This window comes from Panulirus ornatus, chromosome 42 (genome assembly GCF_036320965.1).
Source record: "Panulirus ornatus isolate Po-2019 chromosome 42, ASM3632096v1, whole genome shotgun sequence".
Taxonomy (NCBI): domain Eukaryota; kingdom Metazoa; phylum Arthropoda; class Malacostraca; order Decapoda; family Palinuridae; genus Panulirus; species Panulirus ornatus.
In genome coordinates this window covers 22,017,459-22,085,632 of record NC_092265.1, presented here as the reverse complement: position 1 = coordinate 22,085,632, position 68,174 = coordinate 22,017,459, and the positions used below count along the sequence as shown (strand labels likewise).

The following is a 68,174-nucleotide window of genomic DNA, read 5'->3' as shown; positions in this document are numbered from 1 at the left end:
AATGCCGGGTAGATCTTTAACTCCTATTAAACCGACAAAGTGGACAAAAAAGAAAGAAAAAACTTTACAGCGAGAGAATTGTAAACTCACAAGTCGTAAATGTGGCTAATGTAAGAGAATTTAGTTTCATAATAGGAAGGGCCTTCAAAGACAAGCCCTCACAGTTACAAAAATTCTCTCCCTGTTATGCATATTTAGGTCGGCAGACCCGTAGATATGCAGACAGACAGGTGACAGTCATAGCAGAAGACTGTGACATTGGTGGGAGGCAAGAAATTCGCTAATGACTAGCGAGTTCAAGATAGGCTACGCGTTAATCGCGTCACCATTGTCTTGATATTGTGTTGATCGTACATTTAGCGGTTCAGAGCTCCCCCGGCCATTAGAGTTCACTTTTATCAGGGAAATGGAGCGTTCATGGTGTTGGCCGAGTCGTAAACCTGAGTTTATAGTATTGCGGAGGAAGACATCTTAATAGGAGGCTGTTGCTCCCTCGGAGGGAGTCTCCCACTTTTGTGGCAACGCTTGAGGTAAATATGCAGTGGAGCACAGCGTTTCAGAATTGGAGGGAATGATATATGTTCTTTTAATGACGTCTATCTTACGGATTTTAGCTGACATACATTTGATTCTTCGTAGTCATTAAAATCGACATGCGCCCGATATTTGTGGGTAACTATATCAGACGTGGAGATGGTGCATGTAACAAAATGTTAAATAGGATCCTATATCACCCATGAGTGTCTTGCGCATTTCGTTCGTTCGTAAGTCCTTCCTTCGAAGTGGTGACAGTCTTATGTCGACCTGAGGCCATCCAGGGAGATGGGTTGGAATCGATAATGAAATATGATAGGCAGGGGCTGCCTAGGATCAATCTCTCATAGGTTCGAATCCTAGTCGAAGCAGCTGGTCCCACAGTCCATCTAGCTGTTCATCTTCCCCTAGGAAGTTGGTCGATAATTGAATAGGTACCTGGCATAAACTGGTACCACATGATACACAAATACAAGGTTAGGAAAGACGGGACCACACCAGTGTAAAACTCTCACATAAAGCACAAATAGCAGTCAAAAGCTAATCTGTATAAAACTATTAATATTTATCTTTGAGGTGCACGGCTCGTGTGTTGCCATCGTACTCTAACCCAGATTTAGTGGAAATAACTCATTGATCATGAAATTATTTAATCCTTGCACCACTATCGATGAAAGAAGGATCAACAATAAAAATGCCAGTGTTGTCAGTTTTGCCCGAGTTTGAATACCAGTTGCGTTTGACATTTTGCCACTTCCGCATCCTGTTAAAGTCTTAAGGCTCAGAGATTCATCTATTTTGGCGTTTCCTCTCGAACCTCAGAGAACGATGTTGCTCTCTGTCGTCATAATGGGTCATCAGGCATTGATCATGTTAGTATGGTAGTGACCTGATGTAGGCATTTATCATCAAATATACGAAACTCAAGTTTATCAGTCCGAAGTAGTTCTGTTCTCACGACATACTACGAAATTCCTCGTTGTTATTTCTCACTGATCCAGTACAATGAAGTTTAGTTAAGGCACAAAAACTAAGTTATCAACCAAGTTGATGCACCATGCTGATATTTACGTACATAACATTGATGTACATGATGTACACTCATGTACTGAGTGGTTGATGCATGTACTGTACTGATGTAGGTGTTACACTATGATGATACACTGACCGAGTTAATGTACTGTCCAAGTTACTTCCCTAACCTAGTTGATGCACTGACCACTTTCATGTAGTAAGTTCTTTGCTAGCCTTGTTAATGTGTTGACCTAATTGATTCTTAGATCCTAAAAGACATAGTCACAACGTCATTGCCTTAACTCAGTTACTGTGGTAGTGTAGTTGATACACTTAACCGTGCCTACTTCAGTAACCAAGGAATGCACAGACCTACTTACTGAATAACCAAATTAGCACACCAACGTAATGATGCTTGTCCTGTGTGATGCAGTAACTGCTTAGTTAATGCAGTACGCTAACTGATCCATTGACGAAGCTGATGTATCAACCAGCTGTCATACGTGGTTAGCAATCCTCAACTTTGCGCAAGGTACCTTTTTACCTATGTACTCTGTCATTTGCAGTGATAAACATTACACACTGATGCTATTTGACGATGGCGATAACTATCAAGTGGGGCTACCGTAATTCTTAGAAAAAGTTAATTTCGATTCATCGAACGTATCCGGGAAGATATCTTTTTGCTTCTTTGTATTGATGTATAGCTAAATTCCTCACGGGTTCTTACACATTGATGTTAAGAATGCAAAGTCTGTCACATTGTAGGAAGAACTAAGGTTAGTATCTTTTTATTTTTGTCATTATCTCGTCAGTATTGCAGGAAATATAAAGCTAATGCTACTGGCACAATAGCTACGCTTTAGAGTCTAGACATCTGCTGAGGGCCAGAGACGCTGTTTAGTTCGTAGTGACAATGTTATCTTAATGGCCACCAGAGTAAAGTGAGTTGTATAGAGTAAATGTTTACTAGAATAAACCATGATTACTGTCGACTGGTTACAAACGAAATGTTACGTAGTTGTGATATTGTGCACAACACTTTCAGTAAGCTATGAATCCATTCTACAACTTCAAAAGTTCAGGAGCAAGTTGAAATATAGTGGTTTAACCACATAAAGCCTAACTTATACTAACAGCCCACTTAACGAACTTAACGAGAACATTACGAAAAGTTTTTACATCAATTTTCCTTGACGTAAACGCATCTATGGTCCATTGTGTTGTTGCCTATGTATGACTATGTTGTATTGTGAACCTTATCCATGACAAGATGCTGAACTCTCGCCTCAATTCATTATATATTCATGAACTAGGCTCATTCCTGGCGTCATGCACATCAGCTGCATCCTAGGCTCATTAATGCCGTCATGCACATTAGCTGCATCCTAGGCTCATTAATGCCGTCATGCGTATCAGCTGCATCCTAGGCTCATTAATGCCGTCATGCACATCGGCTGCACCCGTGAAGTCTTCCCACAGACATTCTCATAATGCAGCAGCCGATCACCTCCACGCTGCTGGTTCAATGCCTCATGATCACATTTAGCTTCCGTACCACCTGCATGACAACAAAGAGTCATGATGAGCAGCAAAGCTAAGCTTGACTGGTTGTCGGAAGCTTTCAAACTCTCGGGACTTGTCTGCCATTGACGTTCGGGTCTTATAGGGTCTTCTGTCCCTTATAAACTACTAATTTTATATAAGTGTGAGCCGTATGCATGTATAGTGGTCACTTAAACAAGCTGTACTTATAAACTACCGATCATAATGAACGACTCGGTATACCCAGTATAGTAGCATCTATGTCTGAAACTGGGTTTTCAGTAGGCTGTGCGCTACGCTGTGGCACCTTTCAGTCTCGCGCTCGCTCTAAGTCTCTTAAATAAGATTAGGGATCAGTTTGCATTCGACATCATCAAACTATACATGACAGCTTCTCTGGCTTTGACAAAATCACGATTTCTCAGCCTTCGAGCGTGGAAAAGCAGTGCTGGATGGTCCATCCATTGTAAATGAATGAAACAAGTCAATGGGAATTTTTCATTCTTTTTTTTTTTTGACAATTTGTACTGGCCATTTCGTTCATTCATGTAATGTCAATATCTCAAAAAAATGGGATATTTTGTGCTGTACCAGTGGCTCCTTCGTAGGAATTCACGTTTCCTGTATGCAAAAGCAACGGAACTATATATATATATATATATATATATATATATATATATATATATATATATATATATATATTTATATATATTCCAGCTTGGCAACTCCCCCAGCAAGGACATCTGGCAATACACATTCCAACACGATGTATTAACAGCTTACGTTTAAAAATGCAGTATTCGCACTGCAGTATTCAGATTCACAAAACCAGCGTAATATATATACATTTTTTTCCCCAAAAACCATAGAAAACGGCATCAAAATGAGTGCGGACAGGAGTTCGCTTGGAGAGTAATTTGATTCTCGCTAGGTTGAAGAGCGTCGCTAAAGGCAGGTTTTCAGCGTGGGATTGCCCGACACTCTACACACAAGTGCCTGGTGTTTGTATCCCTGTCGTCTGGGGCTGGTTGTGGTCATGGGACGTCCACTACGGACGGACTCGCCCTCCCTCTACCGCTGCTGAATGGAAAATGTGGCGTTCATGTCCCGCGGGGATAATTGCTGGACTGTCGCCTACACGCGTCTGAAAGGCAACGCAAGAATCCTCCTCAAGATGCCTTTATATATATATATATATATATATATATATATATATATATATATATATATATATATATATATGTGTGTGTGTGTGTGTGTGTGTGATTATCACACGAAAGTACACTTGGGAACTTATCGTGTTTCATTTCCCCTTGGACTCATAGTGATATATATATATATATATATATATATATATATATATATATATATATATATATATATATATATATATATATATATATATATATATATATATATTACCGAAGGTAATCTTTGGTGAGATGAAAAGAAAAATAGATGAACTTGGAACCTCATCAGCGGTTTTACTTGAACGCAATGGAAGACGGCGAGACCAGATGATGACACCACTGTGGCGTCGCGCAACCCGCATTGTCTTCGCAGATGAGGATGCACGTCCTCTTTGCATAATACAACCATTGTTGCATGAAAATAGGGATGTATAGGAATCCATTACGTATTCAGTAGCGAATACATCACGTCGTCTGAGAACTCTTATGTTACCGTCATGCACTATGCATGAACCACGGACGCGTACTTTGTTTCATGCGCTACGGACGCGTACGTACGTACAGACATAAGTTGACCCGGGGGGGGGGGGTTTCTTGGCATCGGTCCCACCACAAGGGGGGGGTGAGTCGGTCGTTAGCGTCGACCCCACGCTGATTGGCGTGCTGGTCATTAGTAACGACCTCTCTCTCTCTCTCTCTCTCTCTCTCTCTCTCTCTCTCTCTCTCTCTCTCGCGCGCGCGCGCGCGCGCGCCCTATGATTGCCAGCGGGTCGTTGGCGACGGCCCAATTATACTGCTATCTTGCTCGTGGTGGTGAGGTCTCGTGGGAGAGGGGGCGAAGCCAGACTTTGGGGTCATTACTTCCGCCTCTGTGCTGCTCTGATTACTTCCTCCACTCTCTCTCTCTCTCTCTCTCTCTCTCTCTCTCTCTCTCTCTCTCTCTCTCTGTCTCTCTCTCTCTCTGTCTCTCTCTCTCTCTCAGCCTAACACTACAGAGATCCTCGCTTTGTCATGTATCCATATAATGTTATTTTTCCATATAATTTTATTTTCAGGGTTTCGTCTAGTGAATAATAATACTTTTATTTTCACACGTATGCCACAGCTGTATAGGGTCGTTAGTAATATTAATAATTATAAAAGTACTGATAATAATCATATACTGATGATGATATTCATATAATGGTTATAGTAGTATGTGGTAGCTATAAGGCTACTAGTAATAATGGTAGCAGTTTTAATGATAATGATTTCATTGAAATGATTCTAGATCATAAGCTGTATCTAGGCTTCCAAGGTAATGTTCAAGGATGTAGATATATATTTACATTCAGTGCAGAACATATGAGACAGTGCATCTGTCGGGGTATAAACATTTAGGTGCTACTTTACCATCTATTTTTCCCGAGTTTTCAGTATGTTGTGAAAAACATAGCCAAAAAAAAAAAAATATAAAATAAAAATTATGTTGTTTGTGACTGTAGCCTAAACATTTGATTGTTGTTTACATACGGGGTCAGAAATGTACTAAGTGTAGGATGACTTAGCAAGGTGTCTGGTATGTGTTTATTTCTGTTGCAACTTCACAAAACTTATTGCTAAACATTTTTACTGTTATCTTTACTGATGTTCCTTATCAAGAGTGATATCAGGTCTCACTGATATCAAAAGTATTTCGTCTTACTAATCCAGAAAACTCCCAGGGTATTATCTTTGCCATGACTGCTTCTCTTAGTGATAAACTTTCACTAAACTACACCTTTGGCAGTCTTCCCACTCTCCTCCTCCTCCTCCTCCTCACTGTCATTAGCCGGCACTCTCCACCCCCCCCCCCACCCTCACGAGACTGTGTTGTGAACATTCAAAGTTTGTTAATGCACTTTCGCGGTTTGCTTGCACGCGCCAGAATTTAGCCAAACTTTTCACCGCTGTGATTTCCCGTGTAACGAAGGTGTGTGTGTGTGTGTGTGTGTGTGTGTGTGTGTGTTTTACTATGCCAAGCCTGACTGTGTGTCCTTCCTGCAGGGTTCGTCATTGTGGCCGCCTGTGTGATGACCTTTGAGGCCCGGGACAGCGCCGCCAAGATCGTCCCAGCCCGGTTCCGCAAGACGTTTCCAGAGCGGAAGAGCCGCGAGGAGGACACCGGCATGAGGAACTCCTCCTGCCAGACGAAATGGGAGACCCTGGGGCTGTACGGGTCGGAGCTGCTGCGGTACCAGAGCGGCCGCGAGCTCTCCCGCCGAGCCATGACCTTCGCCTTCATCCAGTTCTCCAAGAACCTGCAGACCAGCATGGACTCCGCCGCAGAGTACTACGACTCCCGCGGCTCGCGACCGCAATTGGTCAAGTGTCCGTCAGCGCCATCCCTCGTCCGGCCCTTCCACCAGGGGGAGCGACGGATCAACGAGCCTCCTAGGGTGCTCAGGGTGACGGCAAGGCCTTCCCACCCTCCGAGCAGTCCTCGGGGGCGTCTCACTCCGAACAGCCTCCCCCGACAGGCCATGTCCGTCGACAACCCCGCCGTGCGAGAGGTGTATAATGCTGCCTACCCGGCCTTCATCGGCGAGCGTGGTGACGAAGACTTAGAGTTGGGCGCCTCAGCCACTGGTGTGCATCATGCAGGGAGCGAGGCGTCCCTTGCCATGGACCTCCACCTGCCACAGTGTTCCGTAACTTTGGCCGTCAGGGACCAGAGCCGCTCTCCCAGCAACACCCGCACGGATGTGGACGAACCATCGGTTTCAAGCCCTCTCCTGGACCCCGACCTCGAGGCTGCTGGGCCCTCGGGTGTGTCGTGCATCAAGGTGGACAAACAGACCTCCACATCTGACCACTTGACGCTCAGTCTCCTAGGAATATCCCGGGAGACGTGGGGATCACGGGACGTCACTGGGGCGTCCAGTCGCGCTACCAGTGGCGGCGGATCCTTCCGCGAAACGCGACGCCCCAGACCCTCGCGACGCGTCCGTCGCAGCGAAACGATTGACACTGCCACCGCTGCCTACCGACGCACACATCAACGCAACCCCTCAGGGTCCGCCAGGCACGGCTCCGTGCGCAGTGGGTCCAGCCGGAGCGCAGTGGATGCGCGAAGGCTCCAAGTGTCTTCGCGTAGCGAGACTGCCCGAAGACACCAGTTCCTCCGTCAGCAGAAGGTAGAAAACACAGAGTCTCATGAAGACATCGCCAGCCGAGGGCACTTCGAAGTGTAGCCCAGAGTACTGTCGGATGAAGGTGAGGACACCGCATAACCTGGAGACATGAAACGTTTTGTATATAAACGGTATGGGGGAAGGATGACACAGATGGCGTTCCCTTCACCCTACACCCCGCCATACCCATGGGGTCCGACAGCGGGACTCTCAATCGCGTTTGCTCGTAATGATTTTCAGCAACGTTTCCACACATCAGGAACCACGTCGAACATTTCCCCAATACACCGTGAAGCCTCCTCCACCGCTGCACCGTCGGTCATATTGCCAGTCGGGCGAGCCAGCATCTGTCGGCAGTCGTGTACGCGAAATCCGTGCCAACATTCTCCAGGTGTTTCTATTCTCTTGCACTACCACAATTAAGCCTCGGGTCTGGAGTCCCTCCAGCTCGGCAGCTGGAGACGCGAAGCACCGAACTGATCTCATGATTACTGGACGCCAAGCCCTTGTGGTTCTACACAGATGGGGCATATCTATGGCCAGTCTTCCCTCCTGCTGGCTACCATCGTAACCTTGAACACACATATAACAAACCTCATCTCCATCACTGAACCATTGGGTCAAACGGTGTGTAAAAATTGAAAAAGAAAATGCTCTGGTGGATTGTGTCAGACTTCAACATCAAATTGCAGCTCATGTAATTACGTACCAAATTCAACATGATTAATGGTTTTCGAAAGCACTAATTCCATGTTTTTACTAATAGACGAAATTTTCCGAATTAAGGTAGCATGAAACAGAAAATAGTTTTAAAAAAAGTTTTAGTCTTTTTAAAAAAAAGAATTTCAATTACTCTTTTTTGAAAAAAAAAAAAACGTAATCTTTGGAACATGTTGCCAACGAAGACACAAAATGCAGTCCACCATCAAAAGGAAAATTAGATCCCGCTCATTATGCTTTGACTCCAAGACTTTCTATAGAAACCTGCAATATTCATTTAGAAATCTTCCTGCCGAAGATCTCTGCTCCACTGGGGTTTCGATCAGAGGTATGGGGGCATCTGAGAGAATATTCAGCAAATGAAAAAAAAAAAAAATGAACGAAGAGGTGAAGACCTGTTGTGGTTAGTCTGCTTCCATGAACATTAAAGTCGTTATATTTATAAACTGTGTAAGACCGAGAGTTCTGTTTTCGGTCGGGGCTCATGAAGGTAATTTTGAGCCAAGGGGTAAAGAGTTACTGGAATATTTTGGCCCCCGTTACCTCTCCCAGCTCTGGCCACCCTAAGAGGCTTATGGTAATAATATTCTTTTTCCCATTATCATTTTTCCGTTCCTCTTTGATTTGCCGAGGTAATACACCTCGCTGGCTCGCGAAGGAGAAATGTTTACATACACATACACAAACACACCCACACATAACTGAAATTTGGTACTGAATTTATATTATATTTTACGAAGAAATGTATATAATGATGAGTGTTGCCCTGCGTGCAGAACAAACACACCTTTGAGACGCAATCAGCCAAACCGACAACTGGGACCAACGTCAAATTAGCCCTCGCGGCGTTTTCTTTTCAATGTAATTTAGCGCCAAATTTGCCCTCGCGGCGTTTTCTTTCAGCGTAACTTAGCGCAAGGAATTACTGTGATATGATTCATGTTTTGGGATGGGTTATCCACGTGAAGTGTGCCCGAATTGCCTCCTGCGACCCATGGGGCAATTTAGTGAGATGCGCGCGCACCCCACCCCACCGATGTGCGCACCCCACCCCACCGTCAGGAGTACGTCATACACCGCTGCATCCGGGTAGCCGTGACGTCATGGCTACGTCAGAGGTGCTCCTCTGTGTTTTGTGTGTTGGTGGTGACCCAACTCTCTCTGTCTTGCCCTCAGGGAGTTCATGGGATGGACAGACGGACAGAAGACCCGATGGTCACTCCAAAGCACACACGTCTCTCCCCATCTACCACTACTCTCTCCGTACCATATCAATCGCCAGGAAAATAGCTATGGAAGAAAACGACACACAGAGAGTATACCGACATGGAAATTCTATTGGGGAAAAAAAAAGGTGAATAGAAGACGTCATGATGCAATTACAGACTCCAGACACGGTAGAAAGGATTATAGCTGTTCCACTGTAATAGAAAACGTGCATATTGGACAAACTTGAGCAAGGCTGATGTTTTGCCCTTAAAGTATTCGTCTAGATGTTCGATTTTAGATAAGCTTGTCCCTAAAACGTGGTCTTATGATGGAGCTTTATGCTTTAGCTGCTATCATACGTGATGACTGATTGCTGCCGAAGGAGGAAACTAGTATTTGTCGCCCCTTTGGGTCATCATAAGGTTTTACAGCATCGTTCCAGGTGAATTCCAGTGATGCTGGTATAAACCATGATGGATGTGGTGTGCTTAATTATAAGAAAAACACAGAGGCTTCAAACGACCATTAGAGGGAAATTGTGGACGAGCTACTGGTGTGTCTCAGACAATCATAAGTTTATTTTTTCACTGTGTCAATGAAGTGAAATAAATATTTTGGGGTAGAATTCACTGCAGCGACATGGCTGCTCCAGAGCAGGACAAAGCACGTATGGCGAGAAAGCTTTTTATAATAGAAATAAGATAATGACAGGAGAGAACTCATCAACATATTATCATGCGATCTACCGTTCAGAAGTATGAAATGGGCGTCGTAAAATGTTATCTACTTCGATTTTACAAGTTATAGACGATTATCGAGAACATATCTTTGTTCCCCTGCGCGTTCTCCGACTGAAAGAAAAAAAAAACCCACAGGTTATCTAAAAAATTATAGTGTCAATGGTCCTATACGCCTTTGTTTAACTCCACAAACGTTCATATCACATATCACTGGTGGTCACATAGCCATGAGTACGGAGTGTACATTTGGCTATGTGTATATTACCAGTTCATGACATAACAATTCGAGCACTACGATCTAAAAGGTGAATGATCAATGCGGCCTTTGTGTTCGGTCTTTACAGGCACAGCGAAGACTTTCCATAGCGATCGTTGTTAATGGCGCTGTACGTCGATCACCAGAGCCACAGCGTTCGCGGCTTATTTTAGGAAAGGTTCTTTTGGTTGACCTGGGAAGGTGGGGGAAAGGTTGGAGGTCATGCTGCTTCTGGGAGCACTGGCCGCTAATCGGGTCAACGGCTTAAACTAGTATTGGTCGGCCAGTAACCTGTTGCTGCAGCCCTAGTGGTCCAGCTGTTGTGGCAGTAGTATTGTCATTACCACCTGTTGCTGGAGCCCTAGTGGTCCAGCTGTTGTGGCAGTAGTATTGAGGTCACTACCACCTGTTGCTGGAGCCCTAGTGGTCCAGCTGTTGTGGCAGTAGTATTGTCATTACCACCTGTTGCTGGAGCCCTAGTGGTCCAGCTGTTGTAGCAGTAGTATTAAGGTCACTACCACCTGTTGCTGGAGCCCTAGTGGTCCAGCTGTTGTGGCAGTAGTATTGAGGTCACTACCACCTGTTGCTGGAGCCCTGGTGGTCCAGCTTGTATGGTCCCTCCGTCACCACCTGTTGCTGTGTGGCCAAGGCAGTCCAACTGTGGCTACAGTATCTTCCCATCTGTTGCTGGAGCACGGTTTATCACACCACCTGTTGCTGGGTACGGTAAGAACAGGCAAATTGATTCCACACGTCGACACAAGCCAGCATTCCATCAGTCAAACAGTCTTCGGAACCCGAAATAATCGGACGAAGTAATCCCCACAAAGCACTCGTATCCCTTATCCCTCCGCTTGCTACTACCTCACTCACTGGTTCGTCATCGCGAAATTCTCCTCTTCAAAACCCCCTTTCGTCACCTCGTCCGATGGCTGATGACCTTTGCGTGCGTCGGGTCCCGTGACTGGGGTTGTGGTAATAATAATGATGGTGCGAGGCCTGAGTGAGGTCGGGGGGTGGCGTTGGTGGAGTATAAAGTTCAAGGGTCGTTCGTCTCTTCAAAGGCCTTTAAAAAGACCCCTGGCGCCAGTTGCCGACAGTGACTCCCCGTGGTAGGTGGCGAAGGTCTAAATTAAGAGCCACATTATTGGGGATCTCAGTTGAAGTAATGAACGCGTGGTTTCCACCTTGTGAAACTGATGGGTAGCTTGATAATTATGCTGGAAATGAAACCTTCGGCAAAAGAACAACAAGGGGAAGATCATTCTAAAGATGTATTCATGTTCAAATGTCGAGCAAAATGCTTACATTTTAAAACTATAGTGATTGGGAATATGCATAAGTATTTGCTACTCATCATTTAACTTTTTTAGTTTAGTATCAGTAAGTTCTGAAAGACGAAAATGAATGCTTGCTTCCACAGAAACGCCGTTGCACAATCTAAAGAGAAAAGATTTTCTGGGGTTAAAAACGCGACATTTCGAGTAACGAAAATAGATAAACAAATATATATATATATATATATATATATATATATATATATATATATATATATATATATATATATAAATCATTTCCAGGGGAAAACCAAAATTTAAGCCATTCCCACATCCACACCTGCCCTTCCTTCGGTACGGGCTTTGGCTGAGGGAGTAAACATCTTTGTACTAAACGATTGACATAAGGTTGTATGAGGCGTAATTAACGTGTGGTTATGAAATGACATATTTGGACGTTATCATATGAAAATGAAGGGTTGTAAGAGAGAGAAACTTATGGGTCGGCTAAATGATACCCTTCTTAACAGTCCATAATCAATAAAGATATATATAGCTTAAAATCATACCGAACCCTTGCTATCCTCGTATATATATATGCATTACAACTGTAGAAAAGAAACTCACATTAGTAACGGGTGTAGAAGGACGATCATCATTTTATACAAAAGTGGGACATGTTCGCGTCTGAAGTTCCTGGAGGACAACAGTACATATAAAACCCTAATCTAAATTCTGAAATTATCGGTAACTTTATGATTTGAATATCTTGAACACAATCTCTCCCGTGCGACCGTTAAACAACGAAGTACAACTGGAAGCCAAGGTGGAGGAGCGTCCCCGTGATGTGTGGTGGGCACGCTGGCTAGGCTAATGGTCGAAGTTGTGTGTGTGTGTTGGTATAAGACGGGGCGTCAAGGGAGGGAGGGAGGGATGTGGATGCTCGGCCCGGACCTTATCATTTATGGTCCATTACCTCTACCATGGTTACGTCTCTCTCTCTCTCTCTCTCTCTCTCTCTCTCTCTCTCTCTCTCTCTCTCTCTCTCTCTCAACGTGGTGTTTGTGCGTAACTCCTTAGCAGGCCACAAGGATGGTCTGTAATCTTAGTAGCGTTCGTTATTGCGTAACCACAAAATGGCTACAGTGTCCCGTACGAGGCCCGACGAGAACCCGCGCACCTCTTGGTGTAAACTAGCGATAGATAAAAAGAATTAAGGTAAGGGCGTCTCCATAGGACGGTTAGGCACAGGGGAAGTGCTGCGTGGCCCCCCCCTCGGGCATGGGTTAGGTCCGTTCCTGTGGCCCAGTGCTCCTTGGAGGAGGAGGAGGAGGAACTTGTTGCACTGCCCCTCTGACGCTGTTTCTCGTGCTGGTCTTCGTGAATGCTGCATGTTTCGTCACACGAACGTCACACGCTACACACGAAATGTTTCATCATCTGGATGATAATTTGCCTCTTTTTATCCGTCATTCTACCCCATGGGGTGTGTATGGTAATGAGATGATGCTAAATTTAGCTACCGTCCCTCCCTCCCCTCCCTTGCCGCGCGCCAGTCGGAAGTTGAGGCGAGCAATCTGCCACCTGGCAACTCTGCTCCCGGTCAATACAACGAGGACCCACCGCTACCTGATTGTGACTCACCTGTGTGCTCTCTCTCTCTCTCTCTCTCTCTCTCTCTCTCTCTCTCTCTCTCTCTCTCTCTCTCTCTCTCTCTCTCTCTCTCTCTCATATGAGTCTTGAAGTGAGGACAATTTCGCCCCGCCCCCCCCTATGCCATAAGTTTTCGTTTGTACCTCACCTCGTCATAATCACGTCTCGAGGATCCTCCCTCCCCTTCGTCAGATGAAGAAATGTGGTCTTCGCGAAGTACTTTGCCAAGTGGCGAACAGGAAATATGATCGTTCCAGTCTGTGAAGAACAAATAGAATATTGATCCCCAGATCTTAACGTGAATCAGTATATATTCCCCCTGGTCATCCTGAAATTTTTTGAAGAAGTTAGTTGAATACATCTTCATAAAACATTACATAAGTTAAGAATATCTTTATTTATCTGAACTAAACAGGAGAATATCAGGTTTTATTTCGGTGACACCATGAGACAAAAATAAGAAGCTAAACTTTGAAGTCTATGGAAGGTGCTCAAAAGCGGTTATATTTCTTTACTCAAATTTCCCCAAGGTTCCCAACTGTGACAAAATATCTTTATCCCTATGTGATATATTTATTTCAGCATCCTGAATCATTCAAATGATTCATTTTAGATAGAACTCTTCAAACGATTCATTTTTAGATAGAACTCTTCAAACGATTCATTTTAGATAGATAGAACTCTTATGCAGTGGGAACACTTCCGCTGAGAGATAAATAAAAGCTATAGAACAGCTTTTCTTTTTTCTTTTTTTTAACGCAGCAGAAATGTTTCAGCCTCGTGAATGAAGCATTTTGAAAGGAAAATAATTCATTGTTCGTGTTACTAACTCAACGTAACACAGTTGTTCATATTGAACATAGAGATGCCATTCATGCGTGTCAGTATCCTCTCTCTCTCTCTCTCTCTCTCTCTCTCTCTCTCTCTCTCTCTCTCTCTCTCTCTCTCTCTCTCTCTCTCTATGTATATGATAGTATTGAAGCCGACTCATAGTTTGTAATGTCACTGATAGGCGAGACGACATCTACCTGTCGAAAATTAATTTCTATTCGCGTAAGCGAAGTTTGATGATAATGTATGCCTGCTACAGGCATGTGTGCGACTTTCCATTTAACAAATGAAAGTGGAAAAATACAGAGAAAATAACCACGATGCCTGTATCTTTTGCCTCAACAGAATAGTAAATCAGTGTAATGACTTTCGTTTTAGTGTGTGGTTTCCGGAGTGAACAAGTGATTTAGCAACAACCTAGGCTGTCAATAATTTCTCTAAAGATCGTACAAAACGACAAATAAAATTTGTTGTGAAGATTTATTTACTTAGCTGATCTGATCCAAATTCTGCAACCGTCAAAAGTAAGTTAAATTCTTTCAGTGGACCACATTGATGCTTCACTGACGAGATCAAAAGGTAACATAAGCTTTTGCCATTTTGATGTAAAGCCCCACTGAGAAAAACTACATTCTGATGAAGAGAAAAATGTTAACCATTGAGCTACATTCTGATGAAGACAAACGTAAACCAGTGATTACGTAGGCAAAGTTTGATGTCTTTTTCCGTACGACGCTAGGAAGAATTGGAATTGCTAATGATGCATAGAACCCCCCACTGGTTTCCGTCAGGGAGAGAAAGACAGAGTCTGTATCCTAGCCCAACATCAACCCCGAGGCCATTTTATACGTCTTGAAGTAGGGTAAATGGACGCTTTTGTCCAATCAGCCCCACTTATACGAAGCTGGTAGAAGCTGTTAGCATTTGAATCGACTTGGTCTGCCATTCGTCAGTTTGTATAAGCTACATAAGCCAGTCGACGCCTCAAACTGGCATATGGTCCTTTATCAAGAAAGTTGTTGCGTCTTAACGCCGTAGGCTACGTGTCGAAAGTAACAAATTGTTGCCAAACAGTACCAGAGGCCTCAAGAGTTCATGTAGCCAGCCAATGGACCGTGTTATTGGCGCAACTGTAATTGGAGAAAGGGTGCTTAATTCCAACTGTAACAGCGTGTCACGCAGCAATAAAAGTCCGAAGTTCACATACCGGAGAGAAGAGTGGCGCTTTGGAATCCCCCACCAAAAAAATGATTAAATGGTACAAAAAAGCGATACAGACACACACACACGCTCTGAACATTCTCCTACTTATGTTGCCAGGAATAGAAGATTGAGTGTCAGCTGCCGAGTGACGAGGCCAGTAAAGTGTTGAGTTAATGGAGTAGGAGTGCTGTTGAGCACTGAAGTGTTGAGTGTCAGCAGGGATGCGTTGTTACCTCTCAAACTATGACCAACAGTGGTCTGTCGACTTGTTGATTCGCCAATGTGGCGACCAACAAAGGTCTAGTGACAGTTAAGTTGTGTGGTGAATTGCATCGATTCATTTTGACCAACGACGGTCAATCGACTGTTAACAAGTTGGGCTTGTAACCAGCAGTAGTCCTTAGACCATCAACAAACTGATGAAGCAATCAACAACGGTCTATATATGGACTTTAGTTGTGTTCAGAAACATCTACAAAGAAATGGAAGATGAACTACTGATTGCATCATGAAATATTAATGTTGTAATATATATAGTGCTTCCGTCAGCTTGAGTTTAATGGACGCGGAATCACCTTTCTAAAGTAAGGTTCCTAACAAGCTTGACATAGGTAAGGTTAATTTAACGGTAGAACATTAAACCCCCCCTCACTGTAAATACTGTATAGATAGTTTATATTGGTGTTAACAGTAATTACCACGGTTAAGCATGTCGTCAAAGAGGCAGAAAAGTGACCTGAGATGCGTCAATCTATCGTATCACTGCCAAGCCACAAAGGTGTCACTGCTAACCTCATATATATGGTAACTGAAAAGTCAGCCCAATCGAGCCCCCCCGTGTTTAGGGAGGGTTCATACGGACCCCCCTAAAGACACGGGTCTTTTATCAGTCTTAGCTCGCAAGAACAATCTTCTGGTCTTTGAAATCTTCCAGTAATGATTATGACCTCGTTCTCTTGATATGTGTTAGGAGATAAGATCTGACCTAGTATTCGTTGTCGCAGCAGAATACTTATATATAAGTGAAATTATGCAAACCTATTTGGGAAAACTTATTCGAATCGTTTTTTTCGAAACACACGAATGGGACGAAAAATTGTACTGGAGGAAAACACCATTTATCTCACCCAAGACCAATACTTGTATTGATTAATGCTCCTCATCTAGTCTTAGAAGATTCCTACGCTCAAAGATTTGTACATAGGCAGCTTATCTAAGATATTCTATACTCTCTCTGTATATAACTGAAAATATAAACTATATTTTTTACTGTACTGTACTATCTGACGGTGCCAAAGATATTCATCAAGCTCTTTTGATTTATTTACGTTCACATTACTTCAATGTTTGTTGGTAGTTGACGCTTTTATAACGATGTGTGGAAGATTTTATCTTTAGATATAAGATGTCAAAGGTTATTCTGAGTGATGTCCTGTAAGTTTGGCTAGGATAGTTTAAGAGCCATAGGTAGATGGCTAGTGTAGTTTGGTGGATAGGAATGACACATTTGTTGGTCTTTGTGAATAATTCTAAACTGAACAAAAAAGTCTTACTATCATAGACGATTAAAGATGTAAGAGTTACATATATATATCTATGAAAGCCAAAATTTCATAGCTGATGTCCCACTGTCCTATTTTAATGGGGTATGCCAGGAGAAACATGTAGTGTGAAGTCAAATGTCATCCACTCCTTAGCAAATCAACCTTTTGGGCGAATTTCTACATGTGTGTGATCGGTCACAGTGGCTGCTTCCTCTTAATTTCTTTATATATATATATATATATATATATATATATATATATATATATATATATATATATATATATATATATATATATATATATACTACCTTCCTGCGAAATGCGAGTCCAATTCATGTAGAACTAGAACGTTAGAAATTTCATGCCTCCTTTCTGGTCTTTTTGTTACCAAATACAACGTTTGATAACCAAGTTAGACGAAGTAGAGTTAGAATAAACCCATATATATATATATATATATATATATATATATATATATATATATATATATATATATATATATATATATGTTACAAAACTTTGACAATCGTTCGTCCCTGTAGTTAGCAAATCGTAGCTATCCTGTATTCCTAGACTGTTGTACTCCCTTGATGATAATCAAAAGAAATTAAGAAAAAAATATCAAACATTTTCAGCTTAAACGTGTATAACCAACACTACAGAATTCTTAACATGACACAAAAGGTTATTTCTATTTTTTCCTTTCTAAGTTCAAGTACGAAGACATGAAATGACTTCATGTTTTTATGGAATATTCTCCGAAAGAAATACAAAATTATGATAAAAAAAACATGATTGGGAAGTCTGGGTGTAGTCTGGGAGGTTATCATGAATTATTATAGGATATACTGTAGGATATTTTGATACTTGTGATCAAATTTTACAAAAAATGAAGTTAATGTGCTAGCTAGTCTGAATGATTATGTCGAACTAAATGTATAAGGATAAGGCATGATATTATTTTCAAGTACAAGTTCAGTATAAGTTCTCTACAGCCACTGTGAATAAAAGAAAAAAAGAATAGCTTTCAAAATCGTATAAACATGCAAAACTTATGCATACCATACACCTCGAGAGCTGATTATGCTTGCACGCAAACCTGAAAGACGTTTTGACAAGCACTCCCAAGCAAAGGCTCTAAATCCGGTATACCCCTTATCTATTTCTTTTACAGTCTATCGATACTGTTGAAGGTTTACATATATGTTATGACGTCCCGTGTACAATACTGAATTGATGTTAATGATAAGGAAAAAGAGGTGAACTCACCAACATGGATGAATCTAAAGGTAGATTGTTCTTTCAGTATTTGATTTGAATGTCGCCCTAGTCCTGAGAGGTTCGCTTGATAGGGTCGACCAGAGCAGTGTAGGGGCTGGTTGCTTGTAACCATTAGTGACTGTCTCCTGATCAATTTGACTAGAACTTTAAATCTTATAGCCAGGCACCATCGTAATATGGGTCATGTTAGTGGCATGGTTTTGCTACTGGTCGTGGGTACGTACTGATCCGGGCCCTGAGCTGATTGGATAAATCCTTAGCCTCGTCGGGTTTTATACCATCCGCAGATGTTAGGCCTGCAAAGGTCGTTAGGGTTGTACCATCACCCTAATTTAACCTTACGGACCGCTGTAATCTCTACAGCTCCTTGAAGGCCAAGGCAATATCTACGTCTTGTCAACCTCATGCGATTGGTCGTGGCATGAACGGTTCTACTGATATGATATCAAAGAAAATCAATCAATATTCTCCCAATCGTGTGAAATGGGAGTTAATTTCAACATGCGACTCAAGTCATAACGCGTTGCTCAAAATCGCGTTCCTTCTCTTCTATTGAGACTTGCAATGACGGACATGACAAAAAAAAATAACCTCATTGCTGGCTTAGAACCTATTGTTATTTTAAAAATTATTTGTAAAACCAATAATATTCTATTTCAAAACAAAGATTGTGTACTTGGTGTTGGAGGGTTTCCTATGGCAGTGGTCTGTGGTACGTGGCAGGAGTTACAACCATCCAGAGGTATGTACAATATAGACCAACCAATATAATACTGAAGTGTATAGCATCTATTGTAGGTAACACTGCGCTGGATGCAGTGAACTGTAGTAGAAAACTCATTATTGTAGTGACCTAAAGTGATCATAATTATGGTGTGTGTGTAGATTGTAGCCAGACTCAGATGAGAGGTTTATGGAACTGAGGTGGCATAGACAGAGCAACATATGAGGCAGAAGCAGGTGTTAACAAGTCTCAATTACCCTGACGGATGTTGCTAACACAAGGATGAATATACAGGGTTATAGATCATCATGAAATATGTAGTTATACACGAATTATGTATGTGGCAGGATGAGGATCACCCACACCACAGGGGTGATATGGTGAATTCAGCTAGGCTATGGATGCATCATCGTCCTAAGTAATGGATAGTCCATGATAATATTTTGTTAATTTGGTTAGCCTTTTTATGCCATTGTTTTTAGTATTTTGTTAAATTTGGTTAGCCTTTTTATGCCACTGTTTTCTCCCTTATTTTTCCTATCACGTTTGTGAGGTTACATTCAAACGAAGGCTGTATGTTGAGACTTGCTTAGCTATCATCCAGTTCCATTTTCTACCCCATCAATAGACGAGGGGTACGACCTTTGAGCACGGAGGTGCGGCCCTTGGGGTCTGGTGGCCTAGCCTTTAGCTTTTAACCCTTAAGGGTCAGTTCAAAGGCCAAGACTGTCGTACCCAAGGGCTGTACCATTGTACTCAGGGGTTTCAGTTACTGTTCATTGCAAAGATACAGTTTTGGCATATCAGGAAACTGGTATCAGCATTACCATAAAAGTAAATTAAGAAAGTGGTATCAACATTGTAAATAGATTTGGAAGATGGTATCAACAGCGCTGTAATTGTAGATCAGGAGTTGGTATCAGCACTGAAATATACTAGTAAATTAGGATGATGTTATATAAACATTGCCCTAAAGGTGAATTACGAAGTTGATATCAACATTATAGTAGTGTTAAATTAGGAAACTGATATCAGCATTACAGACATGTTGAATTAGGGAGCTGGTATCAAAATTGCTGTATCAACGCTGAAGTAAATTAGGAAGCTGATATTAACATTGCTGTCATGATGGATAAGGAAACTGGTTCACCATTGCAGTAATGGTGAATGAAGAAGCTGGTACCAATTCTGCCATCCTGACCAGATCTAGTAGCACGTCCACAGTTCTGTTTGTCCTTTAGATCTAAGGTCAAGCTAGTGACCTGATGGAGGATCCACACACTGGAGTGTCGGGGCCTTAACACACTTGCTTTATCTATAAAAGTTAGGATGAAATTCTTATTAAGTTTTTATGAGTCTCACATCACATTCCCAATCACGATACGGAGTTTCCTTAAAGCGGAGTGAAACATCTTGACAGTAGTGTTTCATTAGGGCATTCATTCATGGTCAACCATTTCCAGTTAAATTCAGAGTTCTAAAATCTGTGTTTTATATGTAACCTAATCTCACGAGTGTTGGAACCCCGGGACAGGTGAACAAGGAGGAGGTCAGAGATGAGGAGAAATATGAGGTTATTTTTGCATCAGACGCGTGCTGAAAAATACTCCTCCAGTCCTCACATTTTGACTCGCCTTCTGTAATATTGTAAAATTTCTATTTGGTGTTATGTTGAGCAGATAGTTGTATTGAAAGAATTATATCAATGTTCTATAATAAACTGAGTATTTTTCTGCACTTATTTCACATCCTTATGAATATTTTTGTCATTTCACATTTTAAGAAGTGTATTTCACTCGTAACTTCGAGCAGGCGAAGTTCGGTTACGCCTGCAATTATTTATAAACATATATTTGGATGCAATTTCCTTTCAGAAAGGTAAATGAAAATGAAGAAAGGTAATATCTCTTTTCCCCTCCTTCAAAGGATCCCTGGGTGAGGCATGGCTAACACTTGAATTAATAATTTATGAATTTAAGATGTTAACATTAACGGACCCCGCGTCACAGCACTAACCCCACCTGTGGAGTAAGCTGGTAACTACAAATTGCTGCCACATAGTGAATTACCAGCAGAGGTGATAGTCTTTCCCATCTTTCTATTGATAAACTAACGAATGTTTGTAAACCTTCCTTGCATCCCAGGGTTGTGCTATCGCTTTCTCTCTCGTCTCCAACAGTGAACGGGTAAATTGCATGGAGGAATATATAGAAAACTCCATCGATTAGAACAAATTCGTTAACAGAGCGCATCCGGCATCACAATAGTGTTTCCGTGCCGGAGGCAAACACTGAAGATTGAAGATAAACAGAATTAACTCGGGGCTTTGATGGTATGTATGTTTACAGACATTTTTGTTGATGTTGATAGGAATTTAAAGGGTTAGGATGGAAATCTGGTTTGATTTTTCATCTTTCAATGGCGATGGAGCAGTTTTCCGTCCAGATAACCAGAACCTCGGAATGGCAGTGATATCAACACTATAGTTTTATTGTGATATTAGTCGTAATGTCCTGGTAGATGTTGCATGTATGTGTTATGTTGTTAAACATGAACAGGTGTGAACATAGTTTAACAGTTGACTGATGGCCAGGTATAAGCCAGAGTCGGGAAAGCTGTGTTAACATTTTTGAATAACCTCACTTTGCAGTACACAAACTGTGTTTTAGGCAAACTTACGTATTGTTTATTGTTCTGGGTATCTTTTAGACTAGGACATGTATATCATTAAGTAATAGTAAGGAATTTATTGTGCTTAGCCTACGAGACTTGGTTGTGTGAGTTTAGGGGACGCATACTAGTTAGGAAAGCGGCGTTGTGGCCGGGACTATGCTAGGTAAGCTCAGATCTCGCTTCCTGTTTCTTTATTTTGGTAAAAAAAAAAGTCCTTGATTAGTCTTGAATTGTTCCAGACAGTTTAGTACAAATTTGAGCATTTTTAGTACTGTACATTATTAGTATTATACATCCCCTGGACCTATTTTTATGGGGATCTGCAGAAATTGCCGGTAATACACCAGGGTATTTCGAATGTCAAAGAGCTCTTTGTAGCAGAATATACCGTAATGGAGTGAAAATGAACATATACTTGAAATGATAATGTAAAATATATAGTCATGTCTCCTTTAGCCGACAAATACCAAATGAATATGAAGCGAATTATCCGGAAATGCTTTGATTATGTAATAATTTAACTGCTTAATTATAGGACTTAATGGCCTCCTAACATTTCAACTCGAGAATTGTATTCAGCAAGAAAAATAGGTCCTGTACTGACATTTTGAAGCAAATCTATTTCGCAAAGAATAGATGATGTAGGTGAAATAGTTTAGGGTATTTTTCAGGCCAAAAACTCTTTCAAAATTGGATTAGAACGTAGTCAAAGGCTTTGATACTTGAAGTGATAAATGAGTTATCGAATTATTATGATGTGCATAATCACGAAATATTGTAATCAAGTAATCATTTGAATGCATAATTGTAGGAGTTAATGGCCCCAAAACAATATTTCAGGCTTAGAATCTTATTCAACATGAAAGAAATAGGGCCCAAAGTGAGGCTTATGAGTAAATATATTTCCCGCTGAAAATAGCAAAAAATTCAGATATTTATCAGCTCAATTTTTCTATCAATAGTGTAATAGATGTTCATGACAGGCTTCTGTTTTTGAAGTGATAATATAAGATATACCGCTTATTCTAGCCTAGATATACTGAAAAAGCCCCCTGCCCCCTTTCTCTCTCTCTCGTGCAGTGATTCTTGCTGCCTATATCTTGATATATAACATCTTTATCGAGGCCTTCTTATGACAAGGGTCCTTTGTTCTCTGCCGTAATTTTCTGTCCATCGAAGGAGTCTGTCTCTTATCTCTACTTGAAGATCCACATTTTACCAACCCTCTGTGTTATGCATGGGCGAACACTTCCTTGGAATTTACACTTACACAGTCCTTTCTGTCTAAAATGGAGACTGATCAAACGTAGGAATCAAACAGGGATGTTTGTGTGTGTGTGTGTGTGTGTGTGTGAGTGTGGGTGTGGATCACCAGCCCTGCTAAATTAATTTTGTAAATAACTCAGACCTGATGGCGGGGAGGGGAGAGCGTTGCATTTATTAATTTGCGTCGTTGTAACTTGTCACTCACAACCACCTGAATCGGTATTTTACTGGTTTAGGGAACGAGAATTTTTTCATTTTGTGTTGGTCATTTATATACCATTATTCTTACGTTACTATTTGTTTGTTGGTGCGAAACTCCCATGTTTCTCTATTGCTATATATATTTTTTTTAATCGAAGATGATTATTGATGAAACTTTATGGTCAAACTAGCCGTATGTTTTACATGAGAATATTCAAATGTTGGATGTGCAGTACACCTGAATGTGATTACACACTTTAGGAAAGTCTTACTAACTCAAACATTTCGAACTTTGTATCAAGAATTCTGGCAACTATTTTTTAATTAGTAGTAAGAGCATACCGTTGTGTCTAGTTTATTAAGTGTATTAATATTGATGATGATATGTAAATTACTAAAACAAAAAGCATTGTAGTAGTTAGTATCTTTATTTCAACAGGGTAGCATAGAAAGTTGCTACCCTGTTGTATCAAACTCTCCTTCACAGGCAGAAATCCTGTCATTTTGTTATTTTTGGGTTGGTAGATGTTAGCTGCTATAGTTCTTATAGGGCTCCAGTAATTAAGGTTAGATACATACCAGCGAAGGGGTGTCTCATCTTCACAGCAGTGAACTTCATATTCACCTAACTCTTAATAACCTGTCAGGTTGAGTGAGCAGGTCTGATAAGTTATCAAGAATGTTATCAGTAGTGTTTTATCTGAGGATCAACGCTGTTAGCATAGTAACCACGGTCTTTGTGTTTAATATTGGCATCATTTTCTCTTTGGTGACTAATATAGTATCATACATTATTTACTTTTTTCTTGAAAGACTACCTTATAGGGTCGTATCTTTATTCACAAACTAGCCTCTTCCGTGCTTTTAAAAAACAATATTTAGAATATTTCGATATTCGCAAGTTTCCTACAGCCTAGGAACAGCTTAGCCATGTTATTTCCTGGTATGGGATGCTAAGGATATGAAATGGATAGATTTCACGTTATTTAACATTTTCTTCGAGTTTGTGAAAGGATGAAGTCCGTTGTCAGTGAAGGGCAGACATTAGAATTCTAGCTAGAACCAACTTTTAACCCGTATATGATTGTGTCCAAGTAAATTTTTTTTTATACATTATCAAATCTAGTGACATTCTAGTTAGATTCGGTTGATACCTGAGAAAATTCATTGTATTATCCAACTGTAGCAAAAGTCCTAACCATCTAGATGAATGTTCCGTGACAAATGAGTACCATCCGTTTTATTTATCGTATCTTCCAAGACTTTTCCCCTCTCGGTTTGTTGTACCGTTATATAATTGCACCGAGATTCTGTTTCCCTTCATCCATACGAGTACCCACATCCCATGGGGCACCCCGGGTGGGTGTGTGTGTGTGTGGGAGCAAGTTGGTCGTCATTCACAGATGTCGACGATGGTGGGCGGGAGGTTCTGTGCTGAGGGCCGTCTGGTGAACTCCAGGTACAGCACCACGATGAACAGCAGGATCGGCGCCAGTACAAGGCCGTATTGCGGGGACGTCTCTGTCAATACGTACAAAAGACTTTTTAATCTTGTGTAACTGTGCAATAACTCATATCATCGGGTACCCCTTGAAGAATAGATGATAAAGGAAAAGTCCCTCTTTATAATGGTAATTTCATCCAAAACTTGGGTAAAGACGTTGTGAAAGATTATCAGATAATTGCATATATCAGGCTTTTGTTTGAACTGCATTCCCAAGTGACATTCGTCTTTGGTTTCGTGAATCATATTGGGAAATAGTTTGCCTAGCTAAATACTGTGTGTGTGAGTTGTGTGGGCTCCGCTATCTCTTCTGTTTTACCTATACAGATAAGCATTCTATCATAGTGTCACCTCTTACTGTAGCCCTGCACTTTGTTACTCGAGGTAAACGACATTGTAGACCAGCATTCTGTGCCACTAGGTAGACCCACAAACTATAGCCCTACACTCTGTGACACCAGGTAGACCCACTGAATAGCCCTGCCCTTTGTACTTCCAAGTAGATTTACACTGTAGCCATGCACTCTTTAACACTAAGGTGACCTACGCACTGTAGCCCTACACTCTGTGACACCAGGTAGACACACACACTGTAGCCCTGCACTCTGTGCCATCACTTGGTAGACCTACATACTGTAGCCCTGCACTCTGTGCCACCAGGCAGACCCCCACTATGTAAAGTGTCACTGTTCATTGACACTGTGGCCATTTCTGTGTACCTTATACCTCTCCCTCTGAGTCCCTCATTATATTGCCCCTATACCCTGTGTCTCTCCTTTGCCCGTCGTTTGTAGCATGTTATCCAGTACTGTGTAAAGCCCCGCTTGCTTTGTCCTTACAAGCTGATGCAGTGTTGTGCCCATTAGTCACTCCTCTTTCCCCTCTGAGCCTGTGTGCATTTCTGAAATGTATCACATTCGTGCAGCCCGGTGATTCATGCCACTTAGGACTGTTGCAAGTTTATTTTTTGTTGTTTTCCCTTGCTCTCTGTGCCATTATGTACAGTAGCACCACACACACACTAGAACTGTAACAACGCACAATACTCAGTACTGTGACACTGTAGCATTCACCTTTGCACTCTTTTGACACTGCCATTGTATGTAACGCTGTCGTGTGTGGCAGCAGTACTTAAAGGTTCGCACAATATGGCCACTTCATATAGCTTCGTCCTTTTTTCCTCATGGACTGTAACCCCCCTTTCATATACTCTGCTCACTGTGATGCCATCCCTCCCCGCATTCTCTGGTATAAATTGAGGCCCTGTACTCTTTGTAGTTCAGTTTAGCCTTACACTTCCCCACGGCGTAACTAAACATAGTGGCACGCACATTCTGTACCCAAATATTACAGTACTCACTGTATTCCCTTGCTACATATATGGATTTCCCTGTGGCATCCTGCTACGTAACACTGTAACATAATACAGCTAACACAGCGTTATCACTTGTTACGCGTTGTATCCACCCCGCCTTGTTGTCTCAAGTCCATGGGTGGAAAGAGTTACCAGAGGCTATAACAGGTTCGTCACAGATTCTCACTGTGTATGAAATAACAACTATAAAACCCTTTCATACACTGCAACAAAGACAGTCATACTTCATACTGTTTCCTGCTGGTTTACGATAGAACAGCCTACAAGCATGTAGACTGCACCACGACTTACCCTCCTCAGTTGCACTTGCTGAACAGATTGGAACTAGCAAGCCTAGTCCGGTCCCCACAGCCAGGAGCGTTACTGAAGCCATTATTCTTTGAAAGTCGTATATCCAGTGTTGATCTTAGGTAGACAGAGGGCAGTCAGTGTTTTCTTTAATTATGATAGCACACGACCTTACTGATGTGCAGGGTGAACTGTATCAAGATTTCGGGGGGAGTTAACGTACAGGTGATTCTTATCTCAGATTAATGTTTTGAGATTTCTTAATCTTATCAGTACGATTTGGTATCATCATAGTGTTTGACTTGGTGTATTCTACGTGTTCATTTTTTTTCCCGTATCATCCCAGGACTCCATTTACTTCGCTTCTGCAGCAACATGGCTGCACTGCGATCATACCAGGGTCACATAATGCCCTCAGACAGCAAGGGCTCGAACCCGGGGTCTTTTGAGCTGTAGTTGGGAACGCTGTTGGAGAGTATTGTGTGTTGTATGAAAGTGCGCGTTCATATGCACTATATTCCTCTGTGTGTGTGTGTGTATATATATATATATATATATATATATATTATTTATTTATTCTATTATACTTTGTCGCTGTCTCCCGCGTTTGCGAGGTAGCGCAAGGAAACAGACGAAAGAAATGGCCCAACCCCCCGGCCCCCCATACACATGTATATACATACGTCCACACACGCAAATATACATACCTACACAGCTTTCCATGGTTTACCCCAGACGCTTCACATGCCCCGATTCAATCCACTGACAGCACGTCAACCCCGGTATACCACATCGCTCCAATTCACTCTATTCCTTGCCCTCCTTTCACCCTCCTGCATGTTCAGGCCCCGATCACACAAAATCCTTTTCACTCCATCCTTCCACCTCCAATTTGGTCTCCCTCTTCTCCTTGTTCCCTCCACCTCCGACACAAATATCTTCTTGGTCAATCTCTCCTCACTCATCCTCTCCATGTGCCCAAACCACTTCAAAACACCCTCTTCTGCTCTCTCAACCACGCTCTTTTTATTACCACACATCTCTCTTACCCTTACGTTACTCACTCGATCAAACCACCTCACACCACACATTGTCCTCAAACATCTCATTTCCAGCACATTCATCCTCCTGCGCACAACTCTATCCATAGCCCACGCCTCACAACCATACAACATTGTTGGAACCACTATTCCTTCAAACATACCCATTTTTGCTTTCCGAGATAATGTTCTCGACTTCCACACATTCTTCAAGGCCCCCAGGATTTTCGCCCCCTCCCCCACCCTATGATCCACTTCCGCTTCCATGGTTCCATCCGCTGCCAGATCCACTCCCAGATATCTAAAACACTTCACTTCCTCCAGTTTTTCTCCATTCAAACTCACCTCCCAATTGACTTGACCCTCAACCCTACTGTACCTAATAACCTTGCTCTTATTCACATTTACTCTTAACTTTCTTCTTCCACACACTTTTCCAAACTCAGTCACCAGCTTCTGCAGTTTCTCACATGAATCAGCCACCAGCGCTGTATCATCAGCGAACAACAACTGACTCACTTCCCAGGCTCTCTCATCCCCAACAGACTTCATACTTGCCCCTCTTTCCAAAACTCTTGCATTTACCTCCCTAACAACCCCATCCATAAACAAATTAAACAACCATGGAGACATCACACACCCCTGCCGCAAACCTACATTCACTGAGAACCAATCACTTTCCTCTCTTCCTACACGTACACATGCCTTACATCCTCGATAAAAACTTTTCACTGCTTCTAACAACTTTCCTCCCACACCATATATTCTTAATACCTTCCACAGAGCATCTCTATCAACTCTATCATATGCCTTCTCCAGATCCATAAATGCTACATACAAATCCATTTGCTTTTCTAAGTATTTCTCACATACATTCTTCAAAGCAAACACCTGATCCACACATCCTCTACCACTTCTGAAACCACACTGCTCTTCCCCAATCTGATGCTCTGTACATATATATATATATTTTTTTTTTTTTTTTTTTTTTTTTTTTTTTTATACTTTGTCGCTGTCTCCCGCGTTTGCGAGGTAGCGCAAGGAAACAGACGAAAGAAATGGCCCAACCCCCCCCCCCCATACACATGTACATACACACGTCCACACACGCAAATATACATACCTACACAGCTTTCCATGGTTTACCCCAGACGCTTCACATGCCTTGCTTCAATCCACTGACAGCACGTCAACCCCTGTATACCACATGACTCCAATTCACTCTATTTCTTGCCCTCCTTTCACCCTCCTGCATGTTCAGGCCCCGATCACACAAAATCTTTTTCACTCCATCTTTCCACCTCCAATTTGGTCTCCCTCTTCTCCTCGTTCCCTCCACCTCCGACACATATATCCTCTTGGTCAATCTCTCCTCACTCATTCTCTCCATGTGCCCAAACCATTTCAAAACACCCTCTTCTGCTCTCTCAACCACGCTCTTTTTATTTCCACACATCTCTCTTACCCTTACGTTACTTACTCGATCAAACCACCTCACACCACACATTGTCCTCAAACATCTCATTTCCAGCACATCCATCCTCCTGCGCACATCTCTATCCATAGCCCACGCCTCGCAACCATACAACATTGTTGGAACCACTATTCCCTCAAACATACCCATTTTTGCTTTCCGAGATAGTGTTCTCGACTTCCACACATTTTTCAAGGCTCCCAAAATTTTCGCCCCCTCCCCCACCCTATGATCCACTTCCGCTTCCATGGTTCCATCCGCTGACAGATCCACTCCCAGATATCTAAAACACTTCACTTCCTCCAGTTTTTCTCCATTCAAACTCACCTCCCAATTGACTTGACCCTCACCCCTACTGTACCTAATAACCTTGCTCTTATTCACATTTACTCTCAACTTTCTTCTTCCACACACTTTACCAAACTCAGTCACCAGCTTCTGCAGTTTCTCACATGAATCAGCCACCAGCGCTGAATCATCAGCGAACAACAACTGACTCACTTCCCAAGCTCTCTCATCCCCAACAGACTTCATACTTGCCCCTCTTTCCAGGACTCTTGCATTTACCTCCCTTACAACCCCATCCATAAACAAATTAAACAACCATATATATATATATATATATATATATATATATATATATATATATATATATATATATATATATTTTTTTATTTATTATACTTTGTCGCTGTCTCCCACGTTTGCGAGGTAGCGCAAGGAAACAGACGAAAGAAATGGCCCAACCCCCCCCATGCACATGTATATACATACGTCCACACACGCAAATATACATACCTACACAGCTTTCCATGGTTTACCCCAGACGCTTCACATGCCCTGCTTCAATCCACTGACAGCACGTCAACCCCGGTATACCACATCGCTCCAATTCACTCTATTCCTTGCCCTCCTTTCACCCTCCTGCATGTTCAGGCCCCGATCACACAAAATCTTTTTCACTCCATCTTTCCACCTCCAATTTGGTCTCCCTCTTCTCCTTGTTCCCTCCACCTCCGACACATATATCCTCTTGGTCAATCTTTCCTCACTCATCCTCTCCATGTGCCCAAACCACTTCAAAACACCCTCTTCTGCTCTCTCAACCACGCTCTTTTTATTTCCACACATCTCTCTTACCCTTACATTACTCACTCAATCAAACCACCTCACACCACACATTGTCCTCAAACATCTCATTTCCAGCACATCCATCCTCCTGCACACAACTCTATCCATAGCCCACGCCTCGCAACCATACAACATTGTTGGAACCACTATTCCTTCAAACATACCCATTTTTGCTTTCCGAGATAATGTTCTCGACTTCCACACATTCTTCAAGGCCCCCAGGATTTTCGCCCCCTCCCCCACCCTATGATCCACTTCCGCTTCCATGGTTCCATCTGCTGCCAGATCCACTCCTAGATATCTAAAACACTTCACTTCCTCCAGTTTTTCTCCATTCAAACTCACCTCCCAATTGACTTGACCCTCAACCCTACTGTACCTAATAACCTTGCTCTTATTCACATTTACTCTTAACTTTCTTCTTCCACACACTTTTCCAAACTCAGTCACCAGCTTCTGCAGTTTCTCACATGAATCAGCCACCAGCGCTGTATCATCAGCGAACAACAACTGACTCACTTCCCAAGCTCTCTCATCCCCAACAGACTTCATACTTGCCCCTCTTTCCAAAACTCTTGCATTTACCTCCCTAACAACCCCATCCATAAACAAATTAAACAACCATGGAGACATCACACACCCCTGCCGCAAACCTACATTCACTGAGAACCAATCACTTTCCTCTCTTCCTACACGTACACATGCCTTACATCCTCGATAAAAACTTTTCACTGCTTCTAACAACTTTCCTCCCACACCATATATTCTTAATACCTTCCACAGAGCATCTCTATCAACTCTATCATATGCCTTCTCCAGATCCATAAATGCTACATACAAATCCATTTGCTTTTCTAAGTATTTCTCACATACATTCTTCAAAGCAAACACCTGATCCACACATCCTCTACCACTTCTGAAACCACACTGCTCTTCCCCAATCTGATGCTCTGTACATGCCTTCACCCTCTCAATCAATACCCTCCCATATAATTTACCAGGAGTACTCAACAAACTTATACCTCTGTAATTTGAGCACTCACTCTTATCCCCTTTGCCTTTGTACAATGGCACTATGCACGCATTCCGCCAATCCTCAGGCACCTCACCATGAGTCATACATACATTAAATAACCTTACCAACCAGTCAACAATACAGTCACCCCCTTTTTTAATAAATTCCACTGCAATACCATCCAAACCTGCAGCCTTGCCGGCTTTCATCTTCCGCAAAGCTTTCACTACCTCTTCTCTGTTTACCAAATCATTTTCCCTAACCCTCTCACTTTGCACACCACCTCGACCAAAACACCCTATATCTGCCACTCTATCATCAAACACATTCAACAAACCTTCAAAATACTCACTCCATCTCCTTCTCACATCACCACTACTTGTTATCACCTCCCCACTTGCGCCCTTCACCAAAGTTCCCATTTGCTCCCTTGTCTTACGCACTTTATTTACCTCCTTCCAGAACATCTTTTTATTCTCCCTAAAATTTAATGATACTCTCTCACCCCAACTCTCATTTGCCCTTTTTTTCACCTCTTGCACCTTTCTCTTGACCTCCTGTCTCTTTCTTTTATACATCTCCCACTCAATTGCATTTTTTACCTGCAAAAATCGTCCAAATGCCTCTCTCTCCTCTTTCACTAATACTCTTACTTCTTCATCCCACCACTCACTACCCTTTCTAATCAACCCACCTCCCACTCTTCTCATGCCACAAGCATCTTTTGTGCAATCCATCACTGATTCCCTAAATACATCCCATTCCTCCCCCACTCCCCTTACTTCCACTGTTCTCACCTTTTTCCATTCTGTACTCAGTCTCTCCTGGTACTTCCTCACACAGGTCTCCTTCTCAAGCTCACTTACTCTCACCACCCTCTTCACCCCAACATTCACTCTTCTTTTCTGAAAACCCATACAAATCTTCACCTTAGCCTCCACAAGATAATGATCAGACATCCCTCCAGTTGCACCTCTCAGCACATTAACATCCATATATATATATATATATATATATATTTTTTTTTTTTATTATATATATATTATATATATATATATATATATATATATATATATATATATATATATATATATATATATATATTTTTTATTTTTTATTATACTTTGTCGCTGTCTCCCGCGTTTGCGAGGTAGCGCATGGAAACAGACGAAAGAAATGGCTCAACCCCCCCCCCCATACACATGTATATACATACGTCCACACACGCAAATATACATACCTACACAGCTTTCCATGGTTTACCCCAGACGCCTTGATTCAATCCACTGACAGCACGTCAACCCCGGTATACCACATCGCTCCAATTCACTCTATTCCTTGCCCTCCTTTCACCCTCCTGCATGTTCAGGCCCCGATCACACAAAATCTTTTTCACTCCATCTTTCCACCTCCAATTTGGTCTCCCTCTTCTCCTCGTTCCCTCCACCTCCGACACATATATCCTCTTGGTCAATCTTTCCTCACTCATTCTCTCCATGTGCCCAAACCACTTCAAAACACCCTCTTCTGCTCTCTCAACCACGCTCTTTTTATTTCCACACATCTCTCTTACCCTTACGTTACTCACTCGATCAAACCACCTCACACCACACATTGTCCTTAAACATCTCATTTCCAGCACATCCATCCACCTGCGCACAACTCTATCCATAGCCCACGCCTCGCAACCATACAACATTGTTGGAACCACTATTCCTTCAAACATACCCATTTTTGCTTTCCGAGATAATGTTCTCGACTTCCACACATTCTTCAAGGCCCCCAGAATTTTCGCCCCCTCCCCCACCCTATGATCCACTTCCGCTTCCATGGTTCCATCCGCTGCCAGATCCACTCCCAGATATCTAAAACACTTCACTTCCTCCAGTTTTTCTCCATTCAAACTCACCTCCCAATTGACTTGACCCTCAACCCTACTGTACCTAATAACTTGCTCTTATTCACATTTACTCTTAACTTTCTTCTTCCACACACTTTACCAAACTCAGTCACCAGCTTCTGCAGTTTCTCACATGAATCAGCCACCAGCGCTGTATCATCAGCGAACAACAACTGACTCACTTCCCAAGCTCTCTCATCCCCAACAGACTTCATACTTGCCCCTCTTTCCAAAACTCTTGCATTTACCTCCCTAACAACCCCATCCATAAACAAATTAAACAACCATGGAGACATCACACACCCCTGCCGCAAACCTACATTCACTGAGAACCAATCACTTTCCTCTCTTCCTACACGTACACATGCCTTACATCCTCGATAAAAACTTTTCACTGCTTCTAACAACTTTCCTCCCACACCATATATTCTTAATACCTTCCACAGAGCATCTCTATCAACTCTATCATATGCCTTCTCCAGATCCATAAATGCTACATACAAATCCATTTGCTTTTCTAAGTATTTCTCACATACATTCTTCAAAGCAAACACCTGATCCACACATCCTCTACCACTTCTGAAACCACACTGCTCTTCCCCAATCTGATGCTCTGTACATGCCTTCACCCTCTCAATCAATACCCTCCCATATAATTTACCAGGAATACTCAACAAACTTATACCTCTGTAATTTGAGCACTCACTCTTATCCCCTTTGCCTTTGTACAATGGCACTATGCACGCATTCCGCCAATCCTCAGGCACCTCACCATGAGTCATACATACATTAAATAACCTTACCAACCAGTCAATAATACAGTCACCCCCTTTTTTAATAAATTCCACTGCAATACCATCCAAACCTGCTGCCTTGCCGGCTTTCATCTTCCGCAAAGCTTTCACTACCTCTTCTCTGTTTACCAAATCATTTTCCCTAACCCTCTCACTTTGCACACCACCTCGACCAAAACACCCTATATATGCCACTCTATCATCAAACACATTCAACAAACCTTCAAAATACTCACTCCATCTCCTTCTCACATCACCACTACTTGTTATCACCTCCCCATTTGCGCCCTTCACTGAAGTTCCCATTTGCTCCCTTGTCTTACGCACTTTATTTACCTCCTTCCAGAACATCTTTTCACTCTCCCCAAAATTTAATGATACTCTCTCACCCCAACTCTCATTTGCCCTTTTTTTCACCTCTTGCACCTTTCTCTTGACCTCCTATCTCTTTCTTTTATACATCTCCCACTCAATTGCATTTTTTCCCTGCAAAAATCGTCCAAATGCCTCTCTCCTCTCTTTCACCAATACTCTTACTTCTTCATCCCACCACTCACTACCCTTTCTAATCAACCCACCTCCCACTCTTCTCATGCCACAAGCATCTTTTGCGCAATCCATCACTGATTCCCTAAATACATCCCATTCCTCCCCCACTCCCCTTACTTCCACTGTTCTCACCTTTTTCCATTCTGTACTCAGTCTCTCCTGGTACTTCCTCACACAGGTCTCCTTCCCAAGCTCACTTACTCTCACCACCCTCTTCACCCCAACACTCACTCTTCCTTTCTGAAAACCCATACAAATCTTCACCTTAGCCTCCACAAGATAATGATCAGACATCCCTCCAGTTGCACCTCTCAGCACATTAACATCCAAAAGTCTCTCTTTCGCACGCCTGTCAATTAACACGTAATCCAATCTATATATATATATATATATATATATATATATATATATATATATATATTTTTTTTTTTTTTTCATACTATTCGCTATTTCCCGCGATAGCGAGGTAGCGTTGAGAACAGAGGACTGGGCCTTTGAGGGAATATCCTCACCTGGACCTCTTCTCTGTTCCTTCTTTTGGAAAAAAAAAAAAAAAAAAAAAAAACGAGAGGGGAGGATTTCCAGCCCCCCACTCCCTATATATATATATATATATATATATATATATATATATATATATATATATATATATATAAAGGATTTTAGCAAGTGTGTAGCAGGCGGATGTTGGTGTATGGAAGTATGAGAAAAAGGTAATGTGTTGCAATGAGGCAGCTAAATCATTGGTGAGAAAACGTAGTTGTATGGATGGTGCCTGCAGTGAAAGATTGCAAGTGACCAGGAGTAAAAGACAAAGTGGTAGGAGGTCAAGAGAAATAACCTGAAGCTGAAGAGGGGGCAAAAGAGAGATGGGATGAGAGACAGTCATTGAGCTGGGAGTTTAAAAACTTTTCAAAAGGTGAATCGTGTAAGAAAAAGAGAACAGGAGTGACAATGAGGGTGGATGGGGAAGTAGGCAAAGATGTGAGAAAGAGATTCAGTAGGTATTTTGGAGGGCTGATGAATACAGCAGATCAAAGGTGGAAGGAAAGTGTGATTTTGGATGAGGTAGTATGTAGAATTACAGTCTTGAATGATGTAGTGAAGAGAGAGTTTGTGAAAGCCTTGTTTAAGGGAAAGTGTGGCAAAGGTGTCTGGAGTGTGTGGGTTTGCAGTTGAGTTTCTTAAGTAAGGGGATGGTGTTGATTGGTTAGTCAGGTTGTTCAACATTTGTATTGCCCAAGGTGAGGTGCCAAAGGACTGGTAAAATACATGCATAATGCCCTTGTACATGGGCAAGGGTGTCAAAAGTGAATGTTGAAACTGCAGTGGTATATGTCTTTTAACTTCAGAAATGGTAGATGTGTGGACCAGTTATTTGCTTTCAAGGTATGAGAGATACTGGAAAAAGATAGGGTTTTGTAAGTGACATTTGTATATTTAGAAAAGCATACAATAAGGTAGACAGAAAGGTCTTGTCTAGGTAATACAAATACAGATACATACATGTTGTGGGAGGGGGCTGCTAAATGCAGTAAGGAGTTTTTATCAGGAGAGTAAGGCATCTTTGCAAGTAGGAAGGGAGAAGGGTGAGTAGTTTTTGGTTTAGTTAGGTCCTCATCAGGGAAGTGTGATGCCACCCTGGTTATACTTATAATTTTTTCCAGATGCAAGCTTCTGTTTGCAGATGACAGTTTTGGTAGCAGACTCTAGAAACAGTTTGGGGGAGTATGTGAAGGAAGAAATTGGAGGGTTATTATAGATATAGGTGGGTATTGTTGTGAAGCAAGGAGTGGGGGTGAGATAAGATGGTTTAGGTGTAACTCTGAATAAGGAGGGCATGGAGGAAATAGAGTACTTCAGGCATCTGGGAGAGGACGTGGCAGCGGTTAGAACCGTGAAGGCTAAAGTGGGTTATGGGTGGAAGACTAAGATCCTGGATGCATTAAGAAACTTATGGAAGGAGAGGTCAGTGTCTGTATGGGTGAAAATGGGTAGGTTTGAAGATACAGCAGTCCCAACAGTGTTGTATATGAGCCTTGGGCTTGAATGCTAAGTCATTTACATAGGTCAAGGAAAGCAGTAGGTTCAAGACTGAGCCCTACAGCACGCCACTGGTGAACCCAGTCCCTTTCAAGAATGTTCCTCTAACATGTTTCATTTGTTCTTTTCTCTTAAGGTAATCTTCTTGCCAGCTAGAAAGTCTTTCCTTTGTTCCTGTCTTAAGATCCAGCTTCTTTGCCATCCTTCGATATGGTCCACTGTCAAATGCTTTCTGGCTGTCCAGATAAATGGAATTCATTCTCTCATAGAGATCCAGTAGGTTTGTTAAACATGAATTTCTTCCCTTAAGACTGTGTTGTTTCTTGCATACAGTTCCCTTTATGCAAGGTGTAGCCAAAATATGTTAGTTTCTAGCAACACACTTTGTGGCAACATCAACGAACTTCATTATGATTGTTATGTGTAACCCCTGTACCTATTGTATGAGGCTCCGACATCCTTGAGGCTCCTCGTTTCATCATAATTTCTTTGATGATTACCCCAGGACTTCTTTTAAGGGATTCCTGCATTTTCAAGGCTGCTAGAATCAGAGGCAGGAAAATGACAAACTCCTATGGAGTATGAAGTTCTTCGGTGATCCTGTACAGTACTCGCTTTCATCAACTGATAATGATACAGCCTCACCAATGGAGACTTTTCACTTGTGGTTTAACCAGAAGCAGATGGAACCCATTAACACTTCTTACCTAACTGAATATGCTGAACAGCACAGACAGTGGAAAAGAGAAAGAAATGGTTACAACATAGTTATAGCTAAAAGCATTGAAGTTTGCTGTTCATTTGAATGATAAGGAAGAGAAATGCCATCCTTTATTCCATCCAAGTTTACATCATCCTAATTTAAGAATAACAAGAGTATGAATTAACAACTTGTCACAGGCCTTTGGTTTAAGGATCTAGCAAAGCAAAACAGTTTGTGATGATTTGTTAATTGCTTTTGACTGTAGCATATTTTATTCAGTCTTTGAACTGCACTTTAAGATGAGAATAACAATAAATAGCAATTTTTATGATGATTTAGTTATAATTGTAATATTATATATCTAGTAAAAGGTACACCTATTTCAGTATTAACAAGTAGCTGGTACGAGCAAAGTCTTACATACTGCTGTTGCTGACCATTTGAACATTTTCATTCGTTACAACATCCACATCACATGAAAAATATTGAATGCTGGTACAGCTATTACATAAATGATGAAAGTGACTTACACTGAAAAATTAGAATAAGCAGAATTATGAACACTGTCCTGGTAAGTAAACAAGGGAAGTATGGCAGAAAAGCAAAGTGGGCTAGGAGAGGATACAAAATATAATACAATAGAAAAATAGCAGTGCTTTACGGATAATGACAAGTTTGATATTTTTTGTCAGATCACCAATATGTTCTACAGCATAAATGTGACCTAAAAAGAAAAAAATGATAAGTAAAAGGGAAACTCCCGATGCTCCCTGCTGTAGAATTGTGGTTCTACTTCCTGCCATAATTTCGTTGATAATAAGTTTCCAATTAAAAAGCAGGATACAGAAAAGGCTGTACATTTAAAGGTTTTCAAGACTTCAGTCCAGTTGCAAGGCTCTTTCTAGAACCATGAAATTTCCAAAATTCAACATTCTGAAAACAGACAATGATTAAATATCCAAAAGCCCAAAATCCTACATCATTGAGATATGATGATTCTTATATCAGAAATTCACATAAGAGAGCCACCACTCTGCACTACTTCTTGCAGAGCTCTGTTATATTCCTGAACAAGTTTCATGGCTTTATTTTGAAAAGGGATATAATTAGATTCAGCCTTCTTTTGAGCAATAAACTCCCGCAGAGTGAAATTGGTTTGCTCAAGGTGAGCCCATTTCTTCTCCAAATTTGTGAGTTGGGTGAAGGTTTCATTTTCTTGCAGCTGGTTCTGTAATACACCAAAGGTTAGGAACTTCCGAGGTAAAGCTGAAAATTCTAGATTTTTATATAATACAATGATACAATATATAAGGAAAAAAATCTAAAAAAGTCTTGAAACATCTCAAATATAATGCAGCATAAAATTTTTTTGAGTGATATGATAATTTCTTAAAACACTATATATGTATATATTTGGGAACATTACCTTCTGCGTAGCAACAGCATTGGTTATCTCTTGCAGACTTTGAGTAACAGAGGTCTTTTTGCCCTCTAGTTCTTCCTTTTCCTGGGCCAAAAGCCTGCGCTTCTCATCAGCTCTTGATTTCAAACCATCTAGATCTGAAAATTCTACAATTTCCTTTTCCATAACAGCCAGTTTTTCTTTCAAATCTACCATCTCTTTTTGCACTTTTGATTCAAGGGCTTCAATCTGCAATGAGCATATCTAATTTCTATCATCTGTCAAGAAAGTACTCACTTTGTAATATTGCTCCTTATGGGGAGGTTTTGAGAAAAAGATCTGTTAATCCCAAAAGATGAAAAACAATTTCTAAGTGTGGTCATTTACAAACAAATGCTGATCCATAGTTTCACTATAAAGTAAGATTTTGTATCAAATGCCCTACTGCATGCCTTCCATAGTCTTAAAAGGTTAGAGTAAATGCTAAAAGTTCTGAGGTAAGTCAGCTGACTGGATATTCTGTCTCCATATATAATCACTGTCAAGTTTGAACACAGCATGCAATGCAAGTTCAAATCTTCATCTTTGATAATGAAAATACTTAATGATTTATTAACCACCTTTCAAACCTCAGAGTCATAACACTTTCCCCGTCTACAAAAAATCACTAAGGAACACATACCTTAACTATCCCATCTCAAGGTAAATACAGGTCAATGATCTATATTTTGTACAAGCATGAGACCTTTGTACTAGCATGACATCTATTGATACATCTCATTTAAACTATTTAATTGAAACTGGATGTGTAGAACAATTTTATTGCCTTCTGAAATGGAGGTAAGATCTTTGCTCATTCTTAATCAATCTAGATTTGAGCATCTGTGCTGGAATTACTTTAGATTTTATTTAGAAAATGATTCGAAAATTACCATGATGATAACTGGGGTGATGTCATGTGTGTGATACATCTACCATGACCATTCCCTTACTAGTGTAATTCCTACTGCCATCTTGTAAATCCTATGACTACAAAGTTGAGGCCTGTTATGGATTCAGAGTTGTGGGTTTCAGGTTGCATGAATTTCATCCCGAGTTACTGGTACTTGTGATCAAACTTGGTAAAAATAAATAGCTGCAGTATTCATCTACAATACCTTGGATGAGTTGTCGATCAACCTCAGGAGCTACAGTGTTTCATCATGTGTGTACAGTTTAAAACTATTAACTCTTTAATTGATAATAGTTCTTCATTACTTTTTAAACTACTCAGTATAGCTGCCTTGTTTCATGCATAGGTCATCATTATGGTGTGCGCAGTTATTTTTTCCTTCATTCTGACTGTTTTATGGCCAATTCTTTCAAGTTCAGTTTGGAAATGGCATAAATGGATCACATGTACTCTGATTACTTTACCTTTTGCAAGTTAGCCTGAAGGTTTAAGTTCTCATGTTTCAGATTCTGCTCTGTGTAGCGAGACTTCTCCAGCTCCCCTTCTTTAAAAGCTAGGTCACTTCGCATCACATCAAAATCTTGTGTACTGAAATGAAAATAACCTGATATGTTATTACACAGATGTTGCATTTGAAATATGTAGTCAAGGATATTTGCAAAGCATTATTGGAGAAGCCTTTACTTTAGAAAAAGGTAAGAGGCATATAGATTATCACATAAAAATATCTTCAAAAGAGCCTATAGAGAAACTTAATATGAGAGATATATGAAAGAGAAAAAAAAAGGCTAATTCAAGAAGGAAGTCAAGTGACAGAAAAAACATCCAAGGAATGACTTGCTCGACACATTTGATTCTCTCTGGCAAGGTCTTGCTTGACTGATTTTTGTCTCTAAAGTTTGCAAGGAGGTTACTAGACCTTAGGCTTTTCAGCTAGTCCACCTGGTATTGGGATGTTCCCAACAGTATGTTAATGTATAAAGATGTACATCTCCTTGTAATGTGGAAAGGGGATATTCACTGGGGTTCCAAATGCAAAACTTTATGCTGTTCAACATTGTTGTAAGCCTTTCATAGCTAACTGTGACAGGGGTTTACATGTGCATCACTTCATCATTTAGGCTGTGGCTGCACTCTTTGCTTGATGATATATTTTGCCAACCATGTCGTCTTGGCTTCATGACATGCAACTGTACTTGTCATTACTGCCCATGACTAATTGTAGGCTTTGGTGTAATATGGTCTCTGGCTTGAGACCAGTAATAGATACTATGAGAAAGGGCTTTGGTGCCCTTGCAAACAATTCCTTGGGTTGGTTGTGGTCTGTTGAGCAACATTCTTGACAAAACATTGTGTAAGGCTGCAGGGCTGATGCCTGGGGCAGACTTCATACTCCTCTTCCCTCACCATGAGGTCCTTAGTCTGAACTATTCTTTTGAGCTTTTGTGTCAGCATTGGTATGCATGTGTTGGGGCTGGTTTAACCGTGCCACCCAATGCCGTATGTTTGACCACTGCTAAAGTCACAATGGACAGACTCTCTGAGGTAGGTACTTTATCACTTAAGTATATGCTCATATTGAATACAATTGAGTTGGTAAACTGTTTAAATTGACTGACTGATGTGCTACTGAAACTGTCTTTACAGTCATTATATTTAAAACACAAGCAGTAGAAACATTTGGAAAGTATGCAATGTGTCCATAGTCTGCAATTTTTGTAACAGCTAGAGGTCAGAGGCATCACGTTAGTCCCTTATAGCAATTTTGGTATTATAAGTGAAGCCTGTAATGCCTATGATCAAATACCTTCATGAGGAAGGTAGGGGATACTAACATGTGGAAAAGAGTGAATCCAGTTGTTCCCTAAATCATGATTTGGTATCAGTTTTTCAAGTATACGAGTATGTTAGGAATCACCATCATCAGTATGGTCCTACCCATTTACCACACCCTCAAATTGATACGTGAACCCTCTACTGGGTAACTGTCCAGCCCATTTTCAGTTATCCAAAAGTGCTGTAGTACAGTGACTGTTTAAAAAAGGTAGTCTCATAATATTTGTGTTGAATGACTGTAAACATGATTACCTTCAATGGTATGGGCAAGAAATCATGCAGAACACTACAAACAGAACCATGGTGTTTAACAGAATGCATTTCTATCTGTGTTTATATTTTCAGTTTCTTATATTCAGCAGTCTCATCAATGTCCATTTCCAATTGGTAATGAAAATAGTTGCATGCTTCTAAACAAACATCCAAGAGTAAGCAATATAACCTCATAGGAACATAAGCAAACAGGTTCTAAACCCAATTGTATACAATACAATTCCTTTGGAATAAGAAGTTCTTTGATGACACTGCACCCCCTGTAATACAACCTCACCAACAGTAACTTTTCACTTATGGTGTAACCTCAAGCAGGAGGATATGTGTTTCAAGAGTGGAGGGAACAAGGAGAATTGGGAGACTAAATTGGAGATGGAAGGATGGAGTGAAACAGATTTTGAGTGATCAGGGCCTGAACATGCAGGAGGGTGAAAGGTGTATATGGGACAGTGTTAATTAGAACAATATGGTATACGTGCTGTCAGTAGACTAAAACAGGGCATGTGAAGGGTTCGGGGTAAACCATGGAGAGGTCTGTGGGGCCTGGCTGTGAATAAGTAGCTGTGGTTTTGGGTACATTACACTTGACAGTGAGAGAATGGATGTGTGCAGATGCTGTCTTTCTTCATCTGTTCCTGGCACCTCCTCGATAATACTTTAATACTTGTTTGTCACTTCCTGTGTAAGCAAGGTAGCACCAGGAGCAAATGAAGTAAAGGTCTCATTGTCACATATCTGTGCAGATAGATAGGTAGGTAGATAGCCAGATATACACTGGTAAATGCTTTTGAAAAAAAAAATGATGGAAAACTTTACCTTGGTAAATGTTTAAAGTGGGCAAGATGACGTGATAATTTTTCCAATATGGAAACATTATTATTTTCTAAAGTTTCTAATCGATTTAGCTCCTCATGTTTATTCTGGTCAAATGTAGCAAGAAACTGTTCCATTGTTTCTTCCCGTTTACGCAATTCTCGGTACTTCTGACTCCTCTCACTCTGATTTTCTTCCAATTCCTGAGAGGTAATTAGTATGGCATGAGAATGACAACAGCAAACTTAGCAATCAGTCACTTCATATACTCTCAATAATTGTAATTACAGTGACATATAAAAATAGAGCTATTCTTTCAGAATAAGAGATTTTCATTATAATAGAATTTTAAATTGATGAATTGAATACATCACTACAATATACAAATCATACTCAGTAGTGAAATCATCATTTTTTTTGTTTTTCTATAATATGAAGGTATAGGTAGATGTTTATAGGCAACCAACGACCAAGGAGGTATATTACCAGTACTATCCGCCTGGGTATTGGGAGGGTTAGTAACAGCTGTTTAGTAAGCCAGCATTTCACAGGTTGTCAAGTTGCAATCCTCTGACCAAGATAACTGTCTTTTCTTTCTGCCTCACCCATACATTGATTACTGGCATTCTGTCCACAATCATACAGTCACTCTTTGTCACACATAACACTTGAAAAAAATTGACTCACCCAGTTCATTCTTTGTAACTCTAGATGTTCCTTCGGTAAGCACTATGTCCTAGTCCTGCCTATTGGCAAAATGGTAGGAGCAATAGACAGAAGTAGTACATTGGAACATTTTGGCAAGATCATTACATAGAAACATTAGGTGGTAGTAGTAGGTAGAAACATTAAGCAGGAGCATTAGGTAGAGGTTGTCGTAGAAACATTAGGTAGGAGCCTTTGTAAAGACTGTGCGAGAGTTGCCCTCTGCCGGTGACCTGTTAAGGGTGAGACACTAAAGGCATTGAGTTCACTAATTATGGGCACTCTATTGCTGTGGTCACCCCATGGAGGGCATTCCAGGAGGGAGCAGGTGTCAGAGATATAGAAAGGTAGATAGATACTATGCATGATCTATTTATCAGTTATCAATCTATACTTCTAAATTTTCAAAGCATAATATTTGCTACAATTTGCATTTTAGTAAACTGTGACTCATTCTTTCTTGAAAGAGTATTTAAATATGTCCTCATAATGATCATAATACATTTCATTACACTGAAGAATTTTCCTAGAATTCTGCAGTTATCTAGGATAAGCATTATTATTGTGCTAGTACAGCACAACTCCATGGATAAGCATGATGACTTTGACAGTATGGTACCACTCTATGTGAAATGCAGTCACAGTAGTTATACTACAATATTCCATGAAAATCTTAGTTAATTATGTTATGCTTATGCTTTACCTTAAACCTCAAGTTCAGGAACAGGTTTCAAAACAGTCTATCATGAAAAATAATTGGAGGGTGAAGTCCCTTGGAATGAAAAGTTTACCATATTTCAGAAAGAAAGTCTTTCCAAGGCTGAAGTAATTGGCTTGTAGGAGAGGCAACATAACCTTATACAATAAGGATTAGTGAAACTAAAGGACTCATGGAATTAGAAGTGGCCAAAAGACTGCAAGGATAATACAACCATTAGGAAAATTGCAAAAGATGACACAGTCATTAAAACAGATTTAGAAGAATGTGGAAGGAACATAAAGGAGTTACTTGAATTTGAAAAAGGATATGCAAATGAGTGTTAACAAATTACAGGAAATGGTATGGCAAAATGCAGACTGTGATGGGAAAACTAGGTGTGAACTCTGGTTTAGTTATGATATATGGTGTACAAGTTGAACAAATTATTGTGGATAGCAGTAGAAAAATCCAAAAGGTTGTATGATGGATTTAATGTGCTGAGAGACTGGAACTTACAAATGTCAGGCTCCCACCCTATATGCACATTCAAATAATCACAATCAAGTAATCTCACACAAAACACATGTACACTGTATATCACATTTCTTATGTACACACATAAGTCTTCATGCTTATCTTGATATTGGATGAAGAACAGAACAGCCATGAAAATATACTACATTATAAAGATAAGTTTTGATACCCTTTCAAGAAAAGTAAGAACTTTCAGGAAATATCATGAAATGCCACATCCTTTCCTGATGAACAATCAGAACTGTGAGGATATCTTAACCTGGTCTAGCTGCTGGATCTCATCATGAACTCGCTTCATCTGCTCTTGAACTTCACTGAGCTGACGTTCCATTGTGGCAATCTCCGCATTATCTTCCTTTACCTGTATATATAAACAGTAGTGGATAATCGCTTAGTAAGTGTTTGAGGTACTTCATATAATGGATTGTTTGCTGATAAAATTCAATTTAATTTCCATAATATTTTTGCAAACAATTTCATAAATGATTGATACTCAGATATGTAGCTGCACTTTACTTTTTTCTTTTATTATGTCATAGGCTCCAGTCATGCATAAAAGTCCTTTTCTATGCCAAAATTCAAATGAAAGATAAAAAGTGCTAAAAATATAGCAAAGTAGAGAAGAGGAAAAATAATGTAAGAGTTCTGAAGGAAGTGGAAACCTTTTTGTTGAAAAGAGGGAGGGTCACAACTTTAAGGAAAGGCATAAGATGACAAAAGTTTCAAAGCTTGGCATTGCATGGAAAGAAATAGACATGACAACAGCTTATCTTAGAGTTGCTAATGGAAGAGGGAATGAGAACAAATACTACGACTGGGCAAATAGGTTAAGTCTGAGGTAAGTCTAGGGGGATAATGAGTTAGACTGCTTTAGACTTGACTCTATTATGTAGGAATATAAATTTAGATTCTCCCCAAATCTTTGGGAACAGTGCTTCACAGAAAGACAAATCATTCCTTTGTATAACTGAAGCAAATGTTTCTGAAGAGAAAAATTTTGGGTATCTGAACAGGACTACCAATTTCGTAAAAGCAGATTTAGCTATCTGTGGTTTGTGGGGTTTCCAAGATAAACTATATGTAAAGGTGAGACCAAGTATATTTACTGTGTAAAGTAGTGAAATTAGGGAGCCAATCAAAGGAGTTTACCAAGTTTACCGAGGCAGTAATGATGAGATGAGAAACAGGTCCAGCAAGGGAAGATGGAGTAGTTTGAAAAAAGTGGAGGAGTGCATTGTTGAGCCATCATTGTAGGTGTGCAATTGGCTATCTGTTGAAGAAAGGAAATTATTGATAAAAGGGAGGAAGAGCACAAAAGATAGAAGAGAACCTTAGGGTGATTGGTGCTGATGGGAAAAGAGGGAGAGGTTTAGAAATCAACAATAATGGGGTAATACTGGCCAAAGGGGAAGATGGACATGGCAGAACAAAATAAGCAAGGAAAAACAAAAGAGGGTTGCTCAGAGATCAGACCCCAATGCTACACCCTATCAAAACTTGCAGTATGACAAGGGCCACTACACTGGATTTCATTGAATCTCTCTGAGAGAATGACCTGAACTTAGACAGACAGGAGAGAATTTTGCAAGTAGGTCTCGTCTCATTTTACAACATTAATCTCAAGATGTCTTGTATATTGTAACAAAACCTGAGCCTACCATACACAGCCATGCCCAACAGACTAACTCTATGATTTACCAAAGGTATCTTTGACAATTTCTGTCTGTCTGCCTTTCCTGTGCCTTTTCATATCTATTATACTATAAATTCTTCTCCTAAAAAAGTCAACTTTTCTTTTCCCTCCAGTTCAAGGTTAGATGGCTTAAACTTTCCCTATACATTTTCCTATTTCTTTTTCATAAAATCTAAAAAACATTTCTTTCTTTAGTCACAAGCAAGGCATAGAGACAAAACAGCAAATACATGAAAATTATGATCTATCTACTTGAGATGGTCTTGATGGCAGTCACACAGTCATACTTTTCCCTCCAATTCAAGGTTAGATGGCTTGAACTTTCCATATACATTTTCCTATTTCTTTTTCATACAATCTAAAAAACCTTTCTTTCTTTAGTTACAAGCATGGCATATAGACAAAACAGCAAATACATGAAAATTATGATCTGTCTACTTGAGATGGTCTTGATGGCAGTCATACAGGATGTGGCAGTTTGAACATGTAAGACGGATATTGTTCTTCATGTGGTTGCTGTGTCTGTGTCTACAGGCCATTGAACTAAACACATCAGGGCATTTAGTAATGAAAGCTCTATAAGTAGAAAAGAGACCATCATTTCTGATTGTTCTCTTTCACACAATTTGTACAACTTTTCTTTTAATTAAATAAGTACAATTCAAATGGTTCAGCATGCTGTAAAAATGAATTCATCAATAAGAAAATATAATGAAGTAGCAGGTTAAGAAATATACTGTTGAATAATGAAGCATGACATATAAATAGACATTATGTTTTGGTGTGGTCATGGAACAACCTCTCATCAACCGTGTTTTTGCTTGCATATTCATCAAATCTAGAAACTTAATGAGACATGTAATGTTTTAGTTAACTAACAATCATCAATCGAGAGCTCATCTTAGAGAGGGAAAGAGATTTTACTAAAGTTTTTTCTTTGCAAGTATGTACATTGGTGCCAGCTGTTGTTTTGTGACACTTTCAAAATCCAGGCAATTATTTCAAAGACTGACTGAATGAATTCTGAGCATAACACCCTGCAATTCTTTCTTTATCATAATCTCCAATACACCTTATTACTGTCTTGTATCCTTCTAGCATGTTGGATCTATGTACACTATGCCAATAATTATCTCCATAGTATCTAATAGGTATTCTTTCCTTCTCATGAGTAGGTTCTTTTCCTTACCTGCAGCAAAAGTCTTTCTCTCTCCTCCTTTGGGGTTCCCCTCTTCTGGTTCTCTGTAATGATCTCCTCTTTCTTCTCCTCCAGTTCCTGAAGCTTCTCATATAAACCAACTGCCTCTTGCTTTACCTGTTACAAAATAAAAGCATAATAGTATTCAGTCTACATACCAAAGTCAGAAAGTGGGTATTGTACTAGAAGCGCTATTCATTCAGTACACTACTAAGCACTATAGTTTTTCACCTCCTCTGTTTAGCAAATTACTCGTATTACATTAAAGATGTTTTAAACCTTTGATGTAGAGAGCTCATCCTCTAATGTAGCTTTGCGGTTGTCAAGTGCATCTAATTCATGCTGCATTCCATCAAGATGTTGCAGGAGATTTGTGTTTAAGTTTCGCAGATCCAGGTACTTGTGACGCAGTTCTGGCTGCATAGCCTGGACAAGGCTCTCTCCCATGTGTCGCTCCTGGGGGAGTAGTGATAATTCTGACAACATATTAACTTAGATTAGTAACTGTAACTTAGTAGGTGATTATTCCATAACACTGCTGTGTTCTTAACATCTGTAATTAGTGAGACTATCAAGTTCATCAAAACTGTTTAAAAAACAAGTGCTGAACACCCAATTTTGTATTTCCCAATGCAGCTTGAAAGACTAACTAAAGTAAACTAAGTACCCCATGAAACCACAACTATGAGAAAATGAAAGGAGTGTTAGAAATGAGATTTTTCCCTATGACATTCCCTATCTTTCATCATACTCATACGTTTGCTTGATGAAATGGTCTGTGAAGTAGTTATTATGTTCATATTAATCTACAGATTCTTCTTTTATCCATACATCCATCTATCTGGGAAATTTTTACCTCTGCAGTCAGTGATTTAGGAATTTCAGTTATAGTTTAAATTAATTGCTTTACTATGAAAATTTGTTTATGGATGGGGTTGTTAGGGAGGTAAATGCAAGAGTCCTGGAAAGAGGGGCAAGTATGAAGTCTGTTGGGGATGAGAGAGCCTGGGAAGTGAGTCAGTTGTTGTTCGCTGATGATACAGCGCTGGTGGCTGATTCATGTGAGAAACTGCAGAAGCTGGTTACTGAGTTTGGTAAAGTGTGTGGAAGAAGAAAGTTAAGAGTAAATGTGAATAAGAGCAAGGTTATTAGGTACAGTAGGGTTGAGGGTCAAGTCAATTGGGAGGTAAGTTTGAATGGAGAAAAACTGGAGGAAGTGAAGTGTTTTAGATATCTGGGAGTGGATCTGTCAGCGGATGGAACCATGGAAGCGGAAGTGGATCATAGGGTGGGGGAGGGGGCGAAAATTTTGGGAGCCTTGAAAAATGTGTGGAAGTCGAGAACATTATCTCGGAAAGCAAAAATGGGTATGTTTGAAGGAATAGTGGTTCCAACAATGTTGTATGGTTGCGAGGCGTGGGCTATGGATAGAGTTGTGCGCAGGAGGATGGATGTGCTGGAAATGAGATGTTTGAGGACAATGTGTGGTGTGAGGTGGTTTGATCGAGTAAGTAACGTAAGGGTAAGAGAGATGTGTGGAAATAAAAAGAGCGTGGTTGAGAGAGCAGAAGAGGGTGTTTTGAAATGGTTTGGGCACATGGAGAGAATGAGTGAGGAAAGATTGACCAAGAGGATATATGTGTCGGAGGTGGAGGGAACGAGGAGAAGAGGGAGACCAAATTGGAGGTGGAAAGATGGAGTGAAAAAGATTTTGTGTGATCGGGGCCTGAACATGCAGGAGGGTGTAAGGAGGGCAAGGAATAGAGTGAATTGGAGCGATGTGGTATACAGGGGTTGACGTGCTGTCAGTGGAGTGAATCAAGGCATGTGAGGCGTCTGGGGTGGACCATGGAAAGCTGTGTAGGTATGTATACACGTGTGTGGACATGTGTATGTACATGTGTATGGGGGGGGGGCCATTTCTTTCGTCTGTTTCCTTGCGCTACCTCGCAGACGCGGGAGACAGCGACAAAGTATAAAAAAAAAAAAAAAGAGAAAAAAAAAAAAAAAAAACTATGAAAATGCATGCAGAGGATAGAGTGAATTGAAGCAATGTGGTAAACAGGGAGCCACTTGCTGTTAATGGATTGACCAGGGCATATGAAGCTGGCAGGTGAAACCAAGGGAAAGTCTGTGGGGCCTGATTCCAGATAGGGGGCTGTGGTTTTGATGCATTACATAAGACTGCTACAGAATGGATGTGAGCTAATGAGACCCTTTTCTTTGTCTAATCCTAGTGTTACAATTATGAAAGAAAGAAAGCCCATGTAAACTAAATACTGCTCTTGCTTGAACAATCCTTATTCTTGATATGTATATTCTTTATATTCAAGATAATAAAAATGAAACCAAATTTGCCCCCAAAAAAAGGCAAGTGTGAAATTAATGAAAACACCCTGAATAGTACACAGGTCTCAGAATGTAACCTTATCAGTGAAGAAGAGAAGTAAGTTATTAAGACTATATGATATCTGATAAGATTAGCAATTACTTTAAAAAGTTAAAATAGTGATGACTGCCTTTTACTGAGAATCATCCACATTTGATGGATGTAAACCATGAACATATTTCCCAATGAGAAATGGTATGCCTAATACATTCTCTGAGACAAGCATTCCTCACCAATATATACTGGTAATTCATGCTGGAGTGTATCCCTTTGTTCCTCCAAATTTAGATGGGTGAGGAGAGTCATTTCCAAATCAAATATTATTTTCACTAATTGAAATATAACTGAAATGCCTGAATCATTGACTACACAGGGAACAAACTTCCCAGATAGATGGATGTATGGAGGAATGAATGAATGGACAATTGGAAAGTTATCCTGTATATACCCATTAAGACAGAGGGGTATGAATTAGGTATCATTACCATCACAGTCATCACTGTCTTATTCATATCTGGATAGGTTTGCAGGTGATGCTATGGTCATGAGAGAAGCGAGGAGTGTTAAGGACTGAATCGACTTAGAGATAGGCAGAGACAAGCTCCAGAGCTGCTTTAATACATTTTTAATGAAGTTCACTCCAAACAAATGGAAAGTAATGAAGATTGGACACAGTGAAAGAAGACCTCTATATGACTACAATGTGAGAGGAAACACAATACATGAATGTGTATGTGTGTGAGTGTGTGGAAGAGACCTTTGGGGACACATATCCATCACAGTCTTATGACAAGGTTACTATTACTACTACAAAATCATCACTGCTGTTGCTCTAAAGTTACCATGTTTTCTACAAAACTATCATCAACATTTGAAATTTTTTATCATATCTAGTAGATGTTTCTGATCCTAAACTTACCAGCAACACAAAAAAGACACAATGAAAGCCAATCAAAACTATTAAAATCAGTTTTGCTTGTTGGGTCTACTCACAGTTAACCAGTAAACAAGTGCTCCGTATAATAAAACAATCCGTGAAGGTTAAGAAGTGTATTTAATTCACACTAAGGTAAAACACCAGAGATGATTTAGGTGTATCTTGCACCTGCCTTAAAATCTCCGTGAAAGATGAGTGCTTTCATGTTTACACATAATGAGTAACAGTGTAGTAAGCCAGCACTTCAGTGTTGTCAAGTTTGTCAAGTTGCACTCATTTCACCCAATTAGCTATCATTTCTTCCTGTCTCACCCACATATGGACTGTTGGCATTCTTTCCACGTACTTATAGTCTCTCCTTGTCACACATAACACTTGACAACAATTAACTCCCACAACTCATTCTTCTCAACTTTAGATTTTCCTATGGTTAGTGCTTTGCAATAGCCCTACCTTTTGGTGAAATGGTAAGAGCAAGAGATAGAAGTAGTAGGTAGAAATGTTCAACAGGAGCAAAAGGTAGAAGTATTAGGTAGGAGCATTTGCCGTGAGCATTAAATAGAAGTAGCTGATTGGAACATTAAGCAGGAATATTAGGTAGACACATTAGATAGAAGTTGGTAGGAACATTAGGTAAAAGCCTTTGAAAACACTGTGCTAGAAATGCCTACTACCAGTGGCCTTTTCAGGGTGAGGCACCAAGGGCTAAGAGGCTGCATTGGAGTTTAACAGTTATGGAGGCTCTTTAGCCGTGGCCACCCTCATGAGGGAGTTCCCAAAGGGAATGGGTATCAGAGCTATAGAGATAGATAGCTAGGATTCTAAGTTATGAGCCAACAGGTACACTAGGCATGTTTACAACCATATATTCATCTTCATTCTAAAAAAATTATTAAAAATTCAATTATTATTTGTTCTAAGACGACTGGTATGCCATTACTGATTCTCAAAAACTATCAATTTTCATGTTGAAAATGAAACATTTCACTCAGTATGTTTATTAATCAGACGATTAGATATTACCTCTTCAATTTCTGCCTCAAGTTGTCGCATCATGGACTCCAAATCCTGTTTACGTGTAAATAATGCTTCCAACTTATCTGCTTCCCCTTTATTGACCTCTTTCAATTCTCGAGTCTCATCATCAATCTCCACCCGTTCAGTATCAGTGTTTATGAGGTCTAACAACAGGTTGTAATCAGCTAAGGTTCCTTGCAGCTCTGTAAAAAGACACATACACTATAGATAAGTTAACCGATATATCAATACAACTTTCATAGTAAAAGCACTGATAATTCATTATTATTAAAGTAGATATGAAGATGACTAATTTTTTTTCAAGCTCTAACATCAGTCTCATTCATAGTTAGTTTTCACTTTTATAGTTTCTTCTCATCCTTGTGTTATTGTTATGAAATAATTTCATCCAAAATTTTCTATCATATGGCCAAAGAAACTAGGCCCCCAAGGCATGTTACAAATTTATGAATATTCATGATAGCACCTGGGCCATATTCAAGGAATGAGGGCCCAATTATAAACTTATTTGATACCAGAAGGTACATGAAAGTTAAAACTAATGCTATAGGTATGACTGAATCTTGTCATCTAAAAGTGATACAGAGTAAAACTCCTTGACTGTTGCCGTCTTGGATTCTAAGGCTAAGAATTAAGGGATCACTAGCAGTAATGATTTTTGTAAAGTATGCTATTAGTGGGAAAAATGCTGTAAGTATTTTGTATAAAATGTTTTTCATATTCCTAATAATTTAATCTCTAGCTTGATATCATCTGTAATGCAATATGTAGTAGACAGCCAGATCATTCTTAATCCTGCTCAGCTGGAAGACTATGTTTTGGTTCAGTATTCAAAAAGGTCATTCATTGCACTTTACAAATGTAGAGATTGATAAATGTATTGAGTGTTGTGTCACTACAGTGATACAACACATGCTACAGTTATATTATTACTTGATTCAGTTATACAAAACTAGGACCCCTTTTACTGGGCTCCTTTAGCTTCAAGACTGTGCTCCAATCAGGAATTAATGAACTTCTTAGGAATGAGAAGTTCCTTAATGACTCACCTTAGCAGTCTTTCTTATCCTAGTATTTCCCTGAAATAGAGTGAGAAAGGGGTGGGAGCAAGGTTCTTTAAACTTCTTTGACTCACTTTTTTGTTCATTTAAGGCCTAGGCCTCAATGAAAACTATTGTCCATTATTGGTGCCTTTGAAGAAAAAATAAAACTGGCTTTACCTCTGCACTGAGATCCAATGCAATGTCTGAGTGAAACACTGATGCTATAGTATTTCAACTCACTTCTCAAAATTTAAAGAATATTTGTGTATCTGAGTGAAGTTAATATAAGGAGATGCAAAGGAAGAATAATGATAATGTGAATGGATTACAGTGAGATTGCTGTGCAAGAAGTATTGATATGAATAGCTGTGTACAACAGAGCAGTTAGCACAAGAAATCTCTGTATTTGTTACTCATGCAATACCCATTATTAATACAAAAAATACGACGCAACTATGAGCAGGGATGAAGAGCTTGTCTCAGATATGGCAGATTTCAAAATGTACACAGTTTAGGAAACATCTACTTCTGGTACACAAATAGCTCTCTGCATTTATTTCTTGCAGTCTAACTGTATCCTATGAATAGGGACTCTTACCAGTGAGCTCTTGGGCCATCTCCTTCACCCGCTTATCATAAGTAAGGAAAGTTGACTGTTCTTGCTTCATCAAGTCAATCTCACCACTCAGACGACTTATTTCAGTACCCAGCTCTGTTATCTTGGTTCGAAGAATGCCCATGAAATAACTTTTGTCTTGTACCTGGAATTTTGCAATTTTGATTTTGTGAAAATTTTATTCAAAATTTCTCTGCATGCAAAGGTATCATTATGTAAGTATTCAGGAATTTTGTCGTCATCATCATCACACTCCTTATCCTGTGGTTGTGCCCAGTGGACATGGCCAAATTCGTAAGTGCTGCAGTAACTTCATAGTTTGTAAAAGGGATCAGGTAAGGTAAAGCATAAATCTTGGAATAGTCTGTGAGGCTTGTTTATGGCTGGCAGACTGTTTGCAGTTCATTATAAATGATAGCTATAGTATGCAGGTGAGGCTGTTGTATGTCTGATCCTGCTGTTACCTCACTGAGGGTGGAGAAACAATTGAGTAAGAGATGTAAGGTTGGAGTGAAAGAGGCACTGAGATATCAGGGCCTGAACATGTAGGAGAATGTGAGGTGTGCATATGAATGAGCAAATTGGAGCACTGTGATATGCAGGAGGTGATTTTTTGTCACTGGGCTGAACTATGGCACATGAAACATTCATGGGAAAGTATGGAAAGGTCTTTGGGGCCTGGTTGTGGATAGGGAATTCTGCTTTTATAGCTGTTGACCAGTTGTATATAACATGTAATGTTGCAGTGAAAAAACTAAATTCTAATCCCTGTGATGACATACCTGTCTCTGTGGTCCTCTTGATCCTGTCTTCATACCACTTAATCCTTGCTGGGTGATGGGTCGATCTACAACATTGATCTGAAAAATCACCCAAAAGATAAAGCGTAGTCATTGCATGATATTCATAAATGAAGCAGAATATTTGTCATCCATTAATGCAGAAAGTGGAAAAATTAGCAGCTGTAGTAGTAGTAACAGCAGTATAGCAGTAGTGGCAGTAAAGATTACATAAAGACGGTGAACAGAAGAACTGCAGTAGTAGTAAGGAGAATTTAGAAAAAAACAGGGAAAGTGAGAGATATAGAGACGGCAAGTGGATCACATTGCTGGTTGTGAATCTAGCTAACCAGCTTGCTACATCATATGTAGCAATTAGTTTCTAGGGAGCCATGTCAGGTCCTTGTAGTACTGTCAGGGTAGTTTGCAACCCCTCTTTTATTACAAATATAAATATACACATTTGCTTTTTCTTCTTTTCTTGGAGAGAGAGAGAGAGAGAGAGAGAGAGAGAGAGAGAGAGAGAGAGAGAGAGAGAGAGAGAGAGAGAGAGAGGTGTTTCTAGTAGGGAGTTCCTTTTCATCATTTTTTTCTTTGTACATTCACTTACATATATACACTCATACATACATAAAAAGATTTATTTTAATTATTGGTCATGGGGTGATTATTGATATGTGCGTGTGTGTGACAATATATGTATAGATCATACATCTATCTATCTATCTATATTTCTGATGCCCACCCCATTCAGGAACTCCCTCAAGGGGGTGGACATGGCAAAAAAGTCTCCATAGCTTGTCAACTTTTGTGCCACTTCTTAGGTTTAGTGCCTCATACTTAGCAGGCCACTGGCAGACAACAATTTCAGCCCAGTGTTTTCAGAGGCTTCCACCCACCTAATGTTCCTACTGAATACTTCTGCCTCATGTGTCTACCCAACATTCCTGATAAAGCTTAAATGATGATTCCCCTGAAGACATGAGGGTAGCCAGGGGTATTTAACAAGTTCCTGGTTTTACACTACAGTGATCAAAGAACCCCTAATGAATGCTTTTTCAGCTTTAGTGTACTGTTATCTGTTAACATTTATGTAGTTTAAAACTGATGTATTGCATACATCTTGTTCACACAAACAATTTATGAATGCACACAATTGTATGTGTACTTGGATGTGATGTGTGGTAAATCAAGTTCACATCTCATAACTGGACCCTTAGTGCTGCAGGGCACTGCAGCAACAGTGAAAAAATTATTTGTCATATACTTACTGGTGTGTTAAAGCCTATTCCAGTAGCTATACCAGTTCTTGTTCCAGGCCGTTGCATGCTTGCTGTGGATAAAAGTCGAGAAGCTGTTCCTGGTGCATTTCGCAGTGCAGCACTTACTGGGCGAGCTGTGATAGGTCGACCTGATGTTGTGGGCCTACTGTTTCCATCACCCTGAAGTAAGTTACAATGCATGTTATAATTATAAACAATATTTTATTATAGATATTTCTCAGTCTTCATGAGAAAAGAATTAGCTTAGTCTTGTGTTCCTCTTATGGTAGAATGATATTGATATCAATACAAGACACATAATGACTGCTATCCCTACCCAATCACGAGATTGAACTAAAATCTTAGGTTAAAAGTGTAATGCTGCTCTGTTTAGCAATATATCCACAATGTATGGTTTACTTTTGCTGAAATGGCATGGACAAGTGAAAGCCCTAACCAAGGTTCTCTTCTGGGTAACACCAAGACTCTTTCACAGAAACTGGTCCTGGGGTGATTAAAATTATCCAGTTTATCTACTACCATCAGCAAGTGGAGGATGAACAGCTGGGTGGATGGTGGGCCAACTGCCCTATCCAAGTTTTGAACCTTGGTGGTCCCAGTCCTGGGTGGGCCAGTGGGTGTGTTGTGGTCAGTAAAGCTAACCACAATACCATGGAGGCCCATATTTAGGACTGCATTACTTATTTACTTATGATAAAGTTAGCGGAATGTGTATAAAGTAAATAGAAGCATTTCTCAAAAATCACTGAATCTGAGATTAAAGAATCCTGTTGCTGAACCTAGACAATACAAGGTGAACTTTGAAAATGAAATACAATTAATGATTATATGTGTACAAGAAGTAGCTATTATTGCAGTTATTAAATAATGAAAAATAAGATTTACAAGTGTAAGCTGAAGACTTTATAAAGGTCGGACAATTGAAAACCAAGTGCAAACAGGTTACCATAGAAAATTTCTATAAATATATTGTAGTTTGTACATTACCTGTCGTGTCACTGGACGTTCACCAAATGAAAATGTTTGGCCAGTGTCAAGTCTTTCCATAGACATGCCAGATCTAGAGGGAGGATGGTCCAACACACCACCTCCTCTTGTCACAGGCCGATCAGAATTTCCCATGCGTTCCACTATTGAAATATGAAAATGGCATAGAGATTCTAAGTAACAAGCACTCTATAAACCTGATATGGATTCTGTCACAATATTAATACAGAGGTCAAGAGACCTTTACACTGCCTTATTTCCTCCCAGAGGTTAAATATGATTTTAGACATTTGATTTACAACAAATTTCGTCTATGCATTTTCATCTATAGCCCATGCCTCGCATTCACACAACACCTTTGGGGCTACTATACCTGAAACGTGATCAAAGGAACTAAAGAAAATGTGCTGAAACGGACAGTACATGTGGAAATAATGAGAGAAGAGAGGTTGACAAGGAGAGTTTATGTTTCAGAAGTGGAGGGGATGGAGAGAAGATGGAGATCGAATTGGAGATGATAGGAAAGAGTGGAAAAGGTCTTGAGTGCTCAGCACTTGAACATGCAGGAGGCTATGCATGAGATAGGCTGAATTTAAGTGATGTTGTGTACAGAGACGATGTGTCTGTTCCTTGTCCTGGGATTGAAAAATAATTATAAAAATAATAATAATAATAATAATAATAATAGTAATAATAATAATAATAATAATAATTTTTTTTTTTTTTTTTCAAACTATTCGCCATTTCCCGCGTTAGCGAGGTAGTGTTAAGAACAGAGGACTGGGCCATTGAGGGAATATCCTCACCTGGCCCCCTTCTCTGTTCCTTCTTTTGGAAAATTAAAAAAAATTGAGAGGGGAGGATTTCCAGCCCCCCGCTCCCTCCCCTTTTAGTCGCCTTCTACGACACGCAGGGAATACGTGGGAAGTATTCTTTCTCCCCTATCCCCAGGGAAAATAATAATAATAATAATAATGATAATAATAATAATAATAATAATAATAATAATAATAATAATAATAATAATATTTTCTTTCTTTCTTCTTTCATACTATTCGCCATTTCCCGCATTAGTGAGGTAGCGTTGAGAACAGAGGACTGGGCCCTTGAGGGAATATCCTCACCTGGGCCCCTTCTCTGTTCCCTCTTTAAGAAAAAAAAAAAAAAAAAAAAAAAAAGTGAGAGGGGAGGATTTCCAGCCCCCCGCTCCCTCCCCTTTTAGTCGCCTTCTACGACACGCAGGGAATACGTGGGAAGTATTCTTTCTCCCCTATCCCCAGGGATAAATAATAATAGCTCTCTCAACCACGCTCTTTTTATTTCCACACATCTCTCTTACCCTTACGTTACTTACTCGATCAAACCACCTCACACCACACATTGTCCTCAAACATCTCATTTCCAGCACATCCATCCTCCTGCGCACAACTCTATCCATAGCCCACGCCTCGCAACCATACAACATTGTTGGAACCACTATTCCTTCAAACATACCCATTTTTGCTTTCCGAGATAATGTTCTCGACTTCCACACATTTTTCAAGGCTCCCAAAATTTTCGCCCCCTCCCCCACCCTATGATCCACTTCCGCTTCCATGGTTCCATCCGCTGACAGATCCACTCCCAGATATCTAAAACACTTCACTTCCTCCAGTTTTTCTCCATTCAAACTTACCTCCCAATTGACTTGACCCTCAACCCTACTGTACCTAATAACCTTGCTCTTATTCACATTTACTCTTAACTTTCTTCTTCCACACACTTTACCAAACTCAGTCACCAGCTTCTGCAGTTTCTCACATGAATTATTATTATTATTATTATTATTTCTTAGAGTAAAACTGCTTGTCATGAGTGAACAGTTCTTTAAAATTAACAGAAAGATCAACAAGAGGTAACAGCCAGAAACTATACAAGAAGAAAATTTTAAAAGATTGGAAGAAGTACCTCTGGATTAATACATCCTGTAAATGCTTGGCATGAGCTAAGAGGTGAAGCTGTGAGTGTAGACACTATAAACGAATTCACAGATTTGAAAAAGAATTCTATGAAAGTAAAGATATGTAAAAGTTCATGTCTTATTAATGTCTAACAACACAAGGCCTTTTATTTATAAACAGTAAGCTGTATAGATTGGAATTCTCATTACCTGAAGTAACTGGACGCTGATCTTGTGCTGTTCCAAATGCAAATGCTGCCCGGGTAGCTGGCAATTCATCCATCTCTTTTGAGTCCCTTTCTTGTTGGTCTTTATCCTCTGCACTGTTATTTTCTGTCTCTTCTTTATCCTAAGATCAAAATTCATTATCATGAAACTAATAGTGTGGAAAGAGAAACTGAAAGAGTAGAACCAGCAAGCAAAGGCTAATTATTTGAAGGATATCCCTAAATTATTCAAATTATTTTGCTGACCTTTACACATATGTAAATGTTCATTCAGCAGCAAGAGACCACATACATAACGTGATAGATTTTTGATTTTGAAAAGAAAAAGTTTGGTTAGTGAAAAGGTAAAATGTTCTCTGTGGCGTGTTGCCCAGTACATAAAGTAGTAGTTTGACATTTCCACATTATTTCTTAAGATTATCCAGATTTTAATGAGACAGTTGATAAATTATCACTGTTACTCTTCTTGATCTCTGTGAATTATGTACCTGGATATGTTTGCAGATGATGCAAAGGTCATGAGGTTAGTAAAATGCAAGCAGAATTCCATATACTTACAAGAGCCTTGACAAACTCCAAAGTTGGTCTGATACATGGTTGATGAAATTCACGCTGAGCAAATGTATGGTAATAAGCATGGGACAGAGTGGAAGAAGACCTTAATATGATTATTATCCAGCAGGAAATAAGCTTTAGGATTCTGTGTATGGGAAGGACTTGAGACCTGACATTGGCCCTAACCTGCCACCAGAGCCTTACATTAGGAGAAGATCAAAGGAGATAAACTCTCCTGACAAATATCAGAATAGGTTTCAAAGATATGGATAAGGAAACTTTCAACAATCTGCTCATATCCTCCATAAGGCCAGAACTAGAATATGATCCTAAAGTTTGGTCACCACACTGAAAGAAGCACAAAGAGCCAATAGAGATGGAGGGCAACAAAGACAGTGCCAGACTAAAGATAAGTTACAGGGAATTACTGAAGGCTTTAACTTTGCCCACCTTGGAGGAGAGAAGAGTGAGGGGAGACCTGATTACAACCTGTATGATTTTTATAACACTTTGATGATGTGGAAATTGAATGGTTCTTTGAGAGAGGTTGTGGTAAGAGCAACCAGAGGACATAACAGGAAATTAAGCAAAAAATTTTTAAAAAAGATGTAAAGAATTACTTCTATGGTATAAGAGTGTTGGATGAATGGAACAGAATGACAGAGGACATGGCTAATACAGACAGTATATATGAATTTTAGGAATTGTTTGACACTAGAGAAAGTTCATTAGATGGGGGTCCCATGAGTGTAAAACTCCTTCACCAGAGGGTATGAATTGTCAATTACAAATGGTTATCAAAAGTCTTTTATTTCTCTAAGGGTAAGTTGAGGCCTGTTTTGCTTGTTTCCCCGTGGTTTTCTTATTCTTATATGATGTTCTTTCAGTTCATAAGAGAGGTATTGTTATTTTCCTGAATTTCACCCATTTATCAGAAGTAGCAGGAAATTTGTATGCCTGCTTAAGGGATTAAGATGAGGCCTTTGTGTATGATTTTTATCACCTTTTGTTTATCAACATTCTTTAAACATATCTTCCTATTATCTCCATCTACATATGTCATCATTTCTTATCAACATCCATTTTCTTCTTATGTAGGTCTCCAGAAATGATTTTATCATGACAAAGTCTTATAACCTTAACCAAAATTTAAGCCTAGTCATGTCAGCATTTGCTGTGATGCCTGATGGGTCATAGGAGGTCATATACACACCAGAATTTGTGCTACTTGACACTTTATATAAGATGTTACTGCACAGGCAAGGACATATTCACATGGACTCTACAAGTTGATGTGTCATCAGAGGGAGCCTTTTTAGTTAAGAAAAGAGGATAAAAGTGAAAAGGTGCATGGATATATGTGACATTGCAGATATTTGGAGAAGGCCAATAGAATTAAAATGAAGCACATATTTTCTTTTTAGATAATTCATACATAAAAAATAGCCTGTAATATCCACATGCAGTCATTCATACTCCTTGAAGGATGAAGTCATTTCTTCATTATTAAGTCAACTGCATTTTCCCTATACGTGGAATATTCATGAAATCAAGTCAGGATTCCTTCTTTAATTTCTGAGGAAAGGAAATGACAAATAGTGACTACATGGACGGATTATTAAAGATCACCCTTGATAGAAATGTATATGTCAGAATGTCTGAAAATAATGATATAATGATTTGTAAACAAAATTAATACCTACTGTTGGAACATCAAACCCATAAAGGAATGAAAATATAATCACCACTGCAATCAGAATAACTTAAGCAAGAAACACCAAAACAAGGGATAAACATGTGCAGCATTAATCAGACAGAATCACTCTTATACAAATTTCCCAAAATTCACATCTGGATGGATCTCAGTCTTATCACCTCTCTTACTATAGTGCATAGTACAAACTTAAAATAGCAACTCATCACCTCCAACTGGAGCACACACAATCTGAATTTCTTAGCTGTTACAAAATACTACAGTACCACATATTGAGGATCATTCCGTGTGACTGTTGACACAGGTCTCTCTGTCATGTTTTGAGTCTGAAAAGAGAACTAATGTATGAGTTTTATGCTTCAGCATGTTGTCTTAGAAGTTTTAGCGTAAGTAACTAAAACTAATACCAGTGCAGTATTCTTACTACAACGGAAATACATACTTTACTTTGCTGCCCTATGGTCCCCTTTATGAAGCTTCCACAGTGCTCAGGAAGCCAGCCATATCCACCTGGCAGGATCACAAGTCAAGAGGTGTGATGTTGTGTGTCTTTGTTGGGTGAACACAAGACCACTGACGAATAAGTGTTTAATGTCTTCAGTGTGGAAGTTGCATCATGCTGAATTAGTGTTAGTAATGTTGGAAAGATGGGTAGTATCCAGAATGCAGATGAGAAAGATGAATTGTATATGTCTAGGGAGTGTAACTTCGCATGAGTTTATGGTTGGTGAGGTGGTGTTTAACACTGGTTTAGGAGAGTAGATGCTTAGTGCTTGTCGAGCCATTTCAGTATTTTATATGTATAGTCAGTGTCAGGTTTGTTGGGTGTGGGGGTGTCTGTAAGTATAGAGTGTTGAAGTGTGAGGCAGAGGCACAACACACTTTTTCTATTTATTTATTTTTGGAGCTGATGGTTGATTATGGAGTGCTTGGGATAAAAAGAGTTAATAAATAAGGCAATAACAAAATTAAACTTTTACTACTGAAGTATTCACCTGAGTATTCACCTCTGATATGACATTTGTAAAAACATCCACTATCTTTTTCATTTGCACCTAAATACAACCTGCATATAACTCGATAATAATTGGAAACTACTTGAATTTCAGGCTTTTTACATGGTCAACATAGGCCACGTGCATAGTGAGTGTATGTTATTTTAGAATTGTTTTTAACACCTGAAAATTGTTTTGTAGTATTTTAGTTGGTGGATGTAGCTTGGCCTTGATGAACTGGCCATTGATAGGTCTAAAGTCCAGACAACCAGTCTACTGACATGAGTACTATGAAATGAGGTACTTGTTTTGTTTAGTATGCTAATTTATCATTACCATAAATCATGTCAATGGAATTGTTACAGTTTGTAGACCTATTTCATTTGTAATGGTCATTTAAAAGGGTAAAGTTTTGGTTTAGGAGCACCACAAGAATAACTTATAGATCAAGAAGAAACACATATCAGTTAAACACCTTTTACTCAAAAGATATTCAGGTGTGGAATGATTTTTTTTTACTGTACAGATGATTAATGTTGGTATGGGGAAGGCTGTGATGATCTGGGAAAATGTGGGACAAAAGTAAGGGAGGCACCTATAGAAATCAACGAAACCTATAAAAACTTTTCCTAGCTTTTGACGTCAACCTAGATATACCATGGTTACGATGTTAACTGAAAAAAATATGAATATTATAATGACATTTGCATTTGTTTGCCTGAAGGTTTGTTTATCGAGTGTGTGTAGTGCTTGCTGAGAATGTTTACTTCCTTCAATCATATGCAGCCATTAAGGCAGAAAGAAGAGGGGTGAGAAGGTCTTTCATATATTTTCGACTATAATACCGAATATTGACATAAATCTCTAAATCTCAGCACCCTCAGATGAAGTTACAGAGGTTCTCATAGGTTCTCTTCATCATACTGGTGTTTCTCTGACTTTTATCTAACGTTTTACCTAATTGTGGTAGTCCCTCCATCACTCTAAAGTAGGGTAAAGATATAATGCTTCAAAATCGTGCTCTTACGAGCTAATTAACCTCTGAGAGTCTGTTGATGAGTGTTTACATTATTCCTGTGGTGCCCCCAAATTGGAACTGTAACCTTAATGAAATGTTAGGTTGTCGTGTGCAAGGTTAGGAGTCCCTAGTTGGTACAGTCCTTCACTTCATATTCATCTGTGTTTGTGGAAAAGAAATACAGGACCAACTTGAAAAAAAAAAACTACGTATTCAAACTTTCTTTAAAGTGACATTACTTACTAAAGCCTATCCATTGATATGATTTTTGTCGATATTTAGATAAAATCGGCATGCATTTATTATTAGTAATTAGACAAGCTTTAATCACATGTAAATGCACGAATTTAACTTAGGTCTGACAGGAAGCGAATGGTGAACAAAGTGCAAAATTACCTTTTCTTGTATGTGTCAAGTAATAAACCAGTTTTGAGGCCCAAAGGAACGTTGAGGCTTCCACAGATGAGTGAGTCTGATTATATTAATCTTCTTGATTATATAGTGAGATTAGTTAGCTAGATGACATTGACATTCCAGGGAAGATTCCTGGAACATAGGCTTGTGTTGTCAAACAACGGTTGCCATGGAGACGGTGAGGCCAAGGTATCAAAACTTACGCTATTACTTATTTAAGTGTCTTTACTTATTTCATTTGGTATATCATTTCGTAATTTGCTTGTAATATAGGTGGGAGAGTAAGGTTTTAGTGATTAGTGATAACTAGAGGCACTGATATTGGTAGTATATTAGATTTTGGTCGTGCCAGGTAACACCAGCTCAGTAGAGCGATTTAGAATTAAGAAATTTTATTTCCATGAGAAATGGAACTCTATGAATTAATATTATGGGATGGCTGTATACTAAAGTAATAATTTCAAGTAGTTCTGTACTTAAGATATAAGTTAACAATTTTAGATGGACGTTCATTCTAAGGTTTAATTAAATCAGTTTGTTCTCGCACATATTATTAGTGATCTAATTACCTGTTATTCTAATCTATGGCACTGTTACATTCCTGACACAATGTACAAATCAATTTCTGATTTGATAATATTACTTTGAATTGTTAACATTATCTCTCCACAGATTGTGCTTATCTTGATCCTACAGTCATCTCGTAAATATTCCTTAAGTAAAGATTCCAGTGGATATTGTTAATATTAGCATATTTAGCAATGTCAATACCTCTTTTGCTGATAATGTTAACATTCACGAAATTACCATTAAAATCCTTAAGTAGAAATATCCACAGAACTCTGCTGATCCATTGTAGAGGCTCCTGTAATACTACCGTCGTAATCTTCTTTACACTATTAGACTTTGATAATTAAGAGCATTGTGGCGACATGTCATTACGCCAGTGAAGACAAGGCCCTTTCTTTTACCCTCCTCACTGATTACAGCCATTACGACCACATGAAAACTTTGAGCTCTTTGAATCCTCTTTCTAAACGTACACTCTATGTACTCTCTTAAGGTTCTGTGACCCCAGTGTTAAAGCTGTTACTTCCAGTTGGGCACGTCCATCCCCCATCCCCTCTTGAAATGAGAGGGATCATGTCATTTCTGCATGGTATAGCCAGACAAACGTTTCTAGGAACTGCTTTGATGGCCATGATGCTGCCATCTTTGATGACGAGAGGCAGCTATATTGGCTGGAATAGAGTTACACATTACCTCCTGCTACATATGCTCTCTTATTTAGTGATGGTTTAATGGTTTCTATTAGTAAAGCTGCCGTGGTGGTGTTCTTCAGGTATCGTATATATGTATCCCTGCCATGAAGGCCTGGTCCTTGTCACAGGACCAACTACCGCCTCCCATAGTTTGTGTGGAGACCACTTCTAAAGCCAACACCATATTTCTGTGGAATTATCTTCTCTTGTCATTTCTTCTTGTGGTGTCTCTTCCTTAGAGTAGAATTTACAGACACATGAGGAAATCACGACTTTCTTCATTTTCTCATAATGTTTCTTCTTCCCACCAGAGATGCCCATGATTGGAATCTATTGTGGCCTGAGCTACGTTGATAACTAAGAGCCAACTTAGCAAGAGCAGCAGATGCATGACACCCTGGCTCACCAGTTGCAGAAACAGCAGCTTCAGCAGTAGATATACGAGGGGGCTTGGACCATCAGTCAGTGGTCATGGCTGAATGAACAGTTGAAGGACCAGATAAGCAACAGAGAGAAGCCTTAGATTCGGGGAAACAGTAAAGTAGCAGTTTGGTAGGCCATCATGTGTAGCAGGCTAACCATGAAGATGAAGAATTACGTCAGAACACGAGCAGGTAGACTGGCAAGGAGAGCAAATGGACCAACATGAGCAGCAGCCGGATGGAATAGAAAGTAATTGGATCAAGATGAGCAGAAACTTCGACCAGCAAAAGAAGCAGGTAGAGCAAGAGAGGTAGTGGCTGGACTGTAAGGTATGTTGCATCTGGAGTGTAGGGTCAGTGCTGAGCAGACTGACTTGAATGGAAGCCAGGTTAGAAGTCAAGGAAATAGGTGTCGTTCTTGGGAACCAAGCAAGGGCTCAGACACAGTTGGATGAGACAAGCAGGTAAGTGGATTACTCAGTACCTAGTCAAGTGTGAGGAACTTGAAATCTGGGAACTCTAATATTTTTTGTATCAGAAACCAACCATCCTCAATGTGTGTGTATGTGTGTGTGGGTGGGAGAGGCAGTATAGCAGAAGTCAGAGCTCCATTTAGATGACTTCATGGCAGGCTTTGAGCTGCTGGTGGTTAACTGGACACCAGAGCAATGCACCATATATGTTGCTGGCCATGGCTTCGAAGAGGTCAGTGCACTGGCAATCATGGTGCACATGTCCAAATAAGAGTAGCATAGTCACAAGATGCTGGTAGGTGCACTGTAATAATCCACCTCTTAAGCAAGAGAACTTACACTTAGGTGGCCCAAAGGTTATCGTTATTTAGCTTCAACATAAAGGGCTTGGCATGAAGGCATTTGTTACTATGACAGGCAAGAGGGTCTCCTGTGAAGTACTCTTTGGAGAGGAAAATTAATTATTGTATTACAATGCCATTGATTCCAGTCAGTATGTTGGTCGAGTTTCTCCCTACCATTTTGCGCAAGTTCATAGTTGCAAACCTGTCCCTGTAACTTGGCTCCTTTGTTTCTGAAGCCGTCTTTTAACCCTCGTCTTGACTTTTTATATCAAATATATGTTTCTTTGAGCAGGATGACCAAATTGGACCAATTCAAGCATTTTCAACACTGTAAATATTTTGCTGAACTTTGCTTGAACCATACAACCTCAAACACCATTTTATAAGGGCTTGCATAGTGTTCAGAGTCAGCATCATCCACTTCTTGTTGGAGGCAAGCATAAAGGTCTGTAGTGGCTTTAAGAAAGAAGTAATGATATGAGTGGAAAAGGGTAATGAAAGTGAGTGGGCTTGAAAAAAGGTTTGTGTATGGAGATGCCAAGAGGGATTGTGTGAAGAGGGGCTACATAGATGTTAATGAAGCAAGGGGATGAGGTAAGGAGTGAAAGATATTTGGAAAAAGTGCTTAAATATGTTGGTGAAATGTGTAGTATGCAGAAGGTGGGATGAGGAAAGAATGGTGAAAGAACAGGTGTATAGGCACTACCTGCACGGAAGGATAAAGGGACTTGGGAGATAAAGTGGCAGGAGGTATGGTGGAAGGTGCAAGGGCTGTAAAAGAGAACGAATGAGATAGCAAACTTCATACAAAGTAAAAAAAAATGTCTAGATGGTAAGCGAATAGTAAGAACAAAATGAATGGAAGTATCAATGAAGGAACAGATATGGAAATTGTAATAGACTAAAGAAGAGGTTGAAATGGAATGAGTATTATGAAGGATTTCTGAATGTGTTAGATAATAGGATGGTGGATATCAGGTGCTTGGGGCAATGAGGTATGTGGAAGGAGAGGATCATAGTAAATGGTTTGGTGAAAAGTTGGTTGTGAAAGCCTTACATGAGATGAGGTTGGGCAAAGTAGCTAGAATGGATAGGTTTACAGTTGAATTTCTCCAGAAAGTGGGTAATGATGATGTTGATTGATTAGTCCAGATTGTCATTGTATATGTAGTCTAATGTGAAGTGCCTGAGGACTTACAGAATGCCTGCATAGTACCACTATATACAGACAAAGGGGATAAATGCTGAATGTCAGTGGTGCAAATCTATTGAATATACCTGGTAAGTGGAACAAGAGGAGTTTTTGAAATAGTAGCGACACGCAGAAAGCATGAGATTTAGGGTAGAGCACAGTGGCTTCAAGAGTGGTAGAGGATGTTTGGACCAAGTTCTTTCTTTGTGTGAGAAATACTTAAAGAGGCATTTATGGATTTGGAGAAAGTGCATGGTAGGACTGACAGACACTGGATCATCTTGTGCTGAAAAAAGCTGTTTGCAAGGAACAAACCCCTCTCAGCACTAATATCCCTAAGGTAACTTCCGTTCTCATTTATTCCAGGCACTCCCCATTTACTATCTCACCAATTTCATCACATCTCACTTTCACATTCATTTCACCCGGTGCAACCACGTTTCATTCTCAAAACCATTTATATAGTTATTCAAATTTCTCCAGGCAGGATTCATTTTGTACTTCCCTTGTAGTGTTCATATTCACAGCTGCACTTACACATACCCATGCAAACTTCTTAATCCCATTCTTTCTTTTCCTTTCACCCATACTATTCTTGATCCATTCCATCCATGCCTTATTACACCCTCCCACACTCTTGGTGATAGCAGAATTGCATATCCTTCTTTTCCTCTTTCCCGATAATTTTCACTTATTTCTGTCCCTACCACACATCCTTCCATGCCCTCCCATAACTTCCATTTTCATTCCACACACCCTGCCCAAGGAAATGAGTTTCCCTAATCCCTTACACATCCACACAAAGACTTTTAAATCTCTCCAAAAGCTACCCCCTTTTACTCTAACCAGTCATCCCATTCACATTCAGTGCAATCACCCTCAATTGCTCATCTCTTTTAATCCTTGGTATAACTGGTAGACTCTAGTGCTGCTTCTTAGCCTTTTGTGCCTCACCCTTGACAGGTCACTGGCAGAGGGCAACTCCAACGCAGTGTTTCCAGAGGCAGTGAGGCTCCAAAATTGTCAGAAAAACGTAAAGTGACTGCACATCTCATATGTTTGTCCTAATTTAAAAGTATTGCCCTTATGTCGTTGAGCAACACCTCCCCCTTTAGTTCTACCCCTAAGGGGTGTAATAGTGAGTTAACCATGAGTAGGTGGGTGAGACTTGGATACTGAACATGTAGGAGAGTGAGAGGCATGCAAAGAATAGAGTGAATTGGATCGATGTGGTATACCAGGGTCGACTTACTGTAAATGATTGAACCAAGACATGGAAAGGTCTGTGGATCCTGAATATGGAGCTGTTTTCGGTGCATTATACATGTCGGCTGGGGACTGTGATCAAATGTGGCCTTTTTTGTCTGTTTTCCTGGCACTACCTCACTGAAGCAGGGGGTAGTGATGCTGTTCCCTGTCAGACAGAGTAGCACTAAGGATGGATAATGCAAGTATGAATGTGCACATGTGTATATATGTCTGTGTATGTATATGCCTCTATGTTGATATGTATAATAGGGTAAGAGAGATGTGTGGTAATAAAAAGAGTGTGGTTGAGAGAGCAGAAGAGGGTGTTTTGAAATGGTTTGGTCACATGGAGAGAATGAGTGAG

General features: G+C 40.0%; 2 protein-coding genes and 1 long non-coding RNA gene across 6 annotated transcripts in view; 2 read left to right on the top strand and 1 right to left on the bottom strand.

The window, feature by feature from the left end:
- The window catches only part of LOC139761965 (uncharacterized), a 247,630-nt gene extending 236,463 nt beyond the window's left edge, over positions 1 to 11,167 (top strand). For all 3 annotated transcript variants that reach the window (XM_071686695.1, XM_071686694.1, XM_071686696.1), the window contains exon 5: positions 6,309 to 11,167. In XM_071686695.1, coding sequence (XP_071542796.1) covers positions 6,309 to 7,495 — 1,187 coding nt within the window. In that variant the 3' untranslated portion in view covers positions 7,496 to 11,167. The remainder of the gene's footprint in view (positions 1 to 6,308) is intronic.
- Positions 11,168 to 21,038: 9,871 nt separating this feature from the next.
- On the top strand, positions 21,039 to 56,649 carry LOC139761964 (uncharacterized). Its single transcript, XR_011715652.1, has 3 exons — positions 21,039 to 21,205; positions 55,056 to 55,184; positions 55,484 to 56,649. It is a non-coding gene; the product is annotated as an uncharacterized lncRNA (long non-coding RNA).
- LOC139761963 (intraflagellar transport protein 74 homolog) lies at positions 36,945 to 63,112 on the bottom strand. Of its 2 annotated transcripts, XM_071686692.1 has the most exons (15): positions 62,852 to 63,112; positions 60,709 to 60,768; positions 58,157 to 58,295; positions 56,008 to 56,150; positions 55,009 to 55,179; positions 53,741 to 53,818; positions 52,941 to 53,103; positions 51,285 to 51,481; positions 47,215 to 47,391; positions 46,927 to 47,052; positions 44,304 to 44,405; positions 42,109 to 42,308; positions 39,648 to 39,771; positions 38,256 to 38,480; positions 36,945 to 38,057 (listed from the first exon to the last, which is right to left on the bottom strand). In XM_071686692.1, the coding sequence occupies exons 2-15, from the start codon at positions 60,757 to 60,759 to the stop codon at positions 37,842 to 37,844; spliced, it is 2,112 nt and encodes a 703-aa protein (XP_071542793.1). In that variant the 5' UTR covers positions 60,760 to 60,768; positions 62,852 to 63,112; the 3' UTR covers positions 36,945 to 37,841. The 2 variants fall into 2 exon arrangements, with proteins under 2 accessions (XP_071542793.1, XP_071542794.1); XM_071686693.1 differs by lacking the exon at positions 60,709 to 60,768 and having other exon boundaries at positions 62,852 to 63,102.
- Positions 63,113 to 68,174: the final 5,062 nt, after the last annotated feature.

Bases quoted from the DNA above. Each gene is read 5' to 3' on its own strand.
- LOC139761963 (XM_071686692.1), bottom strand. From the start codon at position 60,759: ATGACAGAGAGACCTGTGTCAACAGTCACACGGAATGATCCTCAATAT. The intron at 47,053-47,214 runs GTTTAAAACATC...ATTTTGTAACAG, and splicing joins ATGAGCTCTCTACATCAAAG to GTAAAGCAAGAGGCAGTTGG. The intron at 44,406-46,926 runs GTAAGGAAAAGA...TTATATATACAG, and splicing joins GAGAAAGACTTTTGCTGCAG to GTAAAGGAAGATAATGCGGA.